Raw genomic sequence first — 71,742 nt, forward strand, 5'->3', positions numbered from 1 at the left:
AAACGTATGCCGTTTCGCGCAAGCACAACTGCGACGGCCACCGATCGAATTAGGACCGCTTGCAAAGCAAAGGATGCAGATTTCACCTCTGAAGCGGCAACTAGGTACACAAAGCGGTATCTGGGTGCACATATCGGCGGATCCACTGGATCGGTGATGAGGCTGCGGGTCTTTCCCTCGGAGACGATGACTGCGGGTCGAAGGCAACCGGCGAATCGTTCAAATGCATGTCGTCACTTGACTTGGACGAGCTTGGTGAATCATAGCCACGCTCTATTTGCACATGCGAGTCAAACATAATTTCGCTGCACGAGTGCTAAATACAACTTCTCGTATCGTTTCAAGGTGGTGTAGCTGTTGGTTTCGGTTTTGCTGCATAAACAAATTGATTGATCCGATCTGGGCGAGGAGTGGATGGGCGTAGTTTAATATCGTTGGCACTGCATCACACCTCAGCTTACGAGCCTTCCGTCCGCTTAGAGCTCAGCTCATAGCTCTCTTCTGTGAGATGATTGCTGCACAAGTGGGATCTCGATCTTGACGGAAACCCAGTCCCTACGCAAGGCGACGATCCATTTTGCTCGTCACTGCACGTCTCGTGGAAAAGTGTGGAACGTGATGTCTTGGCTCGCATGTGCTGCCCGGTAATTGTGGCACCCAACCGCGCAACAAAAATCTCACCCAACCATGAAACAAGCCGAGCACAACAACAAAAACGAAGCACGCTGAGGCCGCTGAGGCGTAGCAAAATGATTTGTTGGCCTAGTTGGTTAAACATTACGAAAATTAAAAAGTGCAAAAGACAAGGACAAGAGGGAGACAACCACTGGAGACAACACAGGACAAGCGCTTACTCGCAACTGACGTTTTAATTCGGAAGATGAGGAAGATGAAGAACCCTAATGTTAGGGTGCCTACATGTCTGTCTGTCTCAGGGTGAAGACATGCATTGTTGCACTGAATGTGCCAGCGCGTGACGCTCTCGCGCACTCGGTGCTTGACTTGGGCGTTAAAATGGCGTCTATGCATTAGCCAAAGCTACGCGCTCGAGCTGAGTGACACCGGATTGCGCGCACTTCAAAAGGCATCAAAAAACGATTGGGCGGAAAAATGGCTGAGATGTCACCACTCAAGCAAAAGCGCGCGTGTGTATGAAGGCACTCTACCTAATGTTAAATGTTAGAAATATTTATGAGAAAGGAGTGAAAGGATCTGAAAAGACTGAGAATTGAAAAAGAAAAAAGAAAAAAAGAAAAAAAGGAAATTAGTAAAAACAATAGGAAATGGTGGGCATGATTAAAGTAACAGTGAAAGAAATGACAGTGAATATATTAAGAAAAAGAAAGAGGAAGGTAAAGCAAATTAAGAATATCTAAGGGAAATATTTCATGTACTCTAATTCTTTTGATGACAAAGCCACCGAAGGAGCACTGATGCAGGCGTCTCCTTTGGTCGCAATCACTTCAGCCTCAAGGATTTCTCGAGTTCGCTTATCTAGACACCTCTTCAAGATCCTTGTGCTGGACAGTAGCGGGGCGCATCTACAGTCCCTCACATGTAGAGCGAGATGCCCCGACGGAGAGGATTTTAAAGATAGCGCATGTTCTCTGAGCCTTACGTTGATGCATCTTCCCGACTGTCCTACATATACCTTCCCACAGGTGAACGGGATCAAATACACTACCCCGCTGCAACAGTTGACGTATTTGTTGCCGTGCTTAACACTGCATTTGTCAGGCTTTGTGCGCGGGGTGTTGACTTTGGGGCAGAGCTTTTTAAGCTTGTCGGGGGCTGAAAACACAACCGGCACTTCGTATTTAGACGCAATTCTCTTGAAGTTGTGGGAGATGCGGTGTATATAAGGGACGACCGCCGGTCGACTTCTTCTTTCTCCACTTCTCTTGCTTGTTGTTTTGTTTTATCATGCATTCAACAACGTCAGACAGGATGGAGGTAGGGTAGCCTGACGCTTTGAGCCTTGATACTTGCGCGTCAAAGCTTTCCCTTGCTGAATGAATGCAAGACTTTTTCAGGGCAGCGCTCAAACAACTAGACACAATGCTCCTTTTGACTAGTTTTGAGTGTGCAGATTCATATTGGAGTATTCGTTTCTTGGATCTAGGTGAATACATCCAACAGACGTGGTCATTTTGAAAGGTGAGTCGCGTATCCAGGAACTGAAGGTTGTTGTTAGTTGGAGTCTCGTGGGTGAAATTCAATCCTTGGGCCTGACCTAAGAATATGTTCTTGATGATGGTGATGTCGTTTGCGTCAGGGATTTTTGTCATGAGCACAAGATAGTCGTCAACGTATCTGAATATGCGTGCGACTGGATAGGACGTCAAACCCTGGAATATGCCCCTGTCACACTTTGAAAGAAAAATGTCACACAAAATGGGAGCTACGCATGACCCGATGCATATTCCTTTGTTTCTCCCGAAAAAGTGACAAACGTCGAGCACAAATAAAACTTCAAAAGCTCTAGGAAAGACGCAACTGGTATGCCACAGGTGTTTTGAAAACCTATGGCTCCATTGGAGTCTATGCATTCGCTGACGGTGTCAAACAATTCTCTATGTGGTATTGAATAAAATAGGTCTTCAACATCTAGGGAGAACCCATATCGTGTTTGGGTTGAGTCGTCTTTCAGGTATTGAATCACGGCTTCGGAGTTGGAAATCAAGAATGGGTCGTCAAGTTGGAGAACAGACAAATGATGCAGAAGGTACCGCGACATTTCACCCTGCCAAGATCCCTTCTCGGTCACAATTACGCGAAAAGGACATTCTTCCTTGTGGGTCTTGGCCGTGAAAATGGATGCGATGATTTGTTTTCGTAGTTGGTTTAAATCCCTGAAAAAGTCTTGCATTCATTCAGCAAGGGAAAGCTTTGACGCGCAAGTATCAAGGCTCAAAGCGTCAGGCTACCCTACCTCCATCCTGTCTGACGTTGTTGAATGCATGATAAAACAAAACAGAACAAGCAAGAGAAGTGGAGAAAGAAGAAGTCGACCGGCGGTCGTCCCTTATATACACCGCATCTCCCACAACTTCAAGAGAATTGCGTCTAAATACGAAGTGCCGGTTGTGTTTTCAGCCCCCGACAAGCTTAAAAAGCTCTGCCCCAAAGTCAACACCCCGCGCACAAAGCCTGACAAATGCAGTGTTAAGCACGGCAACAAATACGTCAACTGTTGCAGCGGGGTAGTGTATTTGATCCCGTTCACCTGAAGGTATATGTAGGACAGTCGGGAAGATGCATCAACGTAAGGCTCAGAGAACATGCGCTATCTTTAAAATCCTCTCCGTCGGGGCATCTCGCTCTACATGTGAGGGACTGTAGATGCGCCCCGCTACTGTCCAGCACAAGGATCTTGAAGAGGTGTCCAGATAAGCGAACTCGAGAAATCCTTGAGGCTGAAGTGATTGCGACCAAAGGAGACGCCTGCATCAGTGCTCCTTCGGTGGCTCTGTCATCAAAAGAATTAGAGTACATGAAATATTTCCCTTAGATATTCTTAATTTGCTTTACCTTCCTCTTTCTTTTTCTTAATATATTCACTGTCATTTCTTTCACTGTTACTTTAATCATGCCCACCATTTCCTATTGTTTTTACTAATTTCCTTTTTTTTCTTTTTTTCTTTTTTCTTTTTCAATTCTCAGTCTTTTCAGATCCTTTCACTCCTTTCTCATAAATATTTCTAACATTTAACATTAGGGTTCTTCATCTTCCTCATCTTCCGAATTGAAACGTCAGTTGCGAGTAAGCGCTTGTCCTGTGTTGTCTCCCTCTTGTCCTTGTCTTTTGCGCTTTTTAATTTTCGTAATTTTCGCTGAGGCGTACACTCGCAGTCGCAGATAAACAATGCAGATAAACGACGAGACCGACGAGACAGAAATGCTCGCTTTGTGTTGTGTGACGTCAGCATGTTGCCACTGAAAACAGTGTTTACGCTAGAGTGCGATTGGAGCAGTATAAATTCAATTACTCAAGCAGAGGGGCATATAAAATTCAGATATTGCACATACGATGTGTCTCGAGGCAATAACAATGATATTCAATTGTTTTCTCGAATACAAAATCTGACCGGACAATCCCTTTAACTTCCCTTCTGTCAAAATCTGGGAAATTTGGTGGTTGCGCGGTTTCGTATTCCTAGGGCGCGCCCACTCGCGCCCCACCTGCGAAGCCGCTCATCTGGTTTCGTTTTGCGTTGACGCGAGGTCGTACATCTGCGCGCGATGCAAAAAGAAAGCTTTGAAAGGAACGAAATGTATTTCCACCGGTAAGTTCACGGATTGCTGAAGTTCATGAAACTGCTCTGATGATATAATTATATTCGTGAAATTGAAGGCAGTTGGTAACAATGTGTGGGACCCCGAAGGTCTGCCTGCATGCTCTGCCGCCAGTTTTCCTCTAAAGTTAGTGTGTATGATCTCTATGCACACCACGATCCCCACTCCGCAAGTGCGGCCACCGGACGGCCATCTTGCATGCCTTTTTATTCGTGCTAGCGTTGCAGAGGACGGCGGCAGCATGCTAGACACGTTTTCTACTCGTTTGTCATCATTCGCTGAAGACATTCTTTAACATCCTGTGTGAGCCGTGATACTTGCCGTTGAGAACACGTGAAAAATTTTTTGAAAGCGCAGTGCTGCAGGTAAAAGGTGCAACTCGTCGAAAGCAAGTTTCGCTGATCTTGGGGCGTTTTTCAAAGCTTCCTTGGCACGCCAAAGTGCTGTGTCTGTGCCTTCGCACGCTTGAATACCGATCAAGAATCGGCGCCATGTGGATGTATTTTGAGAGTACAGGTTAGATACAGGTTAAGGATGAATGAAATAAATGTTAGCTAGGCGCAAACAAGCTTCTTTTTTTTTTTTTTTCTTTGTGCTGCGTTTTTTCTGGCACAAGCTTGCCGATCACACCTTTATTTTCAGTTCTACACTTGTCGGTTTTTTTCCATCCGCGAGAATATGTAGATGCACCTTAGATTAGATTTATTTCACCAGGACATACTTGTTTCAAGTGCCAAAATCATCGTTACTTCCTCTACGAGTGCTATGTATTCAGGCGTAAAAACTTTGAGCCAATGAAACAGGTACAATTCAAGTTTTTGCAAAGGTTTTCCAGGTGGTGCATTTATGTTACCAACACAATCGTAAATGTGTTTTTAAAAAAAAAAAAATTTTTTTTTAGTAAAGGGGGGAAAATAATTTGTCTGGTTGACATGCTACTCACTAGTGGGACGGAAAAGGTGCTTCTTTGAGATAAAACATGTAGCAGACCCAAGCCTGCTGCACCATCAGCAGCATCAACCAGATGCTTTGTTTCCATTTTCCTCCCTCTGCATAGGAATAACACGGTATTTGAGGCTAGATTTTTTTCAAGAGCATATCTTCCGGTCTACAAGCTGCACCGTCATACAAGTTACAAAAGGGCCGTTTTCACCAATATAAAGGTCACACTAATATATTTGTACGATAGCGTGACAGAACTGCACCGATAAGCCCGCATCATAATAATAATAATAGACTTTTATTTCCATCGCAAAATGATAGCAACGATCGAGGAAAAATGCTGCATAGGCAGCTTGACATGTCCTCGATTGCCTACGGTGTACAGCATATGTATTGTGACCCCAATCTGTGCAAGCAGAGTCCAGGTTCAATATCCTTGCAAACGAATTAGAGAAATATTACCCCACGGCAAATTTGCTTAGTTAAGGAATGTACTTGTACAAAAAGTGTGTACAAGTCGCACCACCCATGGCAAACTTACTTGTAGCAAAAAGTGTATACAAGTCGCACCACTGCTGAAAACCTAGGCAAATTTTGAAAAAACAAAACAAAAAAACACAGACTTCTACGAGGAAAAATAAAGTACTCGTAAAATTTGAGTACGATGAAATCACCATTTAAAAACCCATTCACTGGCTCGTTTGCGCCAGTCTTTTCACGGCCGAATGGCGCCCTCGGGAACGTAGAGCAACGCCAGGACCCGCAAAGGAAGGGAGGCAGCGTGAATTGTCATACCTTTATTCTGTTATTTGTTCCGAGGTCTATTGGTGGTTGCCACATGCCTCCATGTACAACACATGTTAAAAAACTGCCCAACCAAAGCTGGCTGGACTGAACTTGTCATACAAAAAATATATGTGTACACACACATCAAAATGCATTGTAGTTTTCTTTTTCCTCTTGTAAATCTATACCACGGTATCAAACACGATTGTGGCAAACTGTGTCTGTAGGTGTATATATAATATGTATATATAACTTCAGGTATACAATATATTTCAATATTTTATACCAAACAAATATGCAATAGAGACGAGTATGATAAAAATAACCTTTTCATGACCATGTCTATATGGATATCTAAAAAGTACCATGAAGATGGCAGAAAGTATACTAAGGATGAGTTCTTCGGTTAAAAACAAGTTACGAAACAAGGAAAAAAACGAGAAAACATGAACAGTGCACTTGTGATAGGTAAAAACAAAGAGTTATGGTGTGGCAACAATAAATATATATTTACACGGTGGAATAAACAAAAACAGTGGCTCCTTTGACAAGTAAAAAATGCCAAGCAAAAACTCTTCAGATAGCGTTATGACCCTGAGAACACAGTCTTCTCTTTTACGCAACGAGGGAAAAGAAACAAAATGGTGTTTGCTCCAAGACACAGAGGGAGTATTGGGAAGAAACAGCGTGCACAAGGCAGAACCCGAGCTTTGTTCGGACAGACAACAAACCTTTGTGCGGGAAACACCATTTTGATTCCTTCGACGGCAAGACCGACCAACCACAGCACGAGAACAAACAGCCAGTACAGCCTGGCACCAACAGGTCTGCGCCCAACGCCACTCAACAACGATGGCCCCCGCCCTACAGGGGGCAGGGGCCGAACACGACACGCAGAGCAGACAACAGCCACAACTCTCGTTCACGCCAAACACTGTACAGAGGCTCGCCACCGTCTCACCGGACCTCAATCCCCCTCCTCCGAGAGCACCAGAGCGCACCAGGGCACACCAGAGTGCACTATGCCGACCTCCCCCAGGGCATGCCCGGAGACCCCTCCCCCGTAACCAAGCTTCTCAGACCCTTTCAAAACCAAGCACCGCTCGTCCCAACGCCATTGCTGTCGTCCGCCTCCACTCCGTCGGCCCAAAAACAAGAATCAACGGAAACAAATACAAAAATTTGTCGATAATTCGAAACTTCAATCTCAGGTACTGTGCGCGTAAGGAAAAAAAAAAAAACGCGCCGCGTGTGGCCGCACGTGCCAGACTAGACGTCTGGGGATGTGGTGCCTTTTTTTTTTTTTTTTTTCTCTATTTTCGCTCCTGCAGCCTCAAAATAAACTGTGTGCCTGGCTCTCTCTCTGCATATCTACACATGTGTATATATATCTCGATGCGCGTGTGCGGATGAAAATAAAAGAGAAATTGTCATTTGGCTGAACACTCCCGTTCGACTAGAAAAAAAAAAAAAAGCAACTGAAAATCCCCGAAAAAAAACTGATGGAAGGCATACTTTGCTGAAAGAGGACAAAAAGAGCTGTGCACCAAGACAGTAATGAAGGCTGGCTCCGAGGATGTGCTCTCAATAAATAATGCCCCTCTCGGTATTAGAAAGCACACCAGGACGCCGCAAAGCAACACAGAACAGCTCCAACCGAAGAACAGCGGACAACTTTGTTCTTTCGCAGAGATTCAGCATACCCGAACGACAGAAAAATAAGGTTTTTCGCTAGCCAGAAGTGCACGTCGACAAAACCCAAGGGCCGTTAGAGGACAGAGGCCCCTCCCCACAAAACACAGTCGCGGGTGTACGGCCCAGGGTGGCTCAGGGTGGCCGTGGCACCTGCCGCCCACGACCCCCCGACACACAGCAACGGGGCCGGCACCCAACGGTAATGACGGCAACATTCCCACGCTCCATCTCGAAGGCTTTGTGCGGCAGAAACAGCGGCCGTTTCCAGACGATCTGGTAGAAAGAGTGCAAACAAAGACCGGAAGCCTTACGGCACGTCGGCAGCGATTATCTCCCTCAATAGATGGAACGTAGGAATGCATCTATCCTCTTGGAAGTTGCCACTCCTCGCGGAAGTTTGTGCTCCTCGTTGTCCAATGGCAGTCGTTGCCAATTTCAGCTATCTTGAAGATGATGCGTTGCCCCAATTGCGCCACGAACCCCCGGCATTTTAAGTCGCTTTTTCCAGCATTCGATTCTTTCAATCCAAACGGTGCGAGAAGGCAGTTCTGCAGTACAAGGGCTACGGTGCAAACCAAATTTTAAAGACCTCCCAGGTGAATTAGCATTCTCCGTAAATTTTAGCACCTGCCGCTGCAGGCGTGTCGGCCGATTGCATTTCATCTTCACAAAGACCAAAGCTGACATACTCCAATATATCAGTCACCAGTTAAAGTGCAATGATATTGGGTCGTATATTTTCTACACTTGCAGAATACAGCAAGCCACTATTGTGGTCCAAGCAGGTGTGGATGTAATGTTTACAGAGGCCTAGAATAGCAGGTGTTACGGGCGAAATATTTTTAACTTGATGCAAGCTTACTGGCAGTAGTATTGCACGCAACGCCACTGACCGGGAAGTTTCCCATAGCGTAATTTCGAGGATTAAAGCAAACATCTCGTTGGGCCTCTCCTTTGCAGAACTCCATAGCGTAGCAACGGGAATTACGCTACGACGACAATATTCGAATGCATCTTAGACTGGACACGAGCACTGCGTGAACGCTTGGTTTTGGCTCACGACAGTCAATGAGGGTAGTGGCTCGTGTCAAAAAGCCTCAGTGACGTAAACAGTAATGACGGCTTTGCCAATGACAGATCATGGCAATGATCAACACTGGCAACACATACTGCAAAACCCTCCCATTTTTCCCCAATCAGACAGCGGGGTCATAGTCGTGACCATTAAATTTTGTCAAATATAAAGGCTGTCATTCGCCCCTTCAAACAAGAGAAATATTAGCGCACCCTAAAGTTTGCACGCTTTCCAAGTCGTGAAATTCAGGCCTCGCAAACATTAGGGGTTTTACAGTAATCGGCACCGCAAAGTGCGGCTGCAAGTTGAAGAGGCGAGGGCTGCTTGTTTTTTTTTCAAACCTTTTTTTGCGGCTGCCATCGTATGGGGAGACCAGAACTAATGCATGCTTTATGAGTCACGAACCTCGACGATTATCTTTAGGCGTTATTCAGTGAAAGTGGGAGGATTGCTGCACCACCCTTTTAAGGAAACCCAAGCAAATTAGCAGCCCCATTTGCTGCACAAAGTTCCGTTCCACTAGAAAAGTTATCAAGAATCGAGTCTAAAAACAAGGTGCACAAAGTTCCACGAGCAATGGCGCTCCAAGCGGAGACTGAAAAGACCTTGGAGCAGCAACGGAACCTGTCGCCAGCATCGCATTGCGTCACCAGGGCCGTGCCCCCGCAGTCCACAACCAACCCCACTTCCCTACCAACGGAACGAAGACCCGGAGTGAAGAAACGCCGTTATTGCTCTGCCAGACCTCAGATGCGTAACGAAATCGAGCGATGAAGAACTCGCGAAATCTGGACGGCCAAACCTTTTAGCTCTAAACCGAAACCCCACCATCAAAAAATGTAGTCGCTCAGAGGGGCCCAACAGAGAAGTGGACCCCTCTGGGAGGTGCCCAACAGGGATATTTGGCACTTGTAGAGGGCACTGGGACTCCCGTTTTGTGAAAGCTGATGTGATGCGCCAGAAACAAGACTAGCCTGGGGGCCCCCAAACAACGATCGTCGGCGAGGACAGAGATTACGAAGAGGGGACGACCTCCGTGCGTGGGGAACGTAAAAGCTCTGTCATAAATGTAACCTTCATCGATCAACAAAAAAGTCTCGCCCCGAGCGGCAACGGGGAAAGGCGTCCGTGACGTAAGCAGAAATCGCTCGTGTGGCGAGGCGCTTCACGGATAGCTGGACGCGCGAGAGAGACGTTGAGGATCTTTGGTAGGAATTCCTGATGAGCAGACTCGTAATTGAGGCGAAATTCAAAAGGAGTGGAAACGGACGAAGCAGACCGATTTGGTGCTGCCGGTTTTCAAAGCGGAGTATTCCTGTGGGACCCGTAACGCCCCAGACGGAGCGACGCAGGGCCACAATGCCTGGAACGACCCCGCGGCAAGCGCCCGACAATTACGGCCATTGCCATCCGGCTGCCCTTCCCAAAGAGCTTGAACCAGAAAGAGCCGTCGTCCCAAGCGAAAACCCTAACTGCGACAAAGCGCAAACCGAGTTTCTCAACAACGAGGGTGATCTTTGTACTGCAAAGTTTGAAAAGGATGGAGAAATGGTGATGCGTCGGAAGACTAGGAGATTGTTCTCCCCTGCCAGCGACATCCATTGACCCACACCTTGCTTCAACGCTGCCCTCTCCCCCGAATTCCCCACTGTTTAAGACCTGACAGTACCGCCCCCAAGGGCGAAATACGTCTGCTACTCCGCAACAACTCAAGCGCTCTCGACCAGCCGTCCGGCTCTCAAACCGAGGCACACTTGGCTCTGAGCAGACCGAGAAATCTTCAAACAAGGAGTCCGGCAGACCGGAGTTCGACGGACTGCCACCATAAAAGAACTGGAGTGCGGCAGACCCGGATTCGGCAAACTGGCACTCGGCGAATTTGCGCCGCCGGGCTCGAATTGCGGCAGGAATCTCTCCCAGAGTCGTCTGCCTCAGAGGGCGTCCGGGCGGCCGAGCAGGCGTCACAGCCCGATGCGGGCGGACACGTGGAGCCCGTTGAGGCGGTTCTTGAGCAGCGAGTCCGGGGCCAGGACGGGCACGCCCAGCACGGGGCTGGGCTCGTCGCCGTCCGGAGCCACCAGGGGGATGACCCCCAGCAGCTGAGGCCCCAGGGCACCCCGGGCGGCCTCGATGTCCACCACGGGCAGGCAGAGCGGGGGCGGGGCCGGGCCGGGGCAGTGGCGGGCGTGACTGGCCAGCAGGCAGCGGTAGCTGAACAGGCGGCCGCAGCGGGGACAGCGCAGCCGCCGCAGGTGGCACTGACGCGTGTGCTGGAGCAGCTGGGGCTTGCGGGCAAAGCGCAGCCGGCACTGGGGGCAGCGGAAGGCCCCCTGCACCGCCAGGTGCAGCTGGGCGTGGTAGCGGTACAGCGCCTTGGACCCGAACAGCTTGCCGCACTCCACGCACATGAGCTGGCGCCGCCCCTGCCCCCGCTGCTCCCCGCCCCGCTCCCCGTCCCGGGCCCGGCCGCCCCCCCCGGGCCTCCGTCAGGTCCAGGGGCCCCACGCAGTCGTCCGGGGGGCGGGGCTCCGCCAGCACGCTCTGCACGTGCGTCTTGACGTGCCACTCAAAGTCGTCCTCGCTCCCAAACTCCATCTGGCACGGGATGCAGCTGAAGGTGACGTCCGAGCGGGCGTCCTCTCCGCGGGGGGGGCCGGGGGGGGCTGGCTCCCGGCTGGGGCCCCCCGCCGCTCTCGTGGAAGTCACGCAGGTGCCCGGCGAGCTCGGCGGGCGAGCCCATTCTGCGGGGGCACAGGGGGCAGTCCAGGTAGGCCGCGGGGGGCGGGTCCTCCACGTGCTGCAGCAGGTGGGACCGGCACACGTCCGGGTCGTGCACGCTCTCGAAGGCACAGAAGGGGCACTGCCAGGGGGCGGGGGGTCCCGGGGGCAGGGAGCCCCCCGCCAGGTGCAGGGGGGGCACCGGGTTGCCCGAGAACAGCGGGGGCATGCTCTGCTGCCGCTCCGAGATTCGCAGGATGATGGACGGGTCCTGGTCGGCAGGGGGCGGGGGCTCTGGGGGGCTCAGGGGGGGCAGGCACACCGAGCCCATGGAGGGGGGCGGCAGCGGGGGCGGGTAGGGGGCGGTGCTCGGGGGCAGGGCCTCCATCAGGCCCCCTCCTGCATTGTTGTTCTTGATGTGGCAACGCCGCCGGTCCAGCACGTCCGTCGACACCTTGTGCCGATTGCGCAGGTGGTGCAGGAACACATTCTTCTGGCGGTAGCTCTTGTCGCACAGGCCGCAGCGGTACGACGGCGTCTGGCTGTGGATCGCCTGCAAGTGGGGCACCGGTCAGGCTTCCAGAGGCTACGCTCCGCCTTCGCGTAGAAAAGAATCCCAGTTTTGTGAGGCACGGCCTCCAGACGGGCGATACGAGCCGTCAAGTGGCAGCTTGCATTGGCCAGCCAAGAACGGCAGAGGCAACAAAGGGCTTTCAGCTATCGAATCGTGTGGCACAAGCCGTTTCCTGCGGCGACTAAAGAAACGACTCGCCGCCATGGCCGAGCGTGTTAGGGTGCAGCTGCTCGGAAATTGAGCAGGAAACGTTTAGCGCCGCAGAAAACACGAGTCGTTTCTGGGCTTAATCCCCGGCTCTGCCCACTTATCTGTATGAGTGTCGTGTGCGGTCATGTATTTCGAAAGCGCGATGTACGTCAGAAAACCCGGGTCGGCAATTATACTGCACTTGCTAAACGGCCCTTCTACAGTGGAGGCACCCCACGCCACAAGAAGGGCGACCAACTTCCTGTCGTCTAAATGTCCGAGCGACAAATTCTACTTTTAGGTCAAGGAGCGGCATTGCAAAATGGCATCGTGCCATGTTTACAATCTTCAGTTTTGGCAAAAGAAAAAAAAAAAAAAAAGAAGAAACTTTGAGAATTTTGTTGCAGAAACTAGATAGTTCGGAAACGGCGCGAAATCAAATTTGAAGGGAATTTTTTCTCGTCGCCAATCAGTATGTTTTCTGAAAATTCTTCAACATGTTGAGATCTTAAAACTTAGTTTAGCTTACCGTAACATACCGAGCATGCACCCTCACTTGAGCAAGCGCCAAGTGCCCTGCCCCCCCCCCCCCCCCCCCCCCCCCCCACACATCTTCCAGAAATTTCCCATTTCTGTACACAACCGAGCAAGCACCCCCCTCCCGCTGCCGCCTGTCCCGAAGGCATCTTTTTTAGCTTTGTTCTGGGCTTTTCGGCTGTTCCAGTGTACAAAGTCAATATTGAATCCAATCCAATCCACGTGGTTGCTAGAACGCACCACCAGCCATTACCGCCATTTCCTTAGTGCCTGCATAGGGAGCGGCGAGGAGGACGATCTTCATGAACGGCTGTCTGACGTCGGTGCTGTTGTCCCCAAGAACCCAGACGAGCTGCGGAGCAAGGACCTAGACCTCATTTTGAGATCCGATTCTGAGGAATCGTTTTGTGGCTTTGATGGCGACTGAGGCAAATACCAGAATTTCCGTTTTCCGAACTGAATATTGCTTGGAGTGTCCGTAAATAAATGTCTTTAATAACGCAGGCCATAATGCTTTCTTTTTTTCACTTTTACTAGCCGCCATTTTGTGGCCGCCATCTTGAATTTCGGGCCTGATCCGAGTAAGGGCCCCCTCTATTCGCAACTCCAACGCCCTATAGGTGGCGGGGCGGTAGTTCCAAGATGGCGGAAGAGACGGGGATAGATTTTCCAGGATATCCCGCGCGCCTGATCGCTGACGCTGTTCAGCGCGCTTAAAAGGACTTATTTGTCTACAAATGCGAAGCGGTTAGGGAGGGATCATATTACAGGTGACGGAGATGCCGATGCACGTTAGGAAAACGAACATGCTGATATTTAAAAGTTGCAGAAACCTCCCATTGCGAAGCTTTGCGGTAAGCGAGCGCGTTTTAGGCACCGTCCACGTTACTGTGCGTGGCAGAATATTTTTGAGGGTGATGAAGATATGTTTGCGCTTTGCCTAGCCATCAGTGCCCTAAAAAGAGAGCCGCGAACGGTGACCGTCAAGCTTCGGAAGAGCAGCGTTCACAGTATGGGTGTCTTTGCATCCCAGCCTTGCAACTCGCTGCTCACCGTCTTGGTTTTAGTGTATTGCAACACGTAATCCAACTGCTCTATGGTTATTGATAGAAAGATTGTCACCACAGGCTACCGTGCGCTGTAGCATTATAACCGCAAGCTCGCGCTGCGCCTTTGAAGCACAATTTTCAGTGCGCGCCAAAAGCACTGCCGTGCTCATCATTCTTAAAAAAAAAAAAATGTTGTAGTCCTTACACCTCTTGTTACATATACGACACTCCAAAACTTCAGTTCGCCGTGCAGCCCTCCGACGTCAAACGGACGGCCCCACCTTTTTCGAGAGGCTTGATGGCGACGCATTTTAAGATATTAAGCAGCTAAGTACGCATTAAAGAGTACAAAAAAAAACAAAAAAACACCGAGGTTTCGCAGTAGGGCCAAGAAAACCCCGATTACTTTTTTTTTTACGGTCATTTACACTTAAGTAAGCTATTTTAATAAATTGCACAAGCCGTTCGTGAAAGTTGGTAGCGCTGGTTTAACGTCAGTGCGCTGTACGTCCAACTGAAGTTTAGGGGTGTCGTACGCTATGCAAACACTGCCTATTAACATAATCGCAGTGTTTAGGGGTTTCATTTATTCCTCTATCAAGAATAAATAATTTAATACACCGTACATTTTTTGTACCGTGTTATTTGCAACATTGCGGTCCCTCTGGCCAAAACTGCGCGTTCTAAGCTCTCCTCACGAACGGCTGGCTAACACAGACGCGCTTGAAATGCTTCGAGCATTTGTTTATTTGCTTCGTAATTACCTGAAAGCAAGTACGGGTATTCTGTCTTCTTAAAGTGCTTGGAATAAATGGTCATGTTCCTTGTAACGGCCTTAAAACGCGAACCCATTCCCGATTTGCATTGCGCGACATACCGTTGCGCGACGAGTTTTCTCCTACTTATGGCAAAGAATAGACTTTTCGTAGACCGTACTATAGAGTTCTTCATTATTAGCGGTAGCGTTTTCCGTCACGTTGAGCACAGATTGAGCTGGCGGCCATGCACAAGACCAGAAATCCGCAGCGCATGCGATACATGAAAAATCCCCAATGAAATTAGACATCCCGGTCCTTCGTGCAATGCTGTTGCAAGGCGGAGCACAAAAATTCCTTTTTTAACGCGCTCACTTTTTTCGTTAAAGCAGCTTCATACACGAAGGCCGACAGTCCCTGCCATTGTTTCCGCGCCGCCGCTGCCACTGCCGTCCCCACTCCTCTGGTTCTCCGTTTGTCCGCAGGAGGGCGAGCGGCGCGCTGGAGTTGCGAATATCTAGGCGAATTACCTCCAAATATCAGGGGGGGGGGGGGGGGGGCGCTTGCTCGGTATTTTACGGTAGTGACTGAACGGAGCATTTTCTCATTGTGGCGTCTTGCACAGCAGCAACTAGCACAATAGGGTATTTGGATTGGGCACACTTTGAAAATTGCTTTGGCTGGCCCAATCGTGTTCGAGTTGAAAGTTCAATTTCTCGCCACATTCCTGAGCAGCTCATGAAGCAGGATACTAAAAAAATACCCCATGACCATCAAAAGCAACATTTGCAGTAAGCGGCAGTTAAAGTTTGTTAACGGGTAAAAACCCAGGCTGTCCCGGGCTTTACTAGATGGACAGACACACTTTTTTAAGTGTCTTCCAAGAGCCGAGTGGCAAACACGGCGGTGCACCATCCCCCCCAAAAAAACACAAATAAAGGCGGGATATGCAGAACATTAAAAAATGCCCTTGTTCATAAACGAGGCGTTATAGCTCTGCTGCAAGCGTGTCCAGGTGGCCCCACCAGCATAAAACGTGTATCAGCAACTGGAGGATCGAGACACTCGTTTCATTGCTGTCCCTCAAAATTTCGGGCATCCAACGCCACTTCCAAACACACTGCTGAGCAGCATGTTCGAAAACTATGAATTTCAAGATCAATAAGCCATCTGCGGCCCTACCGGTGGCACCTTATGCTATTTTTTTTATCAGCGCACACTCTAACGATTCTTGGTTAATGTTGTTTTTGGTATTGGTAAAACGCAGCAAAAAGCAGACAGCCCAACATAAGTACAATCGGGGATGTATTTGGGACGCTTAAACCCAAGCTTACCCCATCTTTTCTTCTGCCGGGGCCATTTTGCCCGCCAACGAGTGAGCGCTTGCTTCTCGAGCGCTCACTCGTTTGAGGTTCGACTGAAGACCGGAATGTATGAAAATTGACTAACAGTTGAGGCACCTTTATGTTCCCTACGACTTTGGCCGGTGCTGCCGGTCACGACGCGAAACAGCTTGAGCGGTCGGAAAACACTTCCTCCGCACATAAAAAGACAGAGCGGACACAGGATGAAAGCAGACGGGTGTCCCGTGCAAGCGGCTCATGGTAAAAGTGGCTCCCCAAATGTGCACACCCCATAGGCGTACCTTGTGGCGCATGAGGGTGCCCTTCTGACGGAAGCACCTCCCGCAAAACTGGCACTTGTAGGGCTTGAGCCCCTGGTGGATGAGGAAGTGCATCTCCAGGGAAAATTTCCGGCTGAAAACCTTCAAGCAGATGGGGCACTGCACATCCTTCAGGGCCAGCTGCTGCTGCTGCGACTGGGGTGGCCCACCCCCCATGGCCCCCCCCGGCGCCGGCACCAGGGCCAGCCCCGGTGGCGGCGGCACCCCCACGGACACCGGGGAGGTCCCGGCCACCGCGCCCCCGGGCTTGGCCAGCTCGTTCCCCGCACTCGAGTCCTGGAAGGCCAAAGAGGGGGCATCGCATGAGGCCCAGAGAAACTAAGTACGCTGGAATGGAGCACTCCCTGTCCTTTTGCCACCCACTCCTCACTGGCAGAGAGAGAGGCACATGCGCCAAATGTGTGCAAAGCACTTGGAAGGAAGCCTCGCCAAGCGCAGAGTTTGCTAGCGGGATATATTTCTCGCTTCGCGTCCATGATTGTTAGTACGACGAGCAACAAGCTTTGTGAACCTTTGTACATTGGCTGTGCCACTTAGAACTACATTTATTTTCATAACGCAAGTGCTCTTTCAAAATGACGGCAATGACGCAGCAGACGTACACATGCTTCCGGGAGACAAGGTCGACGCCGGTGCACGCATTGCGACAAAATTTACTTAGGGCGGAACATATATTTTGCCTCGTAAAATATAGATCTTACAGTGAAGTTTGACGATAGTCACGTTTGGGAGTTTTATGTGCCAAACCAAAGAAGGGCACCTAGCATGCCCTGGCAGAGAACTGAGGATTAACTCTTTCGCTACCGCGCCTATTCAAATCGATCAATTTGATCGACGCACTTCCAGTTCAAATTTTCGCGCGCTCGCGCGGTTTACGGGCGCCTAGCGCCATCTAGGTTAGAAAGTGGGAAACACACAACGTGCTCCGCTATGTTTTGTTAGTTTCCTGCTTTGCGGCGCTCCTCCCCGCGTCGCAAAAAGTTTCGCTTTGACGGGCGAGCGCTTCGATCATGGCGTCGTCATCGTGCGCGGGCGCTCCCAAAAGATGTTGCGCTTCTGGCCTTTCGAGCTCTTTAGGAGCCGATTTTGCGGATGCAATCAGCAGTAGTGAGACTGAAGATGATGTGGACACATCAGATTTCAGCACCGATGACGAGGATGCACCAACTCAAGCCGGAACATCCAGCGGGTGAGTGTCAGCTCTATGTGGGGCGCACATTTAGATTACTAATAAATAGTTATGACCGGCGGAGCATGTACTCACAGCTATATTATTTATTTTCAGGGTCTCAACGTCATACGGACATGATTCCTGGCCAGCAGCTGTGAAGCGCGTACAGTTTTTTCCTAAACGAAACCCGGGAGTCAAAGTTGGCGGCGCGGTCCGGAGTAACGCACGGCGGTTCGTCCGGGCCGTCGATGTCTTCCAACTCTTCTGTGAGAACACAAACAAATATGCGTGGGCGCATATTTTAGAGAGGCAAACGTACGCAGAAAAGGACGGCTCATGGAAAATGTTCAGTCCCAATGAAGTGATGCAGTGCATAGGAGTCCTGATCTACATGGGAATTGTGGAACTGCCTCGCCTCCATCTATACTGGAATACCTCGGAGTTATTTTCCGGCCTCATTCTTCCAAAGATTATGGCCAGAAGCCGATTTTTTGCGTTTCTTGCTTTTCTCAGTGTCATGGACCCGGAGAAGACTGACGCTGTCCGCGATGGCAAGCTGCACAGGATCACACATCTGCTGCAACATATGAATGACGTGTCATGTCAGCATTTCCAGCCATACCGAAATTTGTGCGTGGATGAACGAATGGTCAAATCAAAAGGACGATCGGGAATACGCCAGTATATGCGTGACAAGGGGGTCTAATGGGGGTACAAGCTGTGGGTCCTTGCTGACTCAAGCACAGGCTACACTGTGTAATTTAGCGTTTACACCGGGAAGCGAGAAACACCCAGCTCAAAGGGACTGGCTGCACCGTAACTGCAAGCTCTGCTACGAGAAAAAGAAGGTCGAAAGGAAGACTGCAGTTTTTTGTGAGCCAAGTGGTGTGTATCTGTGTTTCATCCCAACGAGGGACTGCTTTGGAGGATGGCACGCCACACACCCACGCTAACTTTTTTTTTTGCGCAAAGAACAGTTTTCAGCAATACCCTCTGAAAATTGTGTTATCATTTTATGGCATAATAAGCTACAGAATGCAAATCTTGAAATTTTTTCACTCTTGATATTTTTAGAGTTGTCCACCTTTGTCAAGCAGAACAACATCCTCACTGTATAAAGTTTTACATTAAAACATTTTTTTTATTATGTTGTGCAAGAAATGTATATGCTGCATTTATGTTATCGAATAGAAAATTTGTTTAACTACATTTTGATACCAAACAATGTAAATAAGGCATTAGTGAATCTGCACCAAAAGATATTTCCTTCCACCTAGTAAAAACTGCCCTTTTTCCCGTGGTAGCGAAAGAGTTAAGTTCTACCACCCGGGGATCTCTCGAAGGGCAATCGAAAGCTCGGTTACACGTCGCCTTCTCCGCAATAAGCCTCCGTCAGACTGCAGGCACCTCGGCCGGAATTCGAGGCCGCCACCCGGTGATCCGTAGGCCGGAACTTTGCCTCGGAGCCACCGAGGCCAGCTCGAGGTCCGAAGAGGCCTCTTAAACCTTTCAACGTAGTGCTTGTCAAGAGAACATTGCCTAATTGCATTTTTTACAATGCCGGCTAAATTTTGGAACACCGACGCAGCAGACGACGGGAAAAGACGAGTTAGTCAGCTGCCGAGGCTGAACTGGGAGACGCAAAAGGGCACTTGCATAGCACATCGCCGCTCTATGTTCCTAACACTTCAGGTTCAGAACGCTTCCTCCTTGTCAGACTTCACTGCGAGACCTACATTTGAACAAATATTAAGCAAAAAATATGCTCTGTGAGGCTCTGTGGCACTTTAGATATTGCATACGATTCCTTTTCTGCTAATTAGGAGGCGAGACTCCAACCTGGTGCAAGCGCGTTTCCAGTGTATTCCAGTGGACTCAAAGTATTCTCCAAAAATGGGTTCAAGCTGCCTCAAAGACTAGCTCGTGTCAAGGCCAAAAACAACCTGAAAACACCCCAGTGCCAACCTACCAAACCAACAAAGGCAAGCACCAGCGAAGAGCTCAGGAATAATCTGGGCCACCTGTAAACCTTTGCAAGTACACCTACGATCTCAGTTAGACTTCGATGCAGTAAGCCTCAGTTAAATCACTAGGGATAACAACTTTATCTCACCTCACATGTACAGAGAGGGACGCATTTGCACTTCAGTTCGTCGCTCGCTGCCCTTTCCCTCCAGGGGGGGGGGGGGGGGGGTTGAAGACCTCAATGTCCCAGCTGCCAAGCCGTAAGATCATCCCAACTTTTGGGAAGCAGACTCCTAACTCAAGTGTCAAGCGTCGTTGAGACCAGGGACTCAAACCAAAAAAATATAACATTACGGTTACCATTTCCTGTTGACATCAAATTCATTTGTTTTTTACGGTCTTAGTTTTTACGGTTTCGGTTATATGTTCCTAAAACCCACTTATTTCGGTTTCTCCAATAATTTGCTTTATTGAAATGCTAGATATACGTTTTATAATAAACAGCTTCAAGTAGTCCCATATATCTAATGACGGGACATTCAGAATAACAAGAACTCAAACACGTCTTAGTGCTTCTAATTTGTAAAACTTTGCACACGTTTCTAGCTCCTAGACTTGTTCACTGGATCACTCGTATCGTCCGTCTGTTGTAAAGCGAAATGGAGCACCACACCCTTCCACCGACGCAAAATCGTCTAGTACACACGCGTGAATCCTTTTTATTTGCTTCATTCTCCACGTCGCTGCTATCACCGCCGCCGCCACTTTCGCGAAAAGTAAAATGGACCTCCGACTGCCAGTCGCACCGGTCCACATTTTATTTCGGCAAAATTCCCAATGAAGCCGTAACTGCCACATGAAACTGTTGTTTCGTTCCGGTACGGATTCAATAATGAATGTTTAATTTTGGTTTTGCTCCGGTTGACTCAAAAATAACAATTTAGATCCCGTTTTCGGTTTGGTTCAACACACTACTCGAAAAAGAGCCATTTTACAATTGGAGGGTTTTCAAGGACCCACATTAACTCTATAGGTAAATACGACATGTAACCCATCCCTCCCCCCCCCCCCCCCCCCCTCCCCCCTCCCCTTAAAAAAATCCAGGCAAAATTTTCTTTTAACTTTTTTTCTTAAAAAAAAAAAAAAAAAAAAAAAAAAAAAAAACTGAAATGAACAGAACGTAAGGGCGCAAGTGATCTGGTGTATATCAAACATTTTAGTGAAAAACCCGAGACTGAGGTATTGTCAGACGACGACAAGGAAGAGAAGGAGAACATCAATAAAAAAGTAATCTTCTTTTGTTCTTCTAAATAACACAAACATAAAAAAAAATATTCAGGTAGAGGTAGCCCCGGCTCTTGACCCAGCCCATACTAAAAGACGCTTAGCTAGCTGAGCTGTTTCCTGGCTCTCATTGGTTGGAGAGATTATTGACGTGTAGAATGTTTATTGTAAAATTGTTTCTCTTTTATTTAATATCCATTGATGTTTAAGAGATAAATAATATAGTCATGATTTTTTTTAAAATATACCACGATTGCCCTTTCTACTTCAATTTGGTGTCTGCTGCGAGCAGTTTCTCACACCGCCTAACTCGTTGAGTTTGTCTATTTTTATGAATGTGAGATATCGCGTTCACCAAGATGTTCAGAGGAAGAACTGAAGCGACGAAGTTTGCAGCAAACAACTGTCGCGGGACTGACGTAAACCTAGCATTCCGATTCAACTATTTTGCTCCATCTGGCTCGATTTGTTTGTTTGCACATTTTGAGGCCTAATGAACGGGTCGGTCCCTGTAAAAGTGGCCCCTCCGCTCTAATAATGGAAAGAACACAAAACACAAGGACGGCCTTCTCCAGTTTATATAAAAACATTTCCATTTCCCATAGATCTATTGCTGCAGCACCCATAAAAAGGCTATAAAAATCTGACACTGCGCCATTAAACCCAGCAGGTGTACCTTTCATTCTGTGTGGCAAATGATAATCACTGCCCTTCCAGTTAAAAGGCATCAAAAACCGGTATGGCAAGATCAAGTATAATGTCCTTGATCATCATATTAAAGACCTTTCCTCCAAAGACATTACAGGTAACTCGAAATAAACAAAAACAAAGGTGCTCACGAGGCCCAACGAATTGAACCAATGAAGAATGACGCTCTTAACACCAGCATTGTCCATTACTGTGACTAGAGTCACTGAATGTTCCCAGAGTACCGAAACTCTCAAGCTTCGCTTCAGAACCGAGTCAAGGCGCAGCAGTTGCAATCTCTAATATGGTGCTACCCTGTGCAGTCCTGGCGAAGTGCATACAGTATAGCCGTTAATTCTCGTACAAGCTCTTCAATCCACGTTCCTGGCCTGTAGCTATGCCTGTTTGTTTATATTAAAGTTATTTCCTTTGTACGAGCAGTGCGTGGCTAGCTCCTCGCCGTCTCGCCTCTCTCACCTCAAAGCAGATGGAAGTCGAGTGTTAGGCTTAGCGCCCGAGGCCTAGAGTTTGAAATGCAGCCCTAGCAGAACCGGAGCAAGCAAACGCATTCTCCTTTGACAAACCAGATTAGTGGCTACTTCATATAAAAAGATCAAAAGAAAATCAACACCGTCCGGTTCTAACTCATAGACACCCAGAGCTCGCACCCCTGCGTACCCACCGTAGCCGTGGTAACCCGCAAACATTGCAAATACATTTTTTGTTGTTTTGGGCCTGGCTCTAAAATGGCTGACTGATAACTTCCACCACGGGTTAAACCAGTCAATCAGAACTGGACCCTGCGGGGATCGACTACCAGTAAGTGGACTGAACGGAATTCGGTACTCTGGGAACATTCAGCGACTCTGTGACAATAAGTACAGCAAGACGATTTTCGACAATGTAAGAAACAAAACAATGCGAGACAATCTGCTGAAACCTCGATGGACCTTTCGCTCAACAATTAGAACACCAAGGAGCATGCTGGGTTTGCACGTGAATGCGCTGCACGCCTGAAGGGAAGATCCAAAGGAAATGACGAAAATAATGCAAAAACAAATTCACGTACTAAGTGCCACTTGTTTGATTTGTGCCTGAAAACCTGCTGCTGCAGATGCCACCAAATGCAGTGTGTGTAACTACAAACCCAGCGTGCCCTTTCCTGCTGCAACTTTGCGACAGATCTATGAATACTGTGTTGTTACCGTATTTTCCGGACTATAGACCACAAGGGCAAAACTGGGGTCAAAAATGAAAGTTCCCCTTAGATAGCCCGCACCCAGCACATAGTCCAGACTTTGCGCTTAATCCAAATGCAAAGATTATGATACACAGCACACCTTGACAGATGCCTGCTGTATTAGTTCACAAAGAAGCTTATATCATACACAAATTACCATTAATATACTTTGCTATTCATAAAATTCCTCTAATCTTGTTACAGTGATCTAGAAAAAAAAAAAAAAACATACCCTCGTATAATTTGCATTTGTAGATAGTTCACATCAGGTAAAATTTCAGCTTTTAAACATACATAGTTTGTGAACTATAGTCTGGAAAATACGGCACATGCATATAACGATACTAATACGTCAGCACGGTGAATCATACGCAGATCTACACTCTACATGGTACTATATTTTTGTTAAAAAATGACTGAACTAGAAAGGAAAGGGAATCTGCGCTTTATTAAATTTAAAATCGCCTTCGTAATATTTTTTTAAATTTTCTTACGATACTATTTAGCGCGTTGTTTTGCAACTGAGTCGCACGAATTACATCACTAGCTAAGATAAAATACCGCGGAAAACCCGCCAGCTGTTTGTTGCTGTTTTTTCGCGCCAAACGGGACAGTAGAAAATTAAAAAAAAAGGATAAAAAATGAGAGGAGCGTGCAGATTCATGAAACGTGCAAAACATCTCTCCACAAACACAGCAAAAAAAAAAAAAAAAAGACTCGTGATTTTATTAACACGCAGTTGTAGGAACTTTCAGCGAGTGTCGCAAACTACGTGCAAAGAGCGGCAGGAAACAATTTGGTCGAGCGAAAGAGAGCTGAGTCCAGCCTCGCATCTTGAAAAGAAAGAGAGAGATCCCAGCGTAGACCAGCTGCCCTGCCGCCGAGGCGACGTGCCAGGCACGCCCATGCGCTCAATGAAGCCACCGCACGCGCCATGGAAGCGAGCAAAGCTACCCAAAGAGGATCGACCAGCGTCGCGTCTCAAGCCCCAGCTCGAGGGCCAGCGCCGCGAACGCAGTCCCATCGGCCGCCTTTAATTGCGTTCTCATCGGCGGCGCCGCTTTGTTTTGCCCGAAGTGGGTCAAAGGCCAACGGGGAAGTGGGCTACGCAACCGGAAATTCCGATCCGCGTACGCACACTGGCGCTTATGCAACTGTTGACAAGGCGAGTGTCACGAGGTGTGCGCGAACCCGAGGGGGCCCGTTTCGGGGGCCCCGTCGAGCGGGCAGGCGACGAGGGGCCCCCCAGGGGCCGATCGGACGGAGGCCCACCCCGAGGGCCCCCAAATCGCGTCGGGAACGACCGATTGCGAAAAGGCGCGCCTAGGCCTAGGCAGCGCCGTGCAGCGCACAGCGCGATCGGGGAAGCCCCCGCCAGTCCGACACTTTGGAGCCGCTCAAGTGCGTCGTTCGGACAGCGTTCCCAGGCCCCAATATCGGAGATCGGTGGGCGACGGCTCGAGCTCGGCTCCGCGACCCGATTGAAGCGCAGTAGCGCGCCCAGGGATCGGCGCACTTACGTCGTCAACAAAAACAAACTGCCGTCACGCGCACCACTGGTGAAGTGTAGCAACACTAGGGTAAGCCTAAAACAAAAACAAAACACTACCTTGTCGACTCGCTCCATCACATCACATCTCCGGGCTCCAGCAGCGTCGAGGAAGGGCACACTGGGCGCCGCTCATGTGTCCGTGCCCGTGGCCGACTCATCGGCGTCGGTCATTCTCGCGTCCACTTATTTCACCGACGCCCTTCGACTCCGCAGCTAACGACGCCATTTAATTTTTCCCTCAAGTTCGGGCCTTCCTCGGCCTCTGCCAACGTTACCTCTGCGCACCGTCACCCGGGCTAGTTTCGTAAGCGCGCTGGACGCGGATACCGACTCGGAAACGACTCGCAATTAAAATTAAAAATAATAATTTCTATTTTTTGCAACGTTTAGGAAAGGAACGAATGGCGCAAAATGTTCCGCGTTGATTTAATGCGACGCTGATTTGTTGCCAAAGGCGTAAGAGAAACTTAAAACAGTCGAGACGAGTCGGAATCGAAGCCGGAACGAGAGTCTGCTCGTCTTTTTGGCTCATCTGCTGTCGAGACTCACGTGTTGTTTGGAGCTGTTCGCTGCGGCGTTTTCCTCTCGGCTCCTCGGAGCGGTGCGTGGGCCGTTCATTCTGCGGTGCAGAGTGCCTGCCCACCTGACGGCTGCCAGGCGCCCAATCGTCGGCCGCAGGTACACACGAGCGCGCGCGCGTGCACTGGTTTATTCTAATTTACGGCAGTCCGCAGCTGCGTTTCCCAGTTAATATAAATGGCAGTACTGCGCCTATTGCCGCGCGCCTTGTCGTATTTCTCGCGGACTGATGCGGACTGGAAACATGCTACGCGTCTGATGCAAGTCACGATGGCTCGGAAAGAAAGAGGCCAGAAAGAGAAAAAAAGCGGCAGCAGAAGCCGTTGCCGACGACCAACTTGCATTGCGACCGAGCCCCGGGCTCACGACTCGAGTCCGTGCACAAAACGGCCTCCGCTGCCGCGGGCGTTTTTACGAGCGCTGTGCTCCCTTCGCGCCCCGGATTAATTAGACTCGTGACCGCTCCGAACAGGGGGACACAAAGGCGTCGCAAGGTGCCTTGTGGGCGATAAAAGCGCTCAAAAGTACCAACAATACAGAACACAGGACGAGCGCTATCAACTCAAATTTTATTCAGCTCTGCGCTTCATGAACCTGCATCGTTTCGTTAAGTAGGAGAATAACGTAAACTTGGCCGAGTCGGTGATGCATAGCGAGTTGAAAACCGTGCAAAACAACAAAAGGACAACTCGAAGATACGGCGCTGATTTACAAGCACGCTTCATACGAAGGAAAAAAATGAAAAAAATAGACAGGAACTCGGAAAAACACAATCACTTGACACTGACAATCACTCAGAGTATGAAATGATTGGCTCATTACACTACAGTCGGTGACAGGTCAACAGTCCTGGGGAAGCTACCTCTTTCCAGTTCAGCAGTGTGGATGCTGGAAAGGAGGCCTTTCCAGCGTCTGCTCCGCGAAAGTGTAAAGAGGTGGGAGGAGTTTCAGCCCGTCACCAACTGTAGTGTAGTGTAGTCTGTTGCAGGTTGAGGAAAGCGGGACGAGCCAGCCCTCCCTTTAACAGAGTGAACTCTGGAGACGAGGGGAGAGGGGTCCACGCGCCTCCTCTACAGCGTTCTGCTAAAGTGAGTTGAGGGCTTTGTGGGAGCAGCCTGTCTCGCTTTTCTGAGCCTGCAACAGACACGTCTGCAGCTCCATGCAATGCAGCGGAAACAGGAAGGTAGGCCTTAGGCACGTGGGTTCCTTAATTGTCCCGCTCGGCGGGCACGGCAGAACCGCTCGCAATCGTGGCTCGCAGACAGCCATTTCTGAAAGCAAAGAGCACTCTTCACTGTATGGGAGTAGGCTTTACCGTTTCATCAGTTTTCCGGCGAAATGTGTTGCAGTGAACAGACGGCGTAAGCGAGTGGGCATTCCTTCAAACTGGAACCATTGGAATTGGCAAATGGACTTTTTTTTTCATTTTTTTTTATGAATTTGATTGAGCCCTTTGGATCGGGCGGTAGCTTACGCCACCTAGCCATTTTGTTTTACCATTTAAGCTTAGAATACTTAAATGTGAAATCTATATTCACTCCGCACTGCAAAGAAAGTGAGACTATAAAACCCCCTTGCCATCAGTTAATAAGAAAATTCCTAGTTTTCTCTCGCTTTCTGCCACCATTCACTTAATCTTAGCTTGGTAATCTCTACAGTCTTGAAATCCACTCTCCCTTCGCTGTCTTTAAAACCCAATGGCTTTATTAAATCTATGTATTAAACCATGGATGGATGGATGGATGAATACGGCTGAGCCCTTTGGATCGGGCGGTAGCTTACGCCACCTAGCCATTTTGTTTTACCATTTAAGCTTAGAATATTTAAATGTGAAATCTATATTCACTCCGCAGTGCAAAGAAAGTGAGGCTATGAAACCCCCTTGCCATCAGTGAATAAGAAAATACCTAGTTTTCTCTCGATTTCTGCCACCATTCACTTAATCTTTGCTTGGTAATCTCTACAGTCTTGAAATCCACTCTCCCTTTGCTGTCTCTAAAACCCAATGACTTTATTAAATCTATGTTGTCTTCGATAGGCATAGGGTGAAGCCCTTTACAGTAGAGCATCAAGTGCTCAGCCGTCTCGTCCTCCTCTCCACAAGCAGTGCACACTGTATCAATTTCCTGGTACCTCACTCTGTATGTTCTGGTTCGCAGAACACCCGTTCTTGCCTCAAACAGCAATGACCTTCCCCTAGAATTGTCATAAATGCTTTCTTTGGCAATAACTGTTTTGTTTAATCTATAGCTTTCCAGAGCCGTCTTTGTCTCCATTCCCTCTAGCCACCGATCTCTTTCTGTGGCCTTAACTTTCTTCTTAACTGAGACTTGCTCTTCCGTATCTTCGCTATAGCCCAAAAACTTTCCTCTTAATTTCCTAGTGCGCTGTCTCCACTTTGTGTCTACACTCCTCATGTATAAATAGCTGAAAACCTTTCGTGCCCATTGCTCCCCGTCCATTTGCCTCAACCTATCCTCAAATTCTACCTTGCTCACCGCTTCCTGCTCTCAAATGATGCCCGTCCCATGTCTCCTTGTACTCCCTGGTTTGGCGTTTTGCAATGTGCCCCCAAAGCCAGTCTACCTACTCCGCGCTGTTTTATTTCTAGTCTCGCATGCACTTCGGATTTCATGCATAGCACTGCGTTTCCAAAAGTCAAGCCAGGCACCATGACCCCTTTCCAAATCTCTCTCACCACCTCATACCTGTTGTAATTCCAAAGTGCTCTATTTTTCATTACAGCTGCATTTCTGTTGCCCTTACCTATTATATACTTTTCATGGTCTCTGAGATATTCTGCACCATCACATATCCATACTCCTAGATACTTGTATTTACTAGCTCTCTCAACTGTAATATTCTGTATCTTCAGCCTCTCAACTTCATCCTCGTTAAAAATCATGACTGCCGATTTTTCGCTACTGAATTCTAAACCTAATTCCTCTCCTTCCCTAGCACAGATGCTCATTAATTCCTGCAACTCTGTCCTGTTGTTAGCCATTAGTACAATATCATCCGCATACATCAATCCCGGTAAGGATTGCTGAATTTTTTGGCCTAGCTTACTGTAAGAAAGGTTGAACCCAAGCCCACTCTTCTCTAGTCTATCCTCCAATCCTCTCAGATACAACATAAACAGCAAAGGCGACCATTTTTGAGTTGTGAGCACCATCTGGGGAGTTGTCTGCAAACTACAAATAGAGTGCAGCCCAACGTGCCTCTGCCCGTAAGAACAGATTGGCCTTGTGCTGTTGTATCGGTTTTCGGCGCTGTTCATACCCCACACTACCGATACTAAAAAATGAAGCGTCAAAATAGACTAAAGACACGCGAAGATAGATGCTGACAATGAGGGTGCCCTGCGAAAATGGCAACATTGGGTAGGTAGGCCTAGGGAGAGAGTATATGCATGTGGAGAAGCTTAATGGAGAAAGGTCTATCCATTGTGCGTAAAAATGAAAGAAAATAAATGTTCCAAGTAGTTTTGTAATTAAATGATCGAAATCCACCTTTTGTCTTTCGGGGGCATTTGGTCCAGAAGGATTGGCGGCGAATTTTGAAATTTTTCCAATTGTCAAAAGTTGCGTATTTGATATCACCATATGCTTTACCCACAGTTAATGTCAATTTAGGTTGCTTTCTTATGCTAGCTAGAATGTTTTTGATGATTCTACACTATTTTAAATTTATAACTGGTTAATTTTACATACTGGAATTGACACTAATGATGATATTTTGCCGAATTTGGATTGCCATGGCAGTCCGCTCATTTGAAATTACCATATTTTTCGGTGTATATTCTGCAAACTATACTTATTTCAAAAGTAATATTTTGTGCTGTGCGGACTGTATACTGTGTTTTTTCTGCACTTTGAGCATTTTCTCGTTAACACGTGCCGCGACATTACAGAGACTCGAGCAACGCCGTCCGAACGGTCCACGTTGGTCCAATTTCGAAGGAACAAGTGCAAAGCCGGGGAGGTGCCATGGCGCGCGTGGCCTGCGTCTTTGGCGGCACGGGGGGCATTGGCGCTTGCGTGGCCAAGAGGTTCCTGCTGGGGGGCTGCGCCGTGGCAGTGTTCTCCCGGCGGGCCGACAGCGTGGCCGCCACCCTGGCCCAGCTGCAGCCTTTTGCCGTAAGGCCGTAGGTTGGCGGGGGACCGGGTAGCCCCGTGAGGCGCCCGGGTGGAAGCGGCCACGTGTTGCCACTTTGCGCCAATAAAAGGCCAGTGCAGAGGCGTGCGGAGGGAGACGCGAGCTTGGACGACGGTGAATTAACGTTTGTGTGTGGAGCGTCGTGTCCTTCTCCGGGGCAGGTGGCAGCGAGGGAAACGACCCTGGTCTCTGGTTTCCTTCTCTACGCTCGCCTCCGACGCATAGTGCTCTACGGGAGCCTAGAGGCTCGCTTTTGATAACCCGCGACCGAGCATAGCTTCCTGGGTTTTTAAGCTCATTTCCCGTCGGAAAACCTTGTACTTGAACGCAAAGATGAAAGAAATAAGCCTACCGTGTTGTGCCCATTGTACAGTCTCCGTCAATACGAAAGACCCTTTCACTGAGGCAGTTTATGTGGCAGCGTGCATGTTGGCCAGAGACATTTTACTTTTGGAGAGAGTACGGGTGGGGGGGGTGATCGTCTCTAAAGGAAGGCCCAGAAATAATAAAAGGTGGCTTAAATGTGCCGCGCTTGAGACGAGGGAACGCTTGTGGCCCTGGACCGGCGGGCCCACCGACCGAGGAAAGGTACATTGACGCCCGTCGGAGGAACGAACGTGACTTATGTATTTACGGCGTGTACGAGGCCTCCGGGAACGGTGGGTGCCACTGTCGGACACGCGGCATCGTCTTGTTGCGGCATCGCCCACTATGAACTGCCGTCTGGTGTATTGATATCACACTACAAAGGGCGCATTTATTTTCTCGCCCTGAGCAGTGCGGGCCTTACCAAAGCAAATCCCGCGCAGTCGCCTGGGACTGCCTCGTCAAACGGGTTGTCTTTCTGAAGAGTGCCTCTAGTTTAAACGGGAGCTTTAATCTGACCCGCCAGTCAGAACGGAATCACATATCCAGAATCAAAAGAAAAGAGCGCATGCAGGCCCTTCGAAAGCACGAGATCATCTTCTTCCACCGTGGGTCATGAAATGGTGGCGTGTTTTTGTTATATTAGAGCGCAGCTCTTAGGGGCCCGTTTCCGGCTTGAGCGGCGTCGGCGTAACTGCGCGGTGCATCATGGGAAATGTCCCATAATGCACCGCGCGAGCCCCCCACCGGGGTCACGTGACTTCGGGGAGGGGGGGCACGTGACCCCCCCCGAGGTCACGTGACCCCCGAAGTCACGTGACTACCCTGAGGTCACGTGACCCCCGCCGATGTCGCGTGACCCCCAATGACGTCATCGTCACTGATGACGTCACCGGCATCCACATCGTCATCGTCATCATCACTGATGACGTCATTATCACTGATGACGTCACTGGCATCCACATCGTCATCGTCATCATCACTGATGACATCACCGGCATCCACATCGTCATAGTCATCATCACTGATGACGTTACCAACATCCGCATCGTCATCGTCATCATCACTGATGACGTCATCAGTGACGTCACTGATGTCGTCACCGGCATCCACATCGTCATCGTCATCGTCACTGATGACGTCACCGGCATCCGCATCGTCATCCTCATCATCACTGATGACGTCACCGGCATCCGCATCGTCATCGTCATCATCACTGATGACGTTACCGACATCCGCATCGTCATCATCACTGATGACGTCACCGACATTCGCATCGTCATCGTCATCATCACTGGTGAAGTCATCAGTGACGTCACTAATGACGTCATCGGTACCCGCATCGTCATCGTCACTGATGACGTCATCAGTGACGTCAGTGATGACATCATCGGCATTGGGGGTCACGTGACCCCCAAGGTCACGTGACCCCCCCCCCCTGGTCAGTTGAACTCCCCCCCCTCAGTGCCCTTCCCTCCTCCTCCTCAAGAGCTGCGCTCTAATTCGGCGTTACAGGGAGTTGTAAGCAGCTTCTTGGGTTGCCAAAGGCATGGTAGCGCTTTTTTGGACGAGGACAAAAGAAAGAAAGACAAGACAGACACGAGCGCTGACTGCAACTATTTAATCAACATGGAAATGAGGCATATATACACGCTTCGATCCTATCAATCAACCAACCCCAGGCCTAGCCGCCTGTCTGTCTTGTCTTTCTTTCTTTTGTCCTCGTCCAAAAAAGCGCTACCATGCCTTTGGCAACCCAAGACCATTACCAACTAGCCCAACACACAGCTTTGATAAGCAGCTTTCACTTTTTTAACAAGCTGCCACCCGGAGCTCGTTGTTGCAGTTTTCTAGCGGGTAGGAAGGTCGACAAGTCGTCTCAAGATTAGTGTATTTGCGAGTCAAACTTCGCAGGAACAAATGATCTTGTCCTTTCTGATGTTAGCCTGAGACTGAGGCAGGAAAAGAGGAAGTTTCAAAGTAGAAGAAAAAGGAACAGTCAAGGATACGTCTCTAACACAGCTAAAGACAAGTTTATTCGGTCACCCTCTTATATACACTCCACAATCTTCACCACAGAACCTTCGCGACCTCCAAAGCCAAAAGATAACAAAGAACTCATCTCTTTCCACCACAATAATCAAACGACCTTGACAATCCTACAAAGCCCCCTCACCAACACAACCTATCTCCTCTCTCCCGGAAGACGATCGACCTTCGCGTACATAGCACACCCTCCTCCTCTCCTCCCCGGCCCACAATCCCGAAACAACCCGGCAACAAAAGATACCAATCCACCTGATCCAAACCAAAGACACAAAGGAGGAAACCACTTACACCCTTTCACAATCAACAACCACTTAACAAAACTCTCAAATCCGCAAGAAGGTTTTTGCGGATTTGAGAGTTTTGTTAAGTGGTTGTTGATTGTGAAAGGGTGTAAGTGGTTTCCTCCTTTGTGTCTTTGGTTTGGATCAGGTGGATTGGTATCTTTTGTTGCCGGGTTGTTTCGGGATTGTGGGCCGGGGAGGAGAGGAGGAGGGTGTGCTATGTACGCGAAGGTCGATCGTCTTCCGGGAGAGAGGAGATAGGTTGTGTTGGTGAGGGGGCTTTGTAGGATTGTCAAGGTCGTTTGATTATTGTGGTGGAAAGAGATGAGTTCTTTGTTATCTTTTGGCTTTGGAGGTCGCGAAGGTTCTGTGGTGAAGATTGTGGAGTGTATATAAGAGGGTGACCGAATAAACTTGTCTTTAGCTGTGTTAGAGACGTATCCTTGACTGTTCCTTTTTCTTCTACTTTGAAACTTCCTCTTTTCCTGCCTCAGTCTCAGGCTAACATCAGAATGGTTAATTTCCACCAGCTCGCCTGTGCACTCACTACAATATCATTGATCTTGTCCTGTCTAGGATGAACTCGAATAATTCGTCTTACCTTCCACATTGTTCTTGGTCGTCTTGCATCACGAACAATTACGTTGTCTCTGACGAGGTGCTATTTGCAGTCCAATTTACCGGCTTCTATACTCAACACCACCACGGACGAAGTTAGCGAGCTCTACATTTGACAGCAAATAGTTTAACGGCAAACCGTTATTCGAGACAAACTGATTCACTGCTAAACCAGCATTGTTTGTGCCGCCCGAGCATCCCTCCCTCTCTCCGCTGCATAGCTGACGTCATAGTGCCGCATCGCAACAGCCTGTCGGTTTAGTTGCTTAAGGCATATGTGTGAATGCCCTTTTAGAATAGTATGCACCAACTCATGTTTACAAACAAACTGGAGCGCCCGGAGCGCCCCTAGCGGATGCCACCGGCGCCGCGCATGCGCGGTGGGGGTGTGGGCAAGAAGCTCGCCGTCGCCCATAAACAAACCATTGAAATGCGATGTTGTCGGCGTCGGTGTGAGTCCCCCTGCCCTTTTTCGCGTTCGAATTGTTGGTTTTACGTCTACCTGGCGATGTCTAACTACCTTGAGCGGCGTCAGTGAAATTACCGAGGCTCGTTACACCGCAAAACTTCGCGTGAATAATGTGACATGTGGCGATTCATTCCGCGTGGACGCCGCAGATTGTACGCTAAAGCCTGATTCGCATGATGAGATTTCGCTCAAAATTTTCAGTCACGACGCCGCTCGGGCTGCGAAAGCGTGAACCGTAGCTGAGATGGTCGACGACGATACTGAAAATCGCAAGCAGAATCGGACCAACTGAATTAGGCATAACAAGTCGGTGTTGGTCACTGGTAACAATGACCAACATCTCCTTGTATCTTCTGTTTACATCGAGCCTGCTTACCAACCTTCAAATTTAAGTCTTTTGAGGCCTGCACTCACTTCTTATCGCAAGTACCGGGCCAACATTTGGTCTACGGACCGGCGTAAGAGAGCAGACGACAAGCAGAAACGTTTGAAAGAGCAGACGACAATTCGAACAATCAGGCGGCCGTTTGAACTTGAAGACGCACTGAACGTAGACAGGTGGTCCGCACAACTTGAGTTATCTGGCGTTCATGTTGGAACAAAACAAATAAATCTGATGACCACACGTACCCGTGAATTCAGCCCAAAGTGCTTCCCGCCCAAGCAATCATTGTCCGGCGGCGTCTGCTTTTCCCTTTTAACGGCACATATCCAGATTCTCGGACGAACCGAACACGTGAAAACTGACCTTCAAACCTTTCTCGACACTTTTGGTACGGCCACAGTCGCGGCGTTTTGACGAGAAGGCAGGTTTTTGTCTGGTTCCTTTCAAAACAACGCAGGAATACACGTCTGGCATGGGGACTTCTGCCCACAGCCCCAGACTGGAAGTGCGACCGACGCGCCACCACCGCGTCGTGACGTCACAGAGATGAGTTGGTGTATAACCTAGTTCAGTGGTTCTCAAATAGGGGTCCGCGGACCCTTTAGGGTCCGTGAAGGCATTCTAGAGGTCCGTGAATCCCTGCCTCATTAGTCAAGCCGGGTAATAAGAGTTGTCTTTGTTCAGGTCGAGAAGAAACGTTTCATTTTTCGGGCGAGTTTTCTCGTGTGTATGTCAATAACAAAGGTCTACTTCACACTCGGCCTTAGTTATACTAATCTATTAAATCATAATAATTAACCTATATCTTTCCCCTCCCTTCACCACGAACAGGGTTCTCCCTCATCTCCACCGATCCACAAGGGGTCTGCGAAACTTCGATGGTTGAGAACCACTGACCTGGTTGATCAACTTCTTTGTCTTTTTTTTCTTTGGGGGTGCGACCTGGTATCCCTTCGGAGCTTACGGAGCTCACAGCTATTTCGGGATAGTCCTACTTTATGCTGAGGAGGGATCAACAAGAAACAATCTTTTGAAGGTTTGTGTGTCAAGGCCCAGCCTTTTTTGACATTGGGTTTGGACTGTTTGAATTGTCCAAAATGTGCTTCCACTTCTCAACGTGGCGGGGCATTGTCAAGTTCTTATCAGAGCCAATGACAAGATTCAAGCCTTGCAAGCGGAGTTTCGTGAATCCAAGAAAGTGTGCGGAGCTTTGAAATGTAGTACCAGTGTTACCCGCATTTGTCTGATTTGTCAGCTTGAGCTACCGTAGTACAGTCAAACCTGTTTATAACGAACAGCAGGAAATGCTACAATCAGTTCAGTATAGCTAGTAATTCCATTTAGCAGAAACCATTTACAACGAACTTCCACGATGCATTCGTTGTAAGGCGAGAGCTTCTCTTTCTCTCTCATCTCTTCACTTCCGCCTTGTAACAACGGCCTGGAATTTTTTTTATTTTTTGCACACGTGCAGACTTTTTTTTTTTTTTTTAGCTTACCTCCCCTTCTGAAACATTCTCTTCGTAGACAACCGCTTTGGGATGAAAAGTTTTCTTTTTTTTTTTTCGTGTCCGTGCAGAGTGTTTTTTTAGTTTTCTCTCCTTCTGAATCACTTCTCTTCGCTCAATTTCGTTTGTGGCTTGAGCTTCTGAAATTTTCTTTTTTCTTTCCTACTTTTTTGGGGGGGAAAGGGACAGGCTAGAAGACAATTGTTTACGTTTTTTTGGAAGCCTTCCCGGGGGAAAAAGTTTGATATAGCCAGTGTGTTGTTCGTTATAAAAAGTACTTTTTAGATGCATTTTTATTTAACTTTCCTGTGAGTTCGATATCGGCAATAAATTGTTTTAGGTGGGTTCGTTTTAAACGGGTTTCACTGTACTTCGCATCAGAAGCTTGTCAGTTTCGATCCTACCTAAATGCACGGCCGCTCGTACGGAAAGGGAGCTTCGAGTGGGCGTTGCGCGAGCAGTCTTCCCCAAACCTGACTCTTATGAACAAAAAATAACGGATGTGCATAAAAATAGGAAATTTCGAAGCTACATTGGTCGATTACAATCGTATCAAGTAATTTCTCTGGAATACCACTGCAACTCGAGGTTCCTGTTCACCCTGGGTAGAGCAGATGTCAATATCTGCCTCATCTGTACTTGTCTGCTTAGGTTTTCCAAAATTATTTTAGTGTTCTACGCATTACTGGGACAGATTGTGCTTGTTAGTTATGCTATTACATAACATTACACTACAGATTATGCTATTACACAAATTTGTCTCATTAAAATTTGGGCCAAATCACATAGGTTGCAAATTTTCACCTTTCATATGGCCCTTTTTTTAAATTCAGTCCGGCAACTATCATTGTCTCAGTATATGCATCTGTGCCCAACTAATAGACCCTTTCCAAAAGTGCACACTCTGAGCATGTATGGAACTCAAGGGCTGCGTCAGCTTTGGGCGTCAACTAGGCTCGTATTCAAAACGAATTCTGCGTCCTCATTGGGCGAGGACTCGGATCCAGTCACGCGCTTGGCGTCCAAGCGGTGGCGACCGCCAATGTTGCTTGATGGACTTTTGAAGAGGTCCCATTGCGGCCTTGTTGGAAGTTGAAGAAGCTACCGAGCGGAGGATTTGCGAGGCCCGCACGTTGAGACGTCGGTACAACGAGACGCACCAATTGGATACGACTTATCGGGTGATCCGAGAACTAACTCACCTTCCATTGACGTGCGAAAGTGACGGTGCCCGATTGTTTGACCGCCATTAGTTTCTCGAACGAGAAACTGCTTTTCTGAGCCAGCAGATGGCAATGAATTTGAAAAGGGTCTATTGTGAACTCCCTCTGAGAGCGCTGTGCTAAATGCAATCATTCGTAAATATTCGCCCATTGCTAACAGAAAGACACGCAAACGAAGGACCATATATATGCTTTTGGACTGAAGACACGCAAACTTTAATATGTAAGAATTATATATGAAAAAAAACTTTCTTGTTAAAAACCGGAAAAAGTACTGTAAAACCCTTAATTGTTGCGAATTGAAAAATTTGTGAAATTTAACCCTTTCATGGTCACTGACGTACCTGTACGTCACCGCGGGAGCGTCCCGCATGGTTGCTGACGTACCGGTACGTCCGCGACTGCTCATTCAAAAATTCGCGCCTCTGCTTGAACGGGCGCGTTCGCGGGGACGTGCTGCCATCTGGTGGATTCGTAGGGAACTACGACTGTATAACTCTGGTCGTGTTTGTTTTGGTGCGGTTTTTTAAATTGCGAAACTGGACGCTCTGTGCAAGTGATACTTTTGAGATGGTCGCCCGTGCCGGCTGCTCGGGGGTAGTGTAGTGGAGATTGGGGCGATGGCTCTTCGGGTTCAGACTTTGAACCCTTCTCGGACTCTGAGTCCGATGACAGCTCGACATCCCATGAACAACTGGAAACCAGCTCGGTTTGGAGTCTGAAGTCTGACATACAGCCGCACCGTCTGCTAGACCGTCTCAGAAGCGGGCGCGTCGAAGTTTGAGTCTTTTTGATTTCGTTCAGCCTCCAGCGAGTGTGCCGCAGATGTTTTGAAGCGTGTGTACTATTTATTTTAAGTCTTACATTTTTTTATGCGACAATAAACTAGTGTATACTCTTTGCTATCGCATCGAGCAAAAAAACCCGACCACGGGGGCGAGTCTTTGGACAAAAAATGTGACCATGAAAGGGTTAAGGGCACATCAAAATTTCGGTTCTTAAGAGTTTCAGTTCAGATGCCTGGAATTCGTGAAATTTAGTGGCCGCAATTATGTCCTTTGTGACTGATTGGCGAAAATGGGGGCCGCAAAAATAAAGAGTTTTACGGTATGTTGAATCTGGAAATAATGAAAACCAACAACACAAAACCCTAAGTATAGTTCTTTGTCTGAAGCAGATTCATTGCTGAAGATCTTGTAAAAAAATCTTTAACCTAGCAACTTTTTGTCTAGCCTCGAAAGATTTCAGTCCATATTTATGTATCGCGTCAGATACTTCAAAATGTTTCACATTGTATGTGGGTGCTCGTACGCATCAATATTTAGCTGCCCCAACAATTCTAAACACGAAATGTATGCGCTTTATCCGTTGGTTTAGACTCGACGTCGGAAGGTATTACACCTTCAGCGATAATGCTGAAAACATGCGAAGATTAGATAGACTCGCCAATTCCACGCTCCAACTTGGCAACTCAAAGGAGCACCGGAAGCTCTAGAGATGTAGATTTGTAACGTCTATGGCCAATTTTCTGCCTTCCCTTAAAGGGACACTGACAGGGTATTTATGCTCGCCGAGGTTTTTAGTTGTACGCGACATATGAGAGCTCAACTACCCAGAACAGCATACAGAATTTGCGGCTCGAAATTCGTTTTTTTTTTCCGCCTGAAAACCGCCAATCGAGAACTGGCCGGTTTGAGTCGCGCTCACTCTTTTTTCCATGGTCACTGGCCATTTTTCGAAGGTTTTTTTTATTTTTTAAAATTTAATTAAAGTCGTGGGTCATTGAAGGCACACAGTCAGTACTAAAAATATAAAAAAAATGAAGCCCATTTTTTGTGGCTTGTAGCTCAGTGGGAAGACGTCCGCTTCACACGCAGCGGGCATGAGTTCGATCCCTAGTGTGGGCGTACCATCTTTTTTTTTTTTCAAACATTTTGCAATGTTTACGTTTCTTTTTTTGTTTTTTTTGTTACAATTATCGCTGAAATAAACAATTGTTGTGGACGATACATCGCCAAACTAAGTGGTATGAGTTTCCATTTTTGACACCTGCGAACTGAATGTAGTTCCTTTCTACACAATGCAAGGAGCATATGAATCGGGTAGCGCCCGCTTTCCGAGCTTCCCGTAACTGTTCTACAGGAATTGGAGCCAGCCATCGATCCCGACCCATTGATCTTTCGGAAACTTGTGCACTCTGCTGCACAATGCCACTCTCAGATGCAAGACATGGGAGGCAGCTCTCCATGCAACATCTTGGGAGTATTCTTTTCGGAGCCGATCACGGGAATTCAGCACGGGCACTCACTACTCATCTCCCAACTCCTCAATGTACAAAACAACTCATCTTGAAGTACAGAACAGCGAGCGGAACAAACATAACTGCAAAGGAATCGCACGGCGAACGGATCGTGCTGCGCAAGGAAGAAAAAAAAAATCGTACGGTTGGGTGCAGCCACGTGATTTCCGCCACTCACTCTCTCCTCTCCACTTCTCCGTGCGGTGCGGGGGCTTCGGCTTCGGTGCCAGTTTCAAGCAGTTGCGTTTTTTGGCTTTATTAAAAAAATATGTGACTCTGTAGCAAAATAATTAAAGGGATAGTATTCCGACACCATAATAAATTGCCTGGCAAAAAATGAAAACAAAATTTTGGGGTGTGTTCGTGTCCCTTTAATGGAACTTTTTTTTTTTTAAATTTCCGCGGGTTTTAGAACATTTTTCGGCATAACCCCACCCTCGTGCAATCTCCTCGAGGTCCTCGAGGTGACTGATATAAATAATTTGCGGCTGCCAAATCGTCATATGCAGATTTGCATTTCACGAGTTCTTGTCTAACATTGAAATGCACAAAATCTGCGGAGAAAAGAAAACGAACCCCGAACAAACAGCCTCGAATTTGAAGTAAAATAAACCTTGAAGACGGGCAACCCTCCCTGTCTATGCCACCAGGAGCCGTAGCATGCGGTGCTCCGAGAATGTTTTGTATCGTGAGCTACACTGGCTAAGGTTGAGCAATTTCGTGTGATTCGCATAATGAGCTGTGCTCCGTGCTGCGCTTGCGCGAAGAGCAGTGATGTCACACAACATACTAGAGCCGCCGCCGCCGCGCTTGCCTCGCTGGTCTGCGGATTCCAGAGGAGTGACGTCATAGCCGCGGCAGATGCACTGGTGCCACAACGTGCCCAGCTGTGCGCTTTCATTGCACAGTAGCCAAGTCTGACGCTGCACCGGAGCCGCTTGATAGCGTCTCTCATTTTGTGTGCATGAGCTCACGCTACGTATATCCTGCCGTAACCGAGCCAAGCCACTGCAATTTTTCTTTTTTTCTTCAATCCCCCGTCGGAGAAAGTGAATGCTGACATTGCTGCTTGCCCTGCAGGGACAACATGCCCCGGTCAAAGGCATGTGCTGCGACGTGCGGGAGGAAGACAGCGTTCGCGAGGTTGTCGGCTGGACGGAGCAGAACGTCGGCCCCATCAGGTACCTGGTAAACTGCTCAGGCAAGTCAGCTGGGAGAGGCACTCGAGCTCCCGTTTGGTCGCCATCAGAGCGAGTTCTAGTGTCGCGGAGAGCGAACCAAGATATCGCAGCTAACTACTCGCAAAACCGAAAGAAAAGCTGGGTCATCCGCTACAAATCGAGTGCTGCAGGTGACGCGATCGAACGAGTGTTTAAGTTGGGGAACGTCCGCTATTTTACGAAGGAAGCGATCGACAACCCGCGCTTCCTTCGCAAATCTCGAGCCATCTTGGTGCCGTACACGAGCCGACGTCCGACGGTGGACAAAGAAACGCTCGGGACAATCGCGTGGGCAACCACGAAACCTCTCTCTCTGTCCATCTGTGGATGAGAAGTTCTCACCGAAATACTGCCCATCGTGAACTCGCAAACGGATAAAACATCTCTTGTCGTAGATAATGTTTGTCTAATGAGCGGTTGAGAACTTTGGCTCTCCCAGGGAAGGGGATGGGACATCGGTTGATTGTGCAGCGCCTACACTCCCTGCAGGCGTTGTTGTCGACAAGCTTCTGCTGCAGACGACTGAGGCCGACATGCGTCGTCTGCTCGACACCAACCTGATGGGGGCCATCTTCTGCTCCAAGGCGGCTCTGAAGCACATGCTGAGGCGGCGGGAAGGCAGCATCGTCAACATAGGTGACGTTTTTGCCAGTGAGGCCGTCTGCTTTGATAGTGGAAGTGATGAAATGTAGAGAAACTGACTCCAAAGACCGAGGGCCGTGAACGAATACCCAGCTGCTTTGCTGCGACTTTATTCGTGTACAAACATAATGGAAATGGGGTGCCCTCTTGGTGAGTAGTTTTGAGCATTAGCTGTAGAGGGTGCTAATGTAGCGACCAAATTGTATCTAAATTGTGGTGTCTGCTTTCAGTGATGATTTTATTTATAAACGCGGCGCGTAATAAAAGGGTTTTTTTTTGATCGGCTCACTTGGCTGGCGGTTCTCCTCACTCTCGACCGCCCCGGCCGCTTGCCCCTGAGCCCCGTGCTTTCGGAACTGCGCCTCGCTTCTACGCGACCACTTCATGGTGTCGGAAGCATGGTCCAAAGTGACTCACGATGCCAGACACCCTGGGAACTTTCGCTGTCTCGCCGCTCCTGCCAACAGCCGCTGCCTTCTCGCTCCGGTCCCCGCCGCCGTTCCTGTTTGACGAAGCCAGCCGGTGGCCTGCCTGGCTTCAGCAATTTGAAGATCACTCCTTGGCATCGGACCTGTCCGCCGCGTCCGAAGAAACCAAGGTGCGCACCCTCCTATACTGCAGGGGTCGCCAAGCTCGTGTAGTACTTTCGTCTATCATGCTGGGCGACGAGGCCTACCGCTCGTACGCCGACGTCTCAGCAAAGCTCACGGGCTAGTTTGTGCACCTTGTCAACGAGGTGTACGAGTCGAGTCGCTTCCACGAGCGCCCACAGTTGTTGGCGGGCGAGACCGTCGACGTGTTCTTCACGGCGTTGCGTAACCTTGTCAAACAGTGCAACTATCCGGCACCGGCGGTGGAGGACCGCATCGTACGAGACCGGTGCGTCGGCGGGCTGTGAGACTCTCGCCTAAACGTCGAGCAAAGGCTTCGCAGTCAAGTCCCCTGAACGTTGACGGTGCATCGAGGGAGCCAGCCAAGATGGCACTCGCCTCCAGAGTTGTAGATCCTTCTCGAAGCCGGGGCCACGGCCGGGACAGCCAGCCTCGCGGGTTGAAGGCGTCGTGCGACTATTGCGGCAACGCACGTAACTCACGTTCCGAGTGTCCAGCCGGGAGAGCTGCGTGTAACCATTGTCAAAAAAAGCGATATTTCGCGTCTGTTTGCCGATTGAAAATGGATTTACTATGGTTTATCGAACGCCCTTTCATCTAAACACGTTTAGAGAATGGGCACGTTTTATTAAAGCTCGGTTTAGAGAAAGCAGAGGCTCAGTTTAGAGAAACACCATTTAACGAAAAGGAACGCGCTTTAATAAAAGGCTTCCTGACTTCGTACATGTACCACTGGAGCGTGTGTTCGCCCACCCGCTGCCGCGCATTTAGGCCGCTTCGCGGCAACAGTCTGCGGCGGGTCATTACAAAAATTTTAACCGACCCGACCTATCCCCACAAGCAGCTTCGCGGAGGCCAAATTCGCTAAAAGGAGGCTCATCGCCATTTTCTCCAAACTAGGTTTTTCTATAAAGGAATTCGATAAACTGGGGTCGGTAAAACGACATTCTTTAAAAAGAGCTTCTCTAAACTGCATGTTTCCGCTTAAAAACAAAGCGCCTCGGCCACATCCAGCTGCACTCCAAGGAATCATTGCAAGAGCCCGGCCGGAACACCGTTGGAAACGTCAACAGCTGCCCCCTCCGGTGCAAGCTGGACTCTGGCGCAGACGTTTCTGTCGTCACCCGCTCTTTTCCGGGATGTGCTGCCTCGTTGGACCAACCCACGAGCGAGCAACTCGTCGGTCCGGGAAGCTGCTGGCTCGACCTTCTCGGGACGTTTCCGTCTACCCTGACATGTTGAGGTCGAGCAGTACACCAGAAGCTGTATGTCGCCGTCGGCGTAGACAACTCCTTTGCTAGGCTACGTTGGATTAGTAGGTGTTGGGGTCGTCCACTTCGTCGTCTTCGTAACAGACGCCGACCTGCCGAAGACGACTTCATTGCTGCCCGCTCCAACGCCGCCTGCAGCCGCCGCTCCACTCCTCGCGGGACTTTGCAGAACGAAGAACACGGGACAGGAAAAAACACAGACGGGGCAGCGCCCTGCCTGCGTGTCTTCTCGCTGTGTTCCTACGTCTTTTAGCGCTGTTCCCACCGAACAAGGGATAAATGAGTACAAGTACAGAACGGGCGGGAGGGGGGGTGTTGGAGTTTGCTGTAATGCAGAGTGAAGTGCTGGCGAAAGAGTCCATGGTGGTTGGGGGAGACTCAGTGAGTCGGCGATCCTTATCCACTACACTCGTTATCTTGAACGTTAGACCACGGCCACTGGATGCATGCACGAGGTGCGGCCAGCCGTGTTTGCCGAAAACGGCGTTAGGCGCCTAGTTCGCTGCGCCGCCGCTGCGGCGCTACTGCTCCGGGCTGGGCAGGGCTCGCAAGGGAGCTCCGCACGGGGAGCGCGGCGGCCGCCTGACCAAACACGTGCGTTAACGTGCATTTATCGCCTCGACATTGCACACGAATGTGCGTGGGGAATGTTTTGTATTGGCTATTTTCAGGATACAAGAGCTGTACTTGATACGCGGAGCACAAATGAAATTTATTCAGTATGGGTTTAAACATATCTGCCGGCGCACACGGTCAGCTTGCCGCACAGGGATAATCACCAGAATGGCCCACCATAGCGGCGGCTTTCATCGCTCAGGTCATTCATTGATGTTCACTTTCATAGAGGATCCATGTGTCATATTATTTGCTTACAAAAAATACTGTCTTTTATCGAATATGTTTGACCACTTACGGTCAGTCGCGTAAACTGCATTTTGAATATTTAGTTTTCTTCCGCTAATATTAATGATAATTGTATAGGGTCAGCTGAGCAGTTACTTGGGAATTAAAAACAGCTCGAAAAGACGAGAATTAGACAAAGTAGTGACACGGACGTAGCGCTGTCCGTGTCACTTCTTTGTCTTGTCCTTGTCTTTTCGCGCTGTTTTTAATTCCCAAGTATGTACCAACTCGCCCAAGCCTCAACTTTAGCATTGAACAGTTCGAAATTAGAAAAACCGTGAGAGGAGAAGACATACACGTGGCTGACTATCAACATGCTTCCTTTACTACTACTTCGTCTTCCTTTTTCTTTTTCACTAGAGGCAGTGATAAAAGCCATCCCCCATGTCCGCGCGCTGCACCCAATAGGGTGTTATGCGGCTCTTGGCACGTCTCGCGTCTTTTGCGTAGATTGTGATAGACAGGGTGCTCACGCACATTTGACCACCGTCTTCGATGGTGGTCAAATGAGCTACATAGTTGATACATAATTGAATAGGGTCAGCTGAACAATCTGTAATTGTTCAGCTGACCCTATTCAATTATGTACCAACTAGCTCAATTAAAACCTGTAGTAGAGTTTATGATAATCTTTGTCGGCGCTTACTTTTACAATTTATCGCAATCAACTTTATAGCTTATCAACTGCCTGTTCAGTAGCACCCAGACGCAATTAAGAATAATAAGCCGGACCAACCAACTCAGGATGCCTTCAGAGTAGACCGGTTTCTTGTTGCTGAAGCTGGTGATTTAATAAACGAAGCAGTCTTATCACCTTCCTCGGCAGCTTCCAACAACAGCCTGAAGTCTTGGATCTGCTTGTCGTCCTCATAACCTCGAAGCTGCTCCTTGATCTCGTCGTGCTTGGCTTGGGGTTTTTGAAGCGCGCTCTTCTGAAGTGCGATTTGCACTTTGAGTCGGTGCTCTGTTTTCTTTAGCTCGTCCGTCATGTGTGCAAGGCTAGCGAGGTTTGGCATGCCTCGTCATCAAGCGAAGCATTATCGCTCCACACTTCTATGCAGGCATCAGGAGCTGGAGTTTTCCTTTCATCGCGACCGGAAAGCAGGTGAGCCTCATTTATAGTTGGGCTTTCTGCTAAGTCTTCGGGTTTGGCAGCCGCCCCTTTTACCAAGCTGCCATCACTGTGGTTGCCTCGAGGGTGTTTCCTTTCGCATGTACTGCGGATAGTTGGGAAACTGGGTCGGAACTACGGACGGAAGCAGGACCCACAGTTTCGCCGTCTTTTTGTAATCGTCCTCAGTAAAATGTGGGGCACAAACCAGAGACCGGTTTTTTGGCTCCCACTGGCTTCCCTTTCCACCTGGCCCTTCTCGAGAAATGTTCTTTAGCCATGCTAGCCGACGTTCCGGGTCACAGGGAAACTCACGATACCCGATACCGGGATCTTTTCTCGTGGCTGTGCCACACAAGGGCACACAACAGTTTCGCGGCATTGCGTTACGCACAAGAAACACACCTTCCAAAGCCTTGGCAACTGGCGCACACTTGCAGGGGCAAATTCGTAACGAATAAATCGCAAACATGCCCGATTTATTCACTCCGCTGCACGCGTCCCGGCGTGGGCGAGTCTTCCCCGACTGCCAGCGCTGCCCGGACAGCAGCGCCCCCGCGAAAATAACGGCCGCGACTGGAAACTCCAGCCTCCCGCTCTCGCCCGTGTAGGGAGGCTTGACGCGGCTGGCCGCACCTCATGCGTGCATCGAGTGGCCGTGGTTAGACCTAGAATGTTCAAGAGTGAGCTAGGACTGGCCTCCTGATCTTTTACGTTCGGGGTAAAAGAAAACACGAATCTTCTAGATGTACGAAGGAGCGTTCCTTCTCGGTCATGCACGCGGCAATATGTTAATCTCATTCGGCTTCGTTTTCATTCTAATGGGACGTTTCCATTCACTACCTCCCTCTATACGGCTTTAGATTTTGTGCCTGACAGCACGTAAGGTCCCCTTATACCGAAGGTAGTGCCTCTTCTCTGAGCATTAACGAGCGGACTAGAGTGGACGTCCTGGCTGCTCCGACGTCCCACCTGTAACCATTGCGGATGGTGCGCATTGAATCGGAGACACGTGCCCTTGCTCGGTGATGGCGACGGATCCCGGCAGCAAGCCCCGCGGGCTTGGGGGAAGGGTCACGTGTCAAGAGCTCCAGGAAGAAGTAGCCCTAAAGAGAGAAGGAAATTCTTCCCTCGTAAACGCCCTGCCGTCCCAAGTTGCCGCCAAGGTCAGAATGGCAGGGAGCAGCTTTAATTGGCCCTCAATGATGCTTGGAAAGACATGCCCTTCTCTCTCGGTCACTTGGCCCAGTAGCCTAGCATAGATAGGCTTCAAATAATAAGCTCCTTTTTATTTTAGAATCCATTTTGACTCATGCGTGAATGTTTGGCGAGAAAATTTTCCCACTAAATTTACCGGGGAAATATTTTCTCTAAATTCAGCGGGAAAATTTTTGCTAAATTTTCCCACTAAATTTAGCAAGAAATTTTCTTGCTAAATTTACCGGGGAAATTTTCGCTAAATTTCACACTAAATGTAGTGGAAAAATGTTTGCTGAATTTCCGGCTAAATTTAGCACAGAAATTTTAACTAAATTTAGCAAAATATTTAGCGAAAATTTCTCTCTAAATGGGAAGGAAGCAGGTGAGGAGGAGGGGCACACCCTCCCCTCCTCCTCTAGAGCTGCGCTCTAATTCGGCATTACAGAGAATTGTAAACGTCTTTAATATTTTTCTATTAGGCAAAAATCGGAACCCCCTGTAGTCCCGAGTTTGGAATGCACTCGTGAGTGGGAATCTATCCGCCAACCGGTTGGTCCCATAACAGCTCCCAGCTGGCAATCGCTTGTTCCCCAACTGGGAATGGTAAAGCAATTGGAATGGTGGCATCCGGTTAAGCCCCCAACTGGTCACGGTTCACATCTCAGATGGTCCCACTTGGTCCCCGTCGGGACCAGTTGACTCCCAGTGGGGATTCAACCGGTCAGGCATTTTTCCCTGTTCTCTCTGGGTGCCCACAAAAGTGCGAAGAGGCATGTACAATGCCCATTGAGGAGTGGCAAAAAGAAAGCCAGCTGGGTATTTTATCCGGTGGTGTTAAATACTGCAGGCAGCGTGGTGGGTGACCGAGGCAATGCGGGTCAGGTGGTGTACGGCGCCAGCAAGGCCGCCCTGGTGGGCTTCACGCGCTCGCTGGCCAAGGAAGTGGCCTCCCGCAACATCACCGTCAACCTCCTGGTGCCAGGTAACGCCATGGTATTTCTATATGGACACTTCCCTCGTTGCCATTATTGTAGATGTGGTGCAACATCTGTCGCTACTTATAATTTTTGTTTAGATGTACGTATATTAGTGTTGTGCGAACATTCAACGTTTCGAATTGTATGCTATTTGATGTTCGCTTCGAGATAATCCGTGATATTCATATTTTTCAAAGTGCCGGAGAAGCGTGCAAATGCTTCTCCGGCCGTCCCATTCGTGCGGAGAGGGCGTAATGGGAAAAAGCGAAGGAGACGGCGTCTCTCCGCGGAAAGGCGCTCTCAACCCACTCGTTGACAGCACGGCACGAGGCAGAAGAGTCCAAGAAAAAGTATTGTTACGTCGAGTTCCTGTTACTTCTACATACAGATTTTTATGTATTGTGGTAGAACGGTGAACAACTGCTCTGGGCAAATAGATAAGTTGTGATGCTTATTTAATTTGAGATATTCATCTGGACATGTGGCAGCTAGCGCTACAAGCGCGCCTTTTGATATATTTGACTGCAATCTGTAGTGCGTGTAAAAATGTCCAGAAAAAAATTAGCTCTACAGAAAAAAATTGGATTTCCCTAAATAAAAATGATCCTGTTGCACTTCTTTTTTATCTCTGCATGTTGTTTGACGTAGCTTTTTGAGCCTGAGCAAGAGGTTTGATACTATATAGTGCAATCCGTGTTGTCCTTTTAATATTTTTAATATTTATTACGCAATTTTTGCGGGTCATATTGCGGTGTTTGCTTCTACCAGAAATATCTAAGCCGGGGTCACACTGCGTATACATTATACAAACAACAGTGTGCAGATATCAGTCACCACGATATCCGTGGTTCAAATGCCGCCTCCCAAGTGTCTCCTGGACTCGTTGCCTTGCGGCATTCGAAGCTCAGATCTCGTGGTGACTCGACTTTGAATCGGTTTGCAGACTGTTTTTTGTATGATGCATAAACAGTGTGACCCCAGCTTTGGAGAAAAAGCTGTGGCAACGAGATACAACCACCTCGCAATGATTTCACCCTTTTTTCTTTTATGAACTATGTGATAATTGTAAGTACTGATTCAAAAGGTGGGGCGTTGTCTTATAAACGTCTAGTTTTTGGCAGATGTAGCACAGACCACCGCATCTCGTTATGCACCTTGGGCCCTAATCTGGACACTTGGCGAAAAAGTCGGCGAGAAATCCCACGGCTCTGATTGGCCGGCGCCAAGGTCAAGGGCGGCGTTGGCCAATCACGCCCGCCAGATTTCTCGTCAAGTGTCCAGATTAGGGCCCCTTGTGATGTAACTTAATTGATATGCAAACAGACAATGGGATCTCAAGAAAAAGAACTCTGGTTTATTTATAAATTCCAACCTTGTTCCAACCTGGTTTATTCGGTATTTCAACCCGGTATATTTACAGATTCCAAGCCTTGAATTTTTAGTTTAGACACAAAGTACTTTGCGATGCAGTGGCTTCAAGCAGTTTCTTTTGCTACCCTGTCTGTCATAGTCACGCCTATGTTGACCAGGAAGGGCTCTACAAACTTCTCTATTACAAGCGTAGAATGTTTTGTCTCATAGTCATCTCTTGTAGCGCAAATAAAACACCTAAAAATATTTTGCTTCGTACAGAAAAAAAAAAAAAAAATTTCACGAGTACAAATAACTAGGGGTGTGCGAATACCGAATAGCAGTTTTCGAATCGAATCAAGAAAAAAAAAAGGCGAATATTGAATTGAATATTGAATAGTATGTGATTTTATTTGTAGGAATTTTTCAAAGTGTGCTGCGAATGAGATTATTATATGTGTAGAGTATGCGCCTGGTGCAGAATATGCATCTTGTGCTGAACAAAAGCTAAAAAATAAAAAAGTTCTGGTGAAAAAAAAAAAAAGAATCCAGTTGCTGTTGGACGTTGGGCGCTAAAGATCCAATTTTATGGCGCAAACATAATCTATCTGCCCTAAACGTCACAAAAAAACCAAAGTTACAGCCACGCATGCCTTTTTTTTTTCTCAATAAAAGCACAACCTAACACCGTGACTTTTTTTTATATCTGTATATTTAAAAAACGGGGCGTTTTGCGATACTTGGTCTCTATTTTAAGGGAAAAAAGGGCACCCGGGATTTTATTTCACATAAATAAACAGATAGGTGTTAAATCTGAGTAAACAGGCTTAAAGGGATGCTGAACCAAAATCTGGATTCCCCAAAACACGCGGCAAAAGCGTGAAGCGGGATGCTACGAACACCAAAACATCACTCATACAGCAATATCTCCAACGGATGACCGTATTTTTTTTAAAAAAAAGGGGCGCATTTGGCAGGAATATTGACGTCATGTTTTTCCGAGAAGGAGAGGGAACGGCCTCGCGTCTTCTCCGCCTCGCGGCTTTCAGGGAGTGAAGCGAAGAGAGGAGGAAACCAATATCTCTACGTCACGCTCTCGTCGGCCTCGTTCAACCTCGACTTTGTTTTCCAAAAATACGGCCGTCTATTTGAGATATCGCCTTACTAGTAGTGTTGTAGGGATTGTAGCGTTCAACCTACATCTCCAGCATTGTTTTTTTTAAATCCAAATTTCGGTTCATCATCCCTTTAAGGAGGGCCACTACCCAAAACAGTAAATTTTTGAACCACTCGTCGGATTTAAATTATATTTACACTGCTTGTTTCTGTTGATGTTGAGAACATTTCTGCCAATTTTTGTTAACCTGGGTGAAGTACGAAAAAAATTGCGAACGTTCAAAGACAAAAGTGGGCGTGTCTGCTTATTAAAAACTATCGTTTTGAAATTACTTATAAATTTGTTGTTTTCATGTGTTACATTGCATTAGGACAGTTCAGAGCAGAAAAAAAAGGAGCTATATTTCTATGTTATACCATCTTTTATGACAAAAAAGCCACATAAACACAAATACGTTTTTTTAGATTTCCATCCTTTGTCCAAACTTTTAGTTCTTGAGCATGAAAAATGACAAAAATAAAAAATACAAGCTCATAGTTACCTTCCCCTTAAAATTTCACCCCAGAAAAACTCATAAAAATGAATCCAAGTTGCGTAATAACAAAACAATAGTTTTCCTAAAGTGAAATTTATGCCAAAAAGTGGAATGGAGAAAAATGTGTTCAAAGTGCTCCAACCTCTACCTTTTCTTTAGCATCGGAGGACCGAAAATAATTTATAAAAAATTAACTATGCAGTGTAAACTAATGAAACTTTCTGGGAATACTCTCTAGATGTTGGTGGATGTAAATATGACATTTTTCAAAATCAACTTTTTTTTGCAGAAATTGTTTTTTCTGGGTAGTGTCCCCCTTTAAACAATATAATTCGAAGTAAGAAAACAAAATGTGGTTAGGTGGCGCTAGTCACCGTCTAACTGCCGCTATGCATTCATTTTTCCGTCTATCTATCCTGCTTTAGAGAGCCTAGCTTTAAAAGGGGGAGCAAGCGAAACTAAAACCACGGAGACGGCTCCTGCGCAGATTGGTCGTAAGTGCGCAAGTGTTGTCTTGTCGCGTAGGAAGAAGGCGAGCCGCGAGCAAACGTAAGAGGCTCGACGTTTGCCCAATCGACGCTTTCGTGTTTTCGTCACCTTCTCGCAGTTCGTAATTTAAACGTGGCTATCGAACGGTTGGAAGCCCTCTCAAATCTAGGCACACTATTTTTCCGTTCCGTTTCGTTCCGAATTGGAGTTTGCGGCTTGCGTCGCTTGCGGTTCCAAAAGAGCGCCGGTGATAACTCGGCTGCTTTCATCAACGTGGCTAACGTGGTTTTCTTTCTGTGATCGTGCAGTTGCCGATTTCTGTGAGTGCAGCAAGCGTGTTTTGCATCGGCACTTCAATTTGGAGCGAGGGGCTTTACTCGTGAAAAGAATTAGGCACGGCGCGGAATTCCGGCTTCCCAACAATTCCTCTCTGGAGGCGGCGCAAACGGGATGTTTCGGTTGTGATTCAAGGATAGATTGTGTCACGATCGTGAGTAAATCGGTGTGCTATAAAGTTTCTGGCGTTCGTTACTTTTCTTTTTTCTAACCTGCGCGTTAGATTTTTGTGAAGTGGTAGGACCAAGAGGTGTTTCTCGCATGGTCTGTGTAACATTACGGCGCTTACGTCGGGAGAAAAAACGGCTTTTTTGCCAGCTCCGCGCCGACCGCGCGTCTTTGGCCGAATATATCGAATATTCGAGTAACCGAATACTAGAAATTCGATTCGTGAATCGAATTATTCGGGGACTTTCTATTCGATTCGAATTCGTATATTCGAGTATTCGCACACCCCTACAAATAACCATGCTATACTTTTTTTTCTTTTTTTTTCTTGATCTCCGCACATTGTTTGACGTAGCTTTTCGATCCTGAGCATATGATTTGATACGACAAATGTTCAATTCTCGTATCATCCTTCTTTTCATATTTTGTTATTATTTATTACGTAAATTATGTAGGTGATGTTGTTTGCCTGTACTATAAGCACATTTAGGGCAAATATTATGGCGGTAAGATACAACCGCCTCGCAATGATTTTGCCATACTTTTTTATAAACTTCTTGATATTCATAGATACTGATTCAATTGGTAGATAGTTCTCTAGTAACTGTCTAGCTTTGGGCACATGTAGCACAAACCATCACATCCTGTTATGTAGCTGGCACTTTGTGATCTAACTTGGTATGCAAAGAGAATGAGATATAAGAAAACATAATTCTGGTTCATTTATAAATCCTAACCTTGTTCCAACCTGGTTTATTTGTCAATCGAACCTTCAACCTGGTTTAAATGCAGATTCCAAACCTTAAATCTGTAAGCTTTTTTTTTTTTTTGCTGCTAATGTTAGTTGGAAAAATCTGCAGGCTTAGGCACCTTGTTAAGAAAAATCACCTTGCTTTTCCTTTTCTGCAACCAAATCCGTGCGGAAAGGACAGAAATACAAAAATGACGAGTAGGAGTAAACAAAATCATGTGTCATAGTTGAAAAGAAAGGAAAAAGTCGCGACGAGCTTTGGACAAAACACGGACAAAATTCTAAATTGCCCACTCACTGCGTCCAACCTAAAATAAATATAAAACAATATTGCCGTCTTTTGCGGTGGTCTGCAAGAAATTGTTCAGGAAAAGCATCTCGGGGGAACCTCTTCACCCGCACTCTTATGTACAGATGGTTTACGCCGGCGAGGGTGCGCATTGTGTAGGCGTGTATGTGCAGGGGGTGCTGCCGGGGACGAAAAGGAACGCCGCACCGCAAGTCCTCTAGACGAGCATTCGTTGCACGCACACCGAAACATACAAAAACATACACGCACACACACATTCTTCAGCACCTGTCTCTCCCCCACTGTGGGCTCCTCTCTCAAACCTCCAAACACACTACCCAAAAACATGTTGCTTTGGCTTGGCTTGTAGACTTCAATGCAAGGCCCGTACGCGGCCCGGGCCCGCGGGCTGGGCCGGCCCGTGGCCTGCGGGTTCGCTTGTACCTGTGCAGATCTCTACATGCGACGCCGACGACTCGCTGACGGTTTGCCACCTAGTGACGAGCGACGGAGTTAGCGAAATTACACTCCTAGTGCCGGGGAGCAAGTAAAATAACCGGAGAAGCCGTCGCATGCGCGCTTCGGGATCTCGGAGGACATTCACACGTTTATAGAGTCTGCAACGTTGCCATGGGATGGCGCCACAGCCCTAGCAACCGTAAAGCGAGCTATAATCACCGGCGAAGTGGGGGAAGGCGGGTGTATTGGGTGTATCGGTGGGGCGCGTGTCAACCTCTCCCCCCGGGTTGCATATTTGTAAATGGTGTGTAAGTGTGTAGGCGTTGTAACCGTAGATTAAGGGGGAACGGTGGGCGATACGCGACATACCAACGGCGTTCGCCCCGGATTGGCTGCTCCACGAACAGGACGCTGCGTCGTCACCATAGTGGAGGAAATACATTTAGGTGATGACTGTCTGTCCAACACAGCGACCACATTATGTTCGGCGCACCGAGCGCGCTTCACTCGCACGGGGACAGATGGCACCCATGTATACATGGGCTTGTGAAGGCTTGTATGGAGGGCTTGGGAAGGAAATTGTGCATTCTTTACTCGGTCCCTGTCTACTGTGTGGTGAAATGATAAATTTATGTTGGCACATTGGCACTGATTGCCTTTTCCCCCGTGCGGTGGCTGTTTTCTAAACGAGAACATTCCGATGATGACTCAACGTGACAAAAATACACATAAATATAAAACTTCCCGACGCAATCTACTGGGCTTTCAATAATTTAGAGTAATTTAAAATTATTCCGTTAAACAGTTGGGTCGTGCTCGCATGTTTTGTCCGGCAGCATGTTTGGTAACAGTTCCGTAAACTGTTCGCGCACATTGCGTGGCGTTATAGGAGGTTGAGGGATTTTTTCCGCCCTGCTCCTGCCTTCTTATTGAAAAAAAATAAATTATAATAATGTTACATAGTCAAACCTAAATAATTCTTTACGTGTGCGGAAAGGTATTAGCATTACAAATGGTTTATACATACAATGTCAACTGGTGCTGTGGTACATACAAACCATGTGAGTAGAAAACACTTTTATTTATGATGACATAGTGGCTGAAATGATGACACAGTATGATGACATACTGACTGAAATGATGACAAAGTGACTGAAAGTCAAACAGTAGTAGCGGTTATAGGACATCAGTCACTTTTAATCTATACACACAATATTGTGTCACCCTGTCTCACAGGTAAAAAAAATGCCTGACAAATATTTTTACTCTAAAATGTACACAGAAGCTGAATTCACTGCATTAGAGTGACCACCTGTCCTGCAACTCGCAGGACTGTCCCGCATTGAGGGCTTGTGTTCCGTGTCCCACGAGAAATTCCCAAATCTTCAAAATGTCCCACATTTCACTCTCTCGTAAAATTCACTCAGCAACTCGTGGTGCTGTCGAACAACGGGGCACGGCCGGGGAAGCGTGGAGGTTGCTGGGAATCGCAATGGTCCGCCATTTTCGATCCAAGCATTGCGGGAAGTGACCGTTTTTCTTGCAGGAGATACGAAGCGCATGCGCCGTTGTGCCTCTCCCCTTGGTGGCAAAATATTGTAAGCAAAAAATTGCCCCCCAGAAGTTGAAATATAAATTATTGTTATTATTTTCGTATCGTAGTGTCAATGCAAAAGGGTTGCTGTGGAAATCTTTTTTTCTTTTTCTTTAGTTAAGACAGCGACGTTAGGTGAAAAGCCTCAACTGTCGAAAAAGAAAATAATGTTAAAAATGTGTGTAGGACCATGTTGATAAAAGTAAGCGTTGACAGGAAACAATAACCTGAAAAAGGTTTACTCGATGCATTGAGTTCTGCTGCAGATGATTTTTATGCTGTCAACTTCGACACATTTAATAACATAAAAATATATCCCTGGGAGTGAAAATGATTTTAGCTTAATTGCTGCAATGCAATATGCAGGTGTATAAACAGCACAGGATATTAAACGTGTTAACAGAGCTTCGGTTCGTGGTGTGCGTGTTCGTAAATCTCCCTCCTCCCGCGTGTCCCGCATTTCGCTAGCAGGAGGGTGGTCACCCTACACTGCATACTACCAAAGAGTGCCACTACCTACATCCTGTGTTTCTCGCCCGCACTCCTAAACTCGGACGAGCACTGCTTTGCTGATTTCTTCTTTTTTCGAGCTTTTTTGTTAATACTCATGGTAATATGCTTACAGTGTTGTCGCATTCGCATGCTGATGTAGTAGTGGAGCAACTGGGCAATTGTTTCTTCTTTGTGTTCAGCGGAGGACAACGTTATTGTGGATGTGTCAAGAGCACTGTCGATTGTGTCTCACTAGACAGTCTGGTGGCTTTTGTATTCCACGAAGAGCTGTTCCGCTTTCTTCAGTAGCTGGAAAAGGTTCCTGTTGGGGTGTTTAGGGCCTCCTCTGTTCTTCACGTTTGTTAGTACTGCTTCAGCAGAAATGTTCTTCTCGATGCTGAAAACAGATCGGCATGCAGGCCAGCGTGTAGCTTTTTTTTTTCCATTTTTACACTCAAAAACCCAGTTACATAATATGCAGTCCACAGCCTTGGTTCCTTCAGCCTTTTCTGTCCAGACATCTTCCCATTCCCAGTCTTCGACAGAATTTAGACTGTTAAGCTTGGTCTTCACTTGGTCAACGATATGAGAAGACAACGGGCTTTTATCGTCCATTCTGATCAGGGCTTTGAGATTTGACACGTCATGTAGTAACCTCTCCCTTTCATTTACTCTACAGTTGCCGAACTTTGGAGGCTTCAGGATAGAGTGGAAGAAACACCCCAAATTGCAGTTGGTAGTGAAGCACGTCTTTCTTAGCCGTATACAGCATTAATTCCTCTTCGGGTTCAGGCTCGCCTTTGTGCACGATGGTGGCACCTGTGATTGACACAGCACCAAAGCAAAACACGAGGCCAGCCGCTGGCCGCACACCACCACCACAACACCACACCGGGAAAAAGGCAAGCACGCTACGCCGCCGACACTGTGGCCTAAGAGGAGGGACTTCATGCCCACGGGGCTCATAGCTCAGCGCCCTCCGTGGCGGTGCGGAACGAACTACTCCTGGTTCGAGACTAGCTCCGAACACGACCTGGTCGCTCCTCCTCGCGGGAGGAGCGGCCAGAGTCATCACATAAATGTATTTCTTCCACCGTGGTCGTCACACGCACAGCAACGCCCACTTGCTGCGTCGGCTGTCAGTGGGCGTTGCGCGTATATCACTGATAGCTAGAGTTGCGTGTCTTTTCCAGATGCTGCTGCGCTGCTGTTCGCTGAGATCTGATCACGTGACGAGCAGACTCAAATGCCGTGCAGGAAAGTAGACGTTGCACGCACCCCGCCCCCTGCTTTCGAGTGCGCCGCACACGTCGAACGCATGGCGCCACTATTCGCCGAATTCAGTCACGTGGGGAGCAGGCTCCAAGTGCCGCGCAGGAAAGACGGCGCTATCGGGATGAACGTGCTACTCTGGCTCTTGTAGGGATTCTATACAAGAACTCTAATCACTCGGATCACTAGGGTCTGTGGCGGCTCATTCACGCGCCCGAATGGCACACGCGCAACATTGCCGCCAAGCACCGTGAACAGGGCGTCCCAGTGATACACATGCAACGCCTGCGGGCCGACACAGCTAGAGTAACTCTGGTTGCAGAAAGCGGAGCATATACAGTTACTTTAGGTGCAGCAAGTGCGTCCTCTTTGAGGGGCAGCCAATCCGACGCAAGCGGCTTTGCCATGCCGCACATCGCCTAGCGCCTACCTCTAGTGAGAAATGCATGCCACGATCGTGGTGTGCACGTGCGTTCTCTGCCCAAACGTCTCGAGGCTCAAACTGACTATTTACGAAAAAGCTGGATTACAATAAATACAATTACTGGGACTATGCAAGTAAACAAAGCACGTAAATAGTGAACAAATGGCATAGGCACAAGAAACGCGACTCCTCTGTGCCAGGCGATCTTCCTGCGTTGTAGCTCTAGGCTCAGAAGGAGCCATAAATCTCACATTCAGTGCAAAAGACAAGATTGGGCGGGCAATTTTTTTTTTCTTTCTGTCGCAGGATTCATTGCAACACAGATGACGACGCCCGAACACTTGGAACGGGTGGGTCCTCACATCCCCCTTGGAAGGGCCGGAAGCGCGGACGAGGTGGCCGAAGTGGTCCACTTCCTCGCGGGCGCCAGCTACATGACCGGCCAGGTGGGATCCGCAGCACGTTCGCCGATGCGAGTCGTGGCATCGCTCTTTCTTTCGCAGGCGGTTTCTGTCGACGGGGGATTGCAGCTGAAGTTCTGACCAAGCCCCAAGGAGGACGGAAATGAACTTGCGGCACGTTTTTTGTGTCAATAGGCGTGGCGGCTTTCATGATGTGACACTCCACTCGGCGGCAACCAGGAGACAATAGAGTCCACAGGCGCAATATCAAAAGAAAACAAGACACTGTCATAAAGGTCGCGGTAGCCGCTGATGGCAAGGAACGGAGGAAATAAAAATTTTCTCATCGTGTGAAGGAACACTGTTCTCACTTTTAAAACAAGCAACAAAAAGCGGGGGGTGCAAAGTTAAAGCAGTCCTTTTACGTGGATCCGGGGGCGTCTCACTGGGTACCTGTGGGAGTGGGACAAACCTGTTAGACAAATCGCGTGGAGGAGTAGCCCCTGCCCAGCATTCTCGCAGCAGTTCCGTGGCTTGTCTTGTCTGTCTTGCAGGCTGCAGGAATCCACACTTGTGGGCAGAGGCCATTCCTCTTGCGGCAAAGGTACCTACCATCCCCGAGACGCTGGCACACTTCTCTCTTGAGCTTTTTGGTCCACCGCTTTGTGCCGAGTGTGGACGAGCCTCTTGCAGGATCTTCCTCGCGGTAGTAGCCTCGCTGTCCGGCGTTCTTGGAGTAACCACTTGCGCAGCTACGGGGCTTCACGAGAGCCGGGCTTGTATTTGGCACGAAGACCGTGTGCCCTTGCACCAGGTAGCCGGGCAGTTTTGCGGTGCACGGGTAGCCTGGAGGAGGCGGCAGGCTGCAATTCGGAAGCACCAGGACGGGGGTCGGCGGGTAGCCCGGTGCAGGTTGGCATCCCGTCGCCTGGCCGGCTGCCGACCAGCCGGCAGAGGACGGAAGCGGAGGGCGGTGCCTCCTGGTCCGACGACGGGAACGACCGCCTGTACCGCTCTTCGGTGATGATGTCTCGGGGCGCCGACTTCGAGATCCGGGGGTCCTGGAAAGAAATTGTAAAGCTGATTTGTCTGGTCGGTGCTTACGGAGTTGAACCCCGTGACACTAAAAATACTGATATGGCTCCTTCACTTCTAAACGAGAGGCTTGCAGTTTTGATATTGACGTGGGAGTGGGCGAGTTGGCAGCGCACGCGGCTCCCACACAGAATAGCCGGGTTAAGCGCGAAACACATGTACGACGAAAACCTTCCGATCCGACGTGCGGACTGCCGGAATGACCTTGGGGGGAGAGGGTTTTCGTAGCATCGGAGAGCGTTGAAAACCCTCGCCTCCGACCGTCGTATTGCGCGGGTCGGACGTCGGTTCGAACGGTTTCATTAAAAATGTAAAAAAAAAAAAAAAAATTAGTTTGTAACTATTCTAGTATTTGGGCTACAAATTTTCTAGAAAGCTTGAATTCCTTCAAACTTGCCCCTTTTTCAACCTGCTATTCATGTGCACTTCTGAAGAAAACGGAGTCACCAAAAACATTTTCTGACAATGCACTACGCAAGGTAATTCCTTTCTTAGCATATCTCCAACGAGATCTTCGTTCCATGTATTTCAATAAAAATACATGGAACGAAGGAGGATCAAGTTTGCACGCCGGTGAAAGCCTGAATTTCATTTTCCCGAGCGATTGTGTTATCTAGATATTTGATTCTAAGTCCCTTTTCATGTAAATCAACCGGCACGGCAATAGGTTGTTTGCACATGACGTCAATCCGCCATTTTGTTGTTAGTTTGTTTTTTCAAACAAATTTACTACATTGAAAGATTACATCGTAACCGGTTGAAATGATGTCAGCGGTGCTCTACGCATTTGAGAAGGCATGCAAATCCTTGAAATGCTCGAGTTTGGCACACGCCACACAGATCGCAACAACAAAATGGTGGACAAAATTACGTCAGTGAAAACACCCTATACAACTAAGCTACAAGAGCGAGCTCTTTGCTCAAGGAGGCATCTTGGCTTCATGAAGTCTCGCTCAGCACGAGCAACTGTTAAAGTTAAAGCTATGAGCACAGGCTTCTAACTGTCTGACAGTACCTTTAAAACGCTGTTGTAAAAATCGCCAGGAAAGCAAAAACTTCTGTATGAAGAGTTGTTTTCAACGCTTGTCGAGTCTAATAAATTCTGCGACAGGGCAACGGCGGTGTGCTTGTTCTGTTTTATTGAAAACTGCCTGTACGTGGTGTTTTAAATCGTGATATAATATCAAGTGCAGCCCAAAGTAATCCTTTCTCAAGAAAATCTGTTGTCTCTGGTACAGTCGGCTGCTTTGCAACGTGACCCCCCCCCCCCCCCCCTTGGCCTTCGGCCTTTCGGGGGTGGGCTATCGGGCCCACAGACGCGAATGAGTTCGAGACACCTGGGCTAGAGAGACCGCCAGGGCACCAGCGGCGGGCGTGTTGAGTGGGAAGGGAAAATACGCACATTAGTCCCCACGAGCGGTAGAGGAAAAAAAAAGAAGCCTTTGTGGGATTTTGAAGTGGCTTCGAGTGGGCGAATACAACAAAAGGAACTGCTTCTTGAAGGGGTACTGACACCTAAAAGGTCGTGCTTTTTTGTTGTCGAAAACGATGCAAGTTGTAATCATAACACGTAAAAAAAAAAAAAAAAAAAAAGAACGTTTGCACATTTTTTTATTTTATTTTCGAGGTCCTTCTCTCCCGCTCCTCACCTCGCTTCCTTTTATTTGTGACGTCAAATATCATGGAATTTAGAAGCTTTGTAGGCTACATTTCTACAGCATTTTAAAACGGCATTCGTAAAATTTTTGAAATGCCGAAAATCTGAGTCCGGTGTGATGTCACCTCCTGGCTTTTTATCCTCCCTCGGAAAACATACCGGCGCTCGACGCATGTTGCGCAGGATGATCGGTGCGTCAGGAAATCGGACAAAGTGGTTTTGCTTTAAGGGCCCTAGGACCTCTAAGACTTTGTAAAGGAAATTGTCAAACAGTCAAAACAACTGGGTTTGGTGTCTGTATCGTAGTTTCGGCTGTGATTCGGCCGGGGCAGTCTTTCACGGAGAACCGGCACGACGTGGCCCCTCACAAAAGTTCACTGCGTGTTCTTTTCGACCTCACACCGTTTCAAAGAATTTGCAGATCGCTAAAAGGGCCCTAAAAGAACTTCCAACTCGAAAATCAAGCGTCGTCTGCTCGCAGCCGGTTGTATGGCCGGCGAACACGACACTTCGGAGGCGTCAGAGAAACTCGACTCGCAGAACGGCTCAATATTTAACGTCACTGCACTGGCGAGGATCGCACGGGAACTTCAAATTCGGAATTTGGAAATTGTTTTAGAGCGCAGCTCTTTAGGCGCCCGTTTCCGGCTTGAGCGGCGTCGCCGTCGGCGTAACCGCGCGGTGCATTATGGGAAATGCTCCATAATGCGACGCGCGGGACTTGTGACGTCACACGAGGGTCCCGCGCGGTGCATTATGGGACATTTCCCATGATGCAACGCGCGGGGAGGAGGAGGAGGGGAGAGGTTGAAGGATGAGGGGAGAAGGAGAAGGTGAAGGAGGAGTAGCAGGGAGGGTGAGGAGGAGGGAGGAGGCAACACCTCCTAGAGAAGAAGGCTCCGAGTGGTTACGTCACAATATCGGAGGAAGGAACTTCCATGGCACAACTACGTGAGAAAATATCTGCTATCGACGTGAAAAAAATGTTTCTTGTCGAGCAGTGCGGTGGTGTTCGTGCGCGTTTACCCGATATTATTATATGTTTTAAAAGCAGTCTTGTACAATTTATTATATATATATATATATATATATATATATTATATATATATATATATAATATAAACGTAATATACAACGCCTTACCAAGGTTGAAGGTACCAAATTTTTATGAGTATCCCCGTAACTGCAGGACTACATGCAGTCCCGCAGCTCCCCACATTTTTCGAATGAAAAGGCTCCGATGTGACATCATCCCTCATATGGGCTCCGATTCTGGTAATATTACGTTGTGTGTGAGCTGCTGACTGTCTGAAAAGGAACGCTGACACAATTACAGAAGGGATGGGAACCGAAAAAAAAAAATCCAATCATCGCCGCAGAGAGCGCTGCTCTCGTGTGTTGTACTTTTGCGGCTTGTTTTCTTCTTCCCGTCGTATTTCTGTCGTCACCCCCCGCCATAAGACTATGGGGGGGCCTCGGGGCTCGTGCCCCCCCTAGGTGAAATCCGGGGGGGAGGGGGGGGGGGGTTGGCAGAGCCCCCCCGGGCCCGGGCCATGATCCCTTACCGAGACGCTGTTTACGTGCCATGTAACGAGCTTCGTAGCAGCATGTAAACAAAATAACGCCCACGTTGCCTTTATTGACAAAATACATGGGAAATGGAATCCTAGCGTGCTTTCGTTAGGTTCAATCTCCAGTTCTGGCGAAAAGGTAGCGCGCAGCAACCCCCCCCCCCCCTCCCCTTGGAAGAACTCAGCCTGCCCCCCCCCCCCCCCCCCCCACCGGGAAAATGGAAACTCAGCCTGTCCCCCCCCCCCCCCCCCCCCCCCCCCCCCCCCCCCCCGGGGAAAATGGAAAGTCTACGCCGCTGGTCACCGCAGTCTTGGGTAGTTTTTTTTTGTGTTCACTTGATACTATGGCATTTACGTGGATTCGTACTACGGTTTGAGTGACATGTGTGACAACTATCTAACGATGACTCTGGTCGATTACCGATAGACCTCTCACGACAGAGACTTCTCGGAGTTCGTGTTCAAATGTTTTCGTTACGAATATTGTACGACGTATGGATGCGATTGACAGGTGAGAAACAACTTATTTACGGGCTTTCTTAATCATGTAGGACGCAAGCAAAGTGCTGCTATCATTTTTTTTTTAAATCTTGTGATAGAATGGAATCTCGTTCTGTGTCTTTATCTGTGTGCAGTTGCGTCGACATTTGCGAATATGCGTGGCAATCTAGTTTTCACTGGAAGGTGAAAACCAAGTTTGTTTGATTATTGATCACACAAACTTGTTTTTTGTGGTTATGTGTTTATTTATAATGTTATTTTATTGCCTTTACCGCGTTTGCACTAGAATCTGAACTGTGTTAAGGTAATAGTATAATTGTCTACAAAATAAGTTATATTTTCTTGTAATGCAGCTCGAGCCCATAAGGAGAAGTGAATTAGTTGACTAAGTAGTAAGTTTAGTACCCCTGCCACACGGAATGGTTAATATATTTTCATTCAACGATATGGCATTTAATCAGCTCGCGGTCTTGTGTGATTACACCAGCTTCGCAAGCTGATTTGTCGACCCCATAATGTCATTCGATCGAAATTACATTAATTTTGCCATGTGGCCGGGGTATAATGCAAGAATTCAGTGACTGCACGCGATAACGTCGCTTACATGATCGTAAGTGACACGCCTTGCCATGTCCGCGTTGACTACGTCTCCCCGATGTTTAACTGATCTGTTTTGCTGTGTCCAATCACTGCGTGTCTCGCCATTTTGTCGAAGCATTTCTGTATAAAATATGCATTCCGACAGAAATAATTGTGTCACTCAATGTTTTCAAGTGAAAACAATCACATTTTTCTATAAACGTCTTATACGCATGGGCCTCGTGCCATTTCGTACCGATTATTTAGCGGTGTAATATTTTGCCCGTGTAATAAAATGTTTTCTAGACCCGTTGCTATGTGCAGCTTTCATTTTAGCTAGCAACACACGCGTGACTAAAAGCGCGTAACGACGGTCGATCCACGCGCGTTGCCTTTGCTTCGACGCGCGCCCCCGATGGCCTTTCTTTGCGACGTCAGGAGAAGAGCCCTACGGCCTCCTTCTCTAGGAGGTGTTGGAGGAGGGGTATACCGTCCCCTCAGCACCCTTCCCTCCTCCTCCTGAAGAGCTGCGCTCTAATTCGGCGTTAAGGGTGTTGTAAACGTCTTTCACTTAACAAATACTGAACTCCCAAGTTTCAAATTTTGAGGGTAATGTCCAGGCATTGTTTTCTTTCTTTTTTCTTTATTAAATGACAAAAAAAAAGTGAAAGCCGCTTACAACTCCCTGTAACGCCGAATTAGAGCGCAGCTCTTGAGGAGGAGGAGGGAAGGGCGCTGGGGGGGGGGGGTTAGACTAACCAGGAGGGGGTCACGTGACCCCCAATGCCGATGATGTCATCACTGACGTGACTGATGATGTCATCAGTGACGATGACGATGCGGGTACCGATGACGTCATTAGTGACGTCACTGATGACTTCACCAGTGATGATGACAATGACGATGCGAATGTCGGTGACGTCATCAGTGACGTCGCTGACGTCATCAGTGATGATGACGATGACGATGCGGATGCCGGTGACGACATCAGTGACGTCACTGATGACGTCATCAGTGATGATGACGATGACGATGCGGATGTCGGTAACGTCACCGGCATCCACATCGTCATCGTCATCATCACTGATGACGTCACCGGCATCCACATTGTCATCGTCATCATCACTGATAACGTCACCGGCATCCGCATCGCCATCGTCATCATCACTGATGACGTCACCGGCATCCACATCGTCATCGTCATCATCACTGATGACGTCACCGGCATCCACATCCTCATCGTCATCATCACTGATGACGTCACCGGCATTCACATCGCCATTGTCACTGATGACGTCATCATCATTGGTGACGTCATCATCACTGATGACGTCACCGGCATCCACATCGTCATCGTCATCATCACTGATGACGTCACCGGCATCCACATCGTCATCGTCATCATCACTGATGATGTCACCGGCATCCGCATCGTCATCGTCATCATCACTGATGATGACGTCATCAGTGATGATGACGATGTGGATGCCGGTGACGTCATCAGTGTCGATGACGTCATCGGGGGGTCACGCGACATCGGCGGGGGTCACGTGACCTCGGGGGGTCACGTGACCTCGAGGAGGGGTCACGTGACCTCAGGGGAGTCACGTGACCTCGAGGAGGGGGTCACGTGACCTCAGGGGAGTCACGTGACTTCGGGGGGTCACGTGACCTCGGGGGGTCACGTGCCCCCCCACGAAGTCACGTGACCCCGGTGGGGGGCTCGCGCGGTGCATTATGGGACATTTCCCATGATGCACCGCGCGGTTACGCCGACGCCGACGCCGCTCAAGCCGGAAACGGGCCCCTAAGAGCTGCGCTCTAAAAAAGGGGGAATTGGAGATGTTGGCTGCCGTGAAGGCATGGCCGGCTACTCCACATTCAGTTACTTGGTAAGAAAAAAAAATTAGTACATCCCACATGACCCCGTATACATTCTCCCCCCCTCCCCCCCCCCCCCCACACACACAAGGGTTTTCCTGCAAACAAAAAACAGTCAATTATTTGGTTACATTGAGTCCACTTGAAATGTCACACGATCAGTCAAACAAGTTCGGTCTTTTACATGTCATATTATCCTTATCACACCACAATTTTCTACGAGCATGTAAAGTTATTCAATATCTTTCACTTGAACAGATATACATATGTATTGCATTATACAATACATCCCACTTTAGTAATTATTTACAATATCAGTCTCTTCCAGGAATTGTCTGATTGCCGAAAAGGCTTGTTTCTCTGATCTATGGTTAGGCCACGGTCCTAGTATCTTGTTGAGAGAAAATGGTCGGTTGTCAATGATGTCCAGTCGTACTTTCAGTCGTGATCGATTCTGGTCGAACCGAGGGCAATCGATAAAAATATGTTCTATTGTTTCTGTCTTGTGCCCAGAATCACAGCTAGGGTCATTTATTCGGTTAATTTTGTACAAAAATTCATTCGTGTATGCTACTCCCAAACGTAAGCGGTGTATTAACGTTTCGATCTTTCTTGGAAAGCCATTTTGAACTGGAAAAAGGATATTTGGGTCTACTTGATATAATATAGAGTTTCTACCTCGATCATTAAACCATATATCCCATGATATCTCTTTGGAGTGATTCTCTATCATAGATTTTATGTCGGTATTTGCATAAGGTATCATTTGGACCCTGTCACAAGTGTGTGCGTTTGTAGCAAGCTTGTCCGCCTCCATATTTCCTTGGATGCCACTATGGCCTGGAATTCATTGTAACTTTATTGTTTGTCCAGAATTTAGGCAATCATTGATAGCTTCTATAATTCTATAAACGAGTGATGAGTTTGGGCATTGAGGGCTCATTGCATTGATAGTTTTAAGTGCTGCCTGTGATTCTGTACATATGAGCCATTTGTTTGAACCGCTTGTCTCTCCTATATGCTCTACTGAAGAGAGGATAGCGTGTAGCTCTGCCGTTGTTGATGTTCTGTGGGAGAGTCGGTATGAGTTTTGGACTTGAAGTGTTGGTATAATATATGCCGCTGTTGATCCGTTTTCCTTTGTGGATCCATCGGTGTATACATGTGAATGATCAGGATATGCTTCCTCTATATAAGTAAGGGCGCTTTGAGCAATAACCAATGCGGGGGTTGTTGCTTTTTATTTGAAGTCTGGTAGATCTATTTTGATTTCTGGAGTCTGGTATATCCAGGGTGGTTTGTTAGGTTGTTGCACCCACACCGTGTAGTCGGGTAGATGAAAAGTTGATGTTGCAAGCGCATAGCTAGTGCAGGATTCGCTTCGAGTCAGTAATGCGTCAGCAAGCGGGTGGTTACAGTGCTGCGTCAATATTCGCAGGAAATTGCGCAGTAGTTCCCGTTCACGTAATGATACTGGTAATTGCTTGGCCTCTGCTGATACAAGGGTTCCCGACGTCGGACGCGGTACGCCGAGACAAACTCGCAAACTTCGAGCCAGCATGAAATGTAGTCTATTCTCTTGAGTAGCTGATAAACCAGATAGTGCTGGGATTGAGTAAGCAATTGTTTGTCGTACCAGAGCTAAGTGCAACATTAACTGGGACTTTGTTGAGCCTCCCCAGTTTTGCCCAGCAAAATGACGAATGGTGTTTATTGTTCTTTTTATTTTGTCGACCAACATGTCCACATGTTTGACCCATGTAAGACATTGATCCATGATTACACCAAGGAATCGGTGGCATTTTACATGTTCAAGGGTCTGTCCCTTCATTGAGAGTTGAAGTCCTTTAAGCTGTTTCCTGGTGAAAGGGAGCACCACTGATTTGGTAGGGGCTATGTCCATTCCTCGTTCATTTAAATATTGCTCAATGATGTTGAGTCCAGCTTGAAGTTGTCTTCGCAATGTTTCGACACAACTATCTGAAATCCATATACAAATATCATCTGCATATATTGTGACGTTAATCGGTGATGGAAGACGACTTGGTAGTTCAGCCATGACCGTATTAAACAATGTTGGATTGAGAACACTTCCCTGGGGAACGCTGTGTTTGAGAACGTGTCGTCTTGTCTCTCCATTTGTTGTCTGCATAAATATAGTCCTATTTGTAAGGAAGTTTTGAATCCATCGTAAAACACGGCCTCTAACTCAGAGCTTCAGAAGACTGTGTATAACGTGTACGTGACTAACAGTGTCGTATGCTCGCTTAATATCTAAAAATACGGCAACTGTAATTTTTCCAAGCTTACGTTCGTGTTCCACCGAAGTGACTAAGTCTAGAATGCAGTCCATTGTGCAGAGTTTTGAACGAAACCCGGCTAATGAATCCGGAAGGCCTTTGGTAGTTTGAAGCCACCATTGTAAGCGTTGATTAATTATTTTTTCAAACAGTTTACCAACGCAGCTAGTGAGGCTGACTGGCCGGAACGAAGCTAGTTCCATCGGGGTCTTTCCTGGTTTCAGGAGAGCCGTGACTTTGGCTGTCTTCAACTGTTCAGGCGCAGCTGCGCCAATCCAGATAGAGTTAAACATTTTGAGAAGGTTGCTAGTGGCAGTCGGACCGAGGTTCGCCAGTATTTCCCATGTTATCAAGTCGGGACCGGGTGATTTCCGTTTGCGAGTTGATTGTAGGGCGCATTGCATTTCTCGAAGCAGTAAGGGGCGATCCATTTGTGTATCGGAGCCATGTAAATCGCAGTCAATGGCATTCTGGGCTATTACACACGATGCACGGTACCTTAAAGTCTGAGCTACATTGCTAGAGTTTACCAGTAATTCACAAAATTTCTCTGCGAGTACCAATTCTGATACTCCTCTTGATAACGCCATTGTGCGAAGAGGATACCTCTGTATTACTAGTGAACGGAGTGCTTTGTCTATGTTCCATTGCCCTGTGAGATCTCTCACAGTTGCCATCTTGGCACAAAGTTGTCGCCATCGATGCCTGGATAGCTGTTTCAGCTTGCGGCGGATAAGGTCGTGTACGTGCTGAGCTTTTCTATATTCCTCTATCATCCCCGACCTTCGATATTTTCTTTCTGCTCTACGACGTATCGCCCCAAGTTTCTCATATGATGCACCTATTCCCGCATACCCTTCGGGGGCAAATATTGATCGAGTTACACGATCTAAATTTGCCTTCACAATCGAGGTAAACTCTTCTAACGTATCCATATTTTTGCAGTTCATTGTATGCAGTCGCCGGAAGCTACGCCAATTTGTCATATTGATCTTTCTTTGTTTCCGGTTTAAAGAATTTGCTCTGTATAAGAATGGGAAGGTGGTCACTCCCGTGCGTTTCAACGTCTATGTGCCATACCATATCAGAAAAAGAATCTTGTGAGCAAATTGTTAGGTCCAGAACGCTTGAATAACTGCATCCTCGAATCAAGGTTTGTGAGCCATCGTTTAACTCTTTCAGGCATGGTGGTTATCCCCAGTGACCACCTCTTCAACATTTTTTCCCCTTGCAGCACGGTGGTCTAGCTCAATAACCACCAACGGCGCTCTTGTTCGAGCTTCCTCCTCATAACTCTAGATGGCGCTAGCGTCCCCCGCGCTATCTTCCATTCAGAAATAAAACTTCCGTTTCGTGCAACACGTGCCATGGTGCCTCCGACCTCTCATCCGAAAGCTTTCTACAAGCATAGCGGTAAGAATTTGCTCTACCTCTTCCTTTTTTCTGGGTGAGACAGTGAATAAGTGTAACGTGCACATGGTTCAAAGAAGTAACTGCTTCGTTTTATAAAAACGCGATGCTGCCCGTTTCAATGTGGTGGTTACCACCAGTAACCACCATGCATCAATGAAGGTGGCATTCGCATTTTGATGTGTGATAAGGGGATCCTGTTCAAGGAACGTGAACGTCCGTTTCAGATGGTTGCGAAGAAATCCCCACAGACACTGACAGCCTTATTGGCGGGGACAACACGAGTGACAGCGACAGCGATTGGGAACCACCTCGCCCGCCTAATGGAAGCGCTCGGGACACCTCCCCCACATCGTCAAGGAATTGCCACGTGATTAGTGATTCCACCGACTCGGAAACAGACGATGATACTCCCGTTGCCGCAGCAAAGGTTCCTTTGTGGAGTCCGAGCTATAGGGTGCACCCACCACTAGAATTCCTGGCTGACACTCGGCTTCAAAGCCATATCCTCGATTTAGAAGAAAAAGATCCATTTTCTATTTTCAGTCTTTTATGGACCCCTTCCTTGACGAAAGAAGTGGTTTTTCAGACGAACCTGTATGCCCAGCAGGCTGGAAAACCATACACTCCTACGACAGAGCAAGAGATGCGATCTTTCTTGGGTCTGAACCTCCTGATGGGTATAAAACGGAGTCCAAGCTACCGGGATTATTGGTCCAGCGCGCCGTACCTGCATGACCCATTGATATCGAAGATCATGACAGTGAACAGATTTGGTTGGCTGCTGTCTCATCTGCATCTAAATGACAATGTGCTACAGCCACCAAGAGCCCACCCTGATTTCGACCGGCTTTATAAAGTGAGGCCACTTTTATCGGAACTTTCACGAAGCTTTGCAACAAACTACCTACCAAAGGAGTACCTCGCAATTGACGAGTCAATGATCAAATTCAAAGGCAGGAGTTCCCTGAAGCAGTACATGCCGAAAAAGCCCGTGAAACGTGGATACAAGGTATGGATGTTGTGCGCCAGCACCGGCTACAACCTGAAGTTTGAAATCTACTCTGGAAGGTCCGAAAGCGGAGTGCAAAAAGAGTTGGGTGCACAGGTTGTCAAGAAATTGTGTCAAGACATATCTGGGAGGCATCACCGTGTGTTCTTTGATAATTATTTTACGAGCTATGGTCTCCTGAAGGACTTGAGAAAACAGGGAATATATGCGTGCGGAACAGTGAACCACAACCGGAAGCATCTGCCCAAGTTGCAAGCCGACAAAGAAATGGAAAGAGGGAACACTGATTGGTCAGTCAGTGATGAGAGTGTTTGTTGCATGAAGTGGAAGGACAAGAGAACTGTCCACCTTTTGTCGAACTTCCACGACCCCACGCAGGGGGCTGAAGTCGACCGGAAAAACAAGGATGGGACCATCACCAAGGTACCATGCCCTGCTGCTCTCCATGACTATAACAAAAACATGAACTTTGTAGACAAGTTTGACCAAATGAAAGGGCAGTACGAAATCGATCGGAAATAAAAAAAATGGTGGCACAGGATATTTTTTCACTTCCTGGACTGCTGCGTGGTGAACGCATACATAATCTTCAGGGAGATTGAAGAAGCTGAGCGGATGACAATGAAGGATTTTCGCCGCAGTGTGATCTCATCATTGACTGCTGAAGCACAAGTAGCCTCCAAAGCCAAGAGGAGGTCCTCTACCGATGCAGCTGTGCAACTGAAAAAGTCAAAGCCCCGCGTTGACACGAACGTCCGCCTGACTGAGAGCAAGCACCAACCAAAAAGATGTACACCCCGCAGGTGTGCAAGGTGCAGCACCAAAACGAAGCCGTCCAGAACAACGTGGATGTGCGAAACGTGTGATGTTCCACTCTGCCTGAGGAAAGAAAAAAACTGTTTTTCTGACTTCCATAAAAAATTAGTGCCACCCCATTCAGCATGGTGGTCACCAGGAATGACCACCTCATATGCGGTCACTGCGCGGTAATACATTTTTTTTAGTTTGTGAAAATAGTGTTCTTATAGTCGGTTACAAGTCAAGAAGGTAGCGGCAAAAGCCCCTCAAAGGGAATCTTGTATTCCTCCGCCACCAATCACGTCCCGTTGTTTCCGTGACGTCACGACCTGCTCGAACCAATCTTGTTCTGGCAAATGAATATTTTCAACATGGCTGCCGGGCAGATTTTCTACGACTCGAGTATCTTGCAGCAATTATTCTGTTTTTAACGCGGTTTTTCACTTACCCGAGCATACGTCGCTAAGTCGTAACCGCGTCCACTTTTATTCGCAATAGGTTCTGCGCGACAGCGTGAGAATCCAGCGATAGCATTGCCATCGAAAATTTCGATGCGGGAGTAAGGCCTAGCATCGTACATACGTCGAACGCCGTCTGCTTCTGTGCCTCGGGTTGCGCCTCAACATCGTGAAGGCATCGGCTTTTCTTCGCAGTGGTTTCCGTGGAGCGACGTTAAAATGCAGCGGTCACCAAACTCTTCTTTATAAGTGTAGTGCGCTGTGCGGGAGGGGCATAAGTGAACCGCGAACACAGTAAGTGTCTTTACCCAATTTCGACCGTACCTTTGCTGGCGTTAATAAATAGTCTGTCTACTGAAATGACGCTTTCGAAGCAGTATGCATTCATCTTTGAAACGTGGCGTCCTTTTCAAGTTTCCGCGTCGCAATCGGCTGCACGGTAATCTATGATTGCGATAGTACCCGCGGGTACACCCTCGTTCGCAATAATGAGCTGTTACATACAGGTGGCACACAAATGATAAAGCCAGTGATGCATATGTTACAAACATTCAATTGATATTGTTTTGGACGTTAAGAGGCTGATGTCTTCTTTTGGAAGAAATACCAGAGAATTTGAGGGAAGCAGATTCGGTTCTCTCAAATGCTTCCGAACATTCTGCTTGCTCTCGAGGCGCTCTCAGTCGTATGTTTATGCTTCGAAACCCGGGTACGTGACGCCTGTACCTCCACTCGCTTTGCGTCGCGGCCTGAGGTATTACCGGTAAACACGCACCAATTTTTCCAATTTACTTAAGAAGGAAAATGTGTTCACAATACTGGATAGCAGCGTTGGTTTAATAATTTGTAAAAGATGAAAAGTATGGTCAATAAAAACGATTTCAAGGGCAGCTTCCTGCTTCATGAATTGTGGCTTTCTTATATGCGAAATATTTGTTTAAATCAAGAATTGAAAACATACCGAATACTCTTGATCTTGGTCCGAATGCAGGTGGCAGAATGATTTGTCTTTATATAACAATAAAATCAACAATGTTTGAATCAAGCAGCAGCTCAAACCGCCTAATTGCATTTCTGATGTATGTTTATCTCTGGATCATACCAGGCCGTAGCCGCGAACGAGCTCTTCAGAATCTGCCATCGTCTTTCTGGTCTACCTTGGCAAAGACAGACTCGTGTAAAATCATTGAGCTTCTTGGAGGCAACCTTGCAGTCCTCATTGTCAGAGCCTCCATGGAACCATTGGAAAGAAGGGTCCCTGTTGTTTGATCGACACGTTTCATCAACTTTTTACGACTCGTTTCATTGATACTGCCACACTGTGCTGTGAAGTTTCATCGACACAAAAATTTCACGCTGTAGGAACATTTTGTTGTGCGTTTATCACTGAAGCACATATTAAACTATCCGACCGACCCAGTTCACGACGCTTTGCGGCGACAGTCTCCAGCAGTTCATTAGAAAGATGTGGACCCACCCAGCCCACCCGTACATGCCGCTTCGCAGCAGCGTGTAAGGGTGGTCGTGCCCCCGTGCATGTACCCGTACCCTTGCTCACCAACTAAGCAGCGCACCCCTAACCAAACCAAGATCTTGTCGACGAAACATAGCAAGATATGTCGATGCTCGTTATTGTTATTCTCAGAGTGGCCTCGGACGTGTGGATGGCCACTAACGTCCAGTTTATGCTTCGAAACAGGTCACTGGCAGTTAGAGTTAGCTGCCCGCAGCGCTGATGCTCGTTATTGTTATTCTCAGAGTGGCCTCGGACGTGTGGATGGCCACTAACGTCCAGTTTATGCTTCGAAACAGGTCACTGGCAGTTAGAGTTAGCTGCCCGCAGCGCTGATGCACGTTATTGTTATTCTCAGAGTGGCCTCGGACGTGTGGATGGCCACTAACGTCCAGTTTATGCTTCGAAACAGGTCACTGGCAGTTAGAGTTAGCTGCCCGCAGCGCTGATGCACGTTATTGTTATTCTCAGAGTGGCCTCGGACGTGTGGATGGCCACTGACGTCCAGTTTATGCTTCGAAACAGGTCACTGGCAGTTAGAGTTAGCTGCCCGCAGCGCTGATGCACGTTATTGTTATTCTCAGAGTGGCCTCGGACGTGTGGATGGCCACTGACGTCCAGTTTATGCTTCGAAACAGGTCACTGGCAGTTAGAGTTAGCTGCCCGCAGCGCTGATGCACGTTATTGTTATTCTCAGAGTGGCCTCGGTCGTGTGGATGGCCACTGGCGTCCAGTTTATGCTTCGAAACAGGTCATTGGCAGTTAGAGTTAGCTGCCCGCAGCGCTGATGCACATTATTGTTATTCTCAGAGTGGCCTCGGTCGTGTGGATGGCCACTGACGTCCAGTTTATGCTTCGAAACAGGTCACTGGCAGTTAGAGTTAGCTGCCCGCAGCGCTGATGCACGTTATTGTTATTCTCAGAGTGGCCTCGGTCGTGTGGATGGCCACTGACGTCCAGTTTATGCTTCGAAACAGGTCACTGGCAGTTAGAGTTAGCTGCCCGCAGCGCTGATGCACGTTATTGTTATTCTCAGAGTGGCCTCGGTCATGTGAATGGCCACTGACGTCCAGTTTATGCTTCGAAACAGGTCATTGGCATTAAGAGTTAGCTTCCCACAGTGCTGGCTCACATTATTGTTGTTTTCAGAGGGGCCTCGGTCATGTGAATGACCATAGGCGTTCCCTTTAGACTTAGAAACAGAGTACTGGTACTGCGATT

The 71,742-nt window shown here is 48.0% G+C and overlaps 1 protein-coding gene and 2 pseudogenes across 3 annotated transcripts; 2 read left to right on the top strand and 1 right to left on the bottom strand.

The window, feature by feature from the left end:
• Positions 1–6,020: 6,020 nt before the first annotated feature.
• LOC121833405 lies at positions 6,021–24,475 on the bottom strand (annotated as a pseudogene). The gene is made up of 3 exons (XR_006076679.1): positions 24,257–24,475; positions 16,262–16,576; positions 6,021–12,065 (listed from the first exon to the last, which is right to left on the bottom strand). The product of XR_006076679.1 is annotated as a replication initiator 1-like (transcript).
• A 228-nt stretch (positions 24,476–24,703) lies between these two features.
• LOC121833506 (carbonyl reductase family member 4-like) lies at positions 24,704–56,097 on the top strand. 2 transcript variants are annotated; one of them, XM_042286852.1, is made up of 7 exons: positions 24,709–24,877; positions 28,692–28,917; positions 39,215–39,335; positions 39,844–39,990; positions 45,940–46,074; positions 55,652–55,791; positions 55,849–56,097. In XM_042286852.1, exons 2-7 carry the CDS (start codon positions 28,768–28,770, stop codon positions 55,885–55,887), a joined length of 732 nt encoding a protein of 243 aa, XP_042142786.1. In that variant the 5' UTR covers positions 24,709–24,877; positions 28,692–28,767; the 3' UTR covers positions 55,888–56,097. The 2 variants fall into 2 exon arrangements, with proteins under 2 accessions (XP_042142787.1, XP_042142786.1); XM_042286853.1 differs by lacking the exon at positions 28,692–28,917 and having other exon boundaries at positions 24,704–24,877.
• Positions 56,098–66,697: 10,600 nt separating this feature from the next.
• On the top strand, positions 66,698–68,742 carry LOC121833489 (annotated as a pseudogene).
• The last annotated feature ends 3,000 nt before the right edge of the window (positions 68,743–71,742 follow it).

Source organism: Ixodes scapularis, unplaced genomic scaffold (assembly GCF_016920785.2).
Source record: "Ixodes scapularis isolate PalLabHiFi unplaced genomic scaffold, ASM1692078v2 PGA_scaffold8__174_contigs__length_109621045, whole genome shotgun sequence".
Classification (NCBI taxonomy): domain Eukaryota; kingdom Metazoa; phylum Arthropoda; class Arachnida; order Ixodida; family Ixodidae; genus Ixodes; species Ixodes scapularis.

Coding starts and splice junctions, on each gene's coding strand:
- LOC121833506 (XM_042286852.1), top strand. CDS start 28,768: ATGGCGCGCGTGGCCTGCGTCTTTGGCGGCACGGGGGGCATTGGCGCT. Junction 39,336..39,843: donor GTACCTGGTAAACTGCTCAG/GCAAGTCAGCTG, acceptor CACTCCCTGCAG/GCGTTGTTGTCGACAAGCTT. Junction 46,075..55,651: donor CGTCAACCTCCTGGTGCCAG/GTAACGCCATGG, acceptor TTTCTGTCGCAG/GATTCATTGCAACACAGATG.